Source organism: Oryctolagus cuniculus, chromosome 8, assembly GCF_051225735.1.
Source record: "Oryctolagus cuniculus isolate XC-2025 breed Fujian yellow rabbit chromosome 8, ASM5122573v1, whole genome shotgun sequence".
Lineage (NCBI taxonomy): Eukaryota > Metazoa > Chordata > Mammalia > Lagomorpha > Leporidae > Oryctolagus > Oryctolagus cuniculus.
Window position 1 is genome coordinate 87,290,699 of NC_142874.1, and position 72,089 is coordinate 87,362,787.

The window sequence follows — 72,089 nt, forward strand, 5'->3', positions numbered from 1 at the left end:
TTGTACACAAAACCATGTTCTAATTCTTGTGTCTGCTCTACTTGTTCTAATTTTTTTCTACTTTCTATCCTTTGCAACCCCAGTTAACAGCTTTAATTGAAATCTGTGAGGCAGTAATGTTCTATAATTTTGGACTAGTTTTACTTAGTGTGCTAATTGCTCTACAGTTTTTCCTCTACACTGTTAATTATTTGTGTGTGTGTGTGCTTGAAAACTAATCTATTAATGCAAACTGTCAAAGTTTAGAGTATGAAAACCAAAACCTATAATTTTGTAAACAAAACGAATCCATTTGATACTGTACAGTGTTGTGCAAGTTGCTTTATTGTTTAGAAGAAAAAAGACTTTTCAGGGTGTTCACTTGAACTCCAGAACTGTATTTCTGTGAATGTGCTAGACACCCAGCTCAGTGTGACTGGTGTAGGAGGAGGAGGAGTTATGTAAATCCACTAATCAGATCAATGCAAATCACAATAATACATTCATTCCTTCACAGGATCTGGGGGCAAGCTGTGTAAAACAGAGTGATTTTCATCATCATAGGTTTGGGTGAAACTTTTTAGCAAATTCCATTTCCCTGCTTTGTGCTTCTGGCTCAGTTGGGTTTTACTTTGATTCTTCTTCCCTTTGGTTTTTGTGGATCTACATATGGTAGAAGCACAAGAGGCTAGTTTTATTTTCTTCTCTTTGTGGCTGATTGGTTTTGGAACTTTTGCTTCCAGTAATTTAGCCACAAAACCACACATGGAGAACTTGTTTGTGTGACTAAAGTAGGGGCTGGTCATGTGACAGTTTTCTCAAATATGTTCTTAGGAAAGTATGGATCTTCATTTTTGGAGAACGAATTTTTCCCACTAAAAGATTTCAAGAAAATTTTCAGGTTGGCAAACTTAATGCTACAATTTCAATGTTTTAATCAGATCAAAGCTTTTGGCCTCTTGTTCTATAGGGGAGAAATATTGTATCAGTATAAAATTGAAAACTAAAAGTCAGAAAGATACTCCACATCTTTAAATTCTAATAAGGAGGAGTTAAATCAGAACATTATTCTCAATTATTATAAGTTAAGGGGAAGGAATGAGAAGAGAAAAAAAAAGAGGGAATAAAAAGAGGGAATACTTCTTTGAAACAAGGTTCATCATTTAACAAATTTAAACAAACTAGTAACAAAGAAGGATTTGAGGCAGAATGAAAGCACTTTAATGGCAAAATACAACATTTAATGGTAAGATTGCATGATCCAGAAAAATATTTTTGTTTTTCATTGTCAGCTATTGTATTTTCTGAAATCTATTTTCATTTTATTTGAGAGGTAGGAAGGGGTGGGATGGGAAAAGAGAGAAAGAGGGAAGAGAGAGAGAGAGAAGAGAGAGAGAGAAGAGAGGGAGAGAAGAGAGAGAGAGAGAGAGAGAGAGAGAGAGAGAAGGAATATGAATCTTCCATTGACTCATTCACTCCCAAAATGCTGATAATAGCCAGGACCGGACCAATTTGAAGCTGAGAGCCTAGAACTCAATCTCAGTCTTTCATGTGGGTTTCAGGGACCCAACTAGTTAACTCATCAGTCACTGCCTTTCCTGGCTGTGCATAAAGAAGCTGTTTTGAAAGTAGAGTAGCTGAGACTCAATCAGCAATCTGATTTGGGATATGGGAGACCCAAGTAAGAATTTAACCATTGTGCCAATGCCCACTACCCTAATCTTGAATTTTAATCATAAAAGTTTGTTGGATTTTTCATTTTTTTTTTCTAGAGGGACCTGGGTAATACCTAGGTGTAAAGGGACTTTGAATAGCAACATTAATATGGTGAGATGTTTGGGCATATGTCTCTAAGGCTCTTATTCTTATTTTGTGGGAGCTGGTAGGTACATCATGGGAGTGGAGATCTCTTACTGAAACTCTAGGGGTAGAGGACAAATCGATTTCTTCTGGGTGTTACCCTACCTGAAGGTAGGAAAACCAATGGACCAATGTGATATGGTTTCTAGAGATCAGATGCCCATTCATAATTCAATCAGCTTAAACAGATATGCAATCAAACTACAACATTTCCTTCCTTTGTCTAATTTTTATTAATGTAAAGAACATATTTCAGAGTTACAATTCTAGGAAGATAATCATACTTCCCACCCTTTTTCTCACCCTTCCTCAACTCTCCTCCTTCTTTCCTTGTTTTCTTACTTTTTTGCCATGATATAATTTCAATCCACTCTATAATCGCAGGCTAACTAACCATAATATTCAACAAATAAAAAGTATAAAGACCATAGTTCCACAGGAGTATAAACAAGGGCTAAAAACAACAATCAAATCATAAAATGCCCATTTCATTCCTATAATTTTTTTGTATTCTATACTAACTACAACATATCATAGAAAACACATGATATTTGTCTTTTTGGGACTGGTTTATTTCACTAAGCATAATGGTTTTCAGGTACATCCACATTAAGATGGAATTTCATTCTTTTTTATGTCTGAGTAGTATTCCATAGTATATATATGCCACATTTTCTTTATCCAGTAATCAGTTGATGGATGTCTGGGTTGATTCCATATCTTAACTATTGTGAATTGAACTTCAATAAACATGTGGTACAAATAACTCTTTCATATGTTGATTTCATTTCATTTGGATAAATTCACAGGAGTGGGATGGCTGGATCATATGGTAGGTTTATTTTTCAGATTTCTGAGAAATCTCCATACTGGTTCCATAATGGTTGTGCTAGTTTATATTCCTACCACACAGGACTTATTATTTTTTGATTTTTGGAATCTAGCCATTCTAGCTGTGATGAGGTAAAACCTCACTGTGGTTTTTATTTCCTTCTTTGTGTACATTCTTATTATTTCTGTGCCTATCACATGGATGGAAAGCAGAAAGTTCTAATCCTAGCATATTTAGTCAATATTTCGAAAAAACTGATTCCTAAAAATAAAACAAAAGGGCTGGAAAGAGCATGAAGTTGCTTTAGGAAACATCATTAGTTGGTGAAGAAGAAATGCGTATAAAACTACAATTAATACTGTTGGAACTCCAAGTCCTTTGAGTGTATCTTCTCAACATGTTCTGAACCATTCTGCTTCTCTCCTGTGTGTTATAGTCTAGGACAATGCATTCTCCCCTCTGAATTACAACTTCTAATTGAACTCAGTTTCTTTCGTCTCTTCTATCCAAATCAAGTATCTGCATTGTAGCTGTAGCAGTTTTCTTTTTTTTTAATTATCTTTTGACTCAAAACCTTTCAGTTGCTCTACATTATCTTTTGGATAAAGTTGAATTTCCTTATGGTGGTGGGTAGGGCCTTCACAGCATTTTCTGGCATGGGCTCTTCTTTGTGTGCTTAGAGCACTGCTATTCCCTTGACCTTGCTGTCTTTTGTATCAAAGCCTTTGCATTTATGGATTTTCTATCCAAGGTGGCTTTTATTTTCTGATTTTTCTCAGTTTTAACTCTTCCCTAAAAGTAATTCTTGTAATTTAAACAAACACATACACACAAACAAGCAAATGAAAACACATCCCCCAAAACAACCATGAAACCACATACTATGGCTAGAGGGTTGGTGATGAGAGGCTTATTCTGAAGCCAGTGTCCTGGTTATGTCATCGAGAGCTGCTTACCTTAGGCAGAAGGCTCCCTCAGACACTTGTCACTTGGTCTCCACAGGAAGGGATTGCAGAGCAACCCAGCTGGGCAGGAGGGATCAACTACTAGATTCTCAGGCATTTCCAATTTCCTTTCATTTATTTTCTTCTTTCATTGATCTGTAGGTGAGTTTGGCCACACCTCAGTGGATCCCTCCTCCAACACACATAATATTCAACTCTTTCATTGGGTGTAGAGACTTCATACAGCTTTCATTAAGTCCACTGGGAAGGTTACATAATATGTAGAGTGAATGTCTTAGATATTCCCCTTCATCACATGCAAGAACAGTTTCTTCAAAAATGTGAAACTGTCTGTCATAAATGAGCTAGTGGTCAGGTCTTGTTCATGCACGAGACTTATTCTTCCTCCACTGAGTCTTTTCTTTTTGCTCACTCTCTATAGTCTCCTAGAACCCTTTGGATAGCCCTCTCTGAGAGCATTCCTTACAAGCTCCATGCTGATGTGCCTGCCTTTTATACAAACAACGGATCATGAAGATGGCTCAGCATCATTCATCTTGGTGGTTATAAGACAAAACAAAATAGGAATTTGAGAAATATTTGTTGAGTGCATAGGACTTCTTTATATACAGAATATGGAAACCAAATGATGTGATGGTTTTAAAACTAAAAACAAAACCAAAACTTAAAAAAAAATCCAAGTTTTTTGCTTCTACTCCAATACTATTTTCCTAGGGAAAAGGAGTTTCCATCCTAGCACTGGTACAGATATTTGTTAAACAGTATTTTCAATTGTTGACTTGGCAAATATGCACTAATGTGAAACAAAAACAAAATACTCCAAAGACTATAGTTCTGTTTACATAAAATCTCCACTATAAAGGGGCCGAGGCTGTAAAATATCCAAATGGGAAAGAAGTTTAGGACAAAAATGTATAATTGAAAGCAGGTGGCAACCTAAGTTTTGTTGCAGTAAATTTTATGGAATCTTTTTCGTATTTTTTAGTTTGCTTCTGAGAAAGGATTAGTGTCCTTTAGAGTTATTCTGATTTTATTTGGATAATTTGGCACCCATTGATTTACACATTTCCTGTATATTCACAACTACCTGCTGAGAATAGTGAATGCAGGAGTTAAGTGGAGGAAAGGTGTGAGAGAGAAACAAAGGGCAACAACAAATCCCTCCTCAGCAATTTGCGATCTGGTTTGAGAGGTACATTTCAGAGAACTAATCCTCCAAACTACTTTTTGACTACATATTAGGTGAAAATAAATGAGATAAAATATTTGTATTTTGCAAGTTTACTGTGTGGTTGTGAAAAAAATGTAAAAATAAAATATACACAATTAACAAATATTCAAAGACTGGCTCACAAAACAATAAAAGATGTCCCAAGGCAATTTGTAACTCTCAAATGAAAGAAAAGGCAATGAGTAGCTATGTGCATGCTTTTAGGCATCAACAACTTCCTGGTGAAGGTATTGCTAGAGTGTGGAGAGGGAAAGTGCTTTTTAAAAACTATTTTTATTGTTTAATATTTACAGCATGATTTCTTGATATACATAGTGAAAGATATTACAGGCAAGCCAATTAACATAACCATTATATCACAGATTTCGGGTGTGTGTATCATAAGGGTACCTAAAGTACACTCTTGTACCAGATTTTCACAATAGTAAGTGTAATCCTCACGCTGCACAGGAGACCTCTGAGCTGTTCACCTTACATTACTGCAGCGTGGTACTCTCTGATGTCCATCGTCCCGTTCCCACCCCACCCACTTTCCTTCCACAACTGCTTTACTCTTCATTTCTTTTTTGAGCATTCCACAGAAAACAAGATCATGCAGTGTTTGTCTTTCTGTGTCTGGTTTATTTCAGTTAGCATGATATCCTTCCATTTCATCCATGTTGTTTTAATAGGTGGGATCCTTTTTTCAAAAGTTGAATAATATTCCATTGTGTGTATATACCATATTTCCTTTATCCATTCATCCATCAGTGGATACTTACATTGCTTCCATACCTTGGATATTATGAATATGTACAAAAATTTTGGAGCAGAGAGATTTTTATGAAGTGCTGCTTTGGTTTTCTTAGTGTACATACCCAGAAGAGGAATTTCTGGGTCATATGGTGCTTCTATTTTAATTTTTGAAGAACTTGAATGCTGTTTCCCAAATAGCTGCATCAATTTATATTGCCACCAACAGCTCCACATTCCTGCCAACACTTATTTCCAACCTTTTTAATAACAGTCATCCTAACAAGTGTGTCATGTTATCTCTATAGTTTTGAATATTTTTGATGATTAGTGATTTTTAAAAATATTTTTTTAATTTTTTTTGACAGGCAGAGTGGACAGTGAGAGAGAGAGACAGAGAGAAAGGTCTTCCTTTGCCGTTGGTTCACCCACCAATGGCCGCAGCTGGTGCGCTGCGGCCGGCGCACCGCGCTGATCTGAAGGCAGGAGCCGGGTGCTTCTCCTGGTCTCCCATGGGGTGCAGGGCCCAAGCACTTGGGCCATCCTCCACTGCATTCCCGGGCCACAGCAGAGGGCTGGCCTGGAAGAGGGGCAACCAGGACAGAATCCGGTGCCCCGACCGGGACTAGAACCCGGTGTGCTGGCACCACAGGGTGGAGGATTAGCCTAGTGAGCCGTGGGCAGCATGTAGTGGAGTCTTTTTTTTTTGACAGGTAGGGTTATAGACAGTGAGAGAGAGAGAGAAAGGTCTTCCTTCACTCCCCAAATGGCTGCTAAGGCCGGCGCTGTGCTGGCCCAAAGCCAGGAGCCAGGTGCTGCTTCCTGGTCTCCCGTGCAGGTGCAGGGCCCGAGCACTTGGGCCATCCTCCACTGCCCTCCCGGGCCACAGCAGAGAGCTGGACTGGAAGAGGAGCAACCGGGACTAGAGTCCGGTGCCCATATGGGATGCCGGGCACCGCAGGCTGAGGATTAGCGAAGTAAGCCACGGTGCCGGCCCCAGAGTCTTGGTTTTTAATCTATTCAGCCAATATAAGTCTTTTGGCTGGAGAATTTATTCTATTTACATTCAATAGATAGATAAGAAGTAAGATCTGTCATTTTGTTGGTTAGATACTGATTCTACCTGCCGGGTTAGGGAATTTGGTGTGTCATGTGTTTTCACAATCTTCATTTCTAATGCAGCATCTCCTTCAGGATTTCTTGTAAGGCTGATCTGGTGGTCATAAATACTCTCAGTGTTTGGTTATGTGGATCATACCTTATTTCTCCTTCACTTTTAAAAGGTAGCTTCACTGGATATAATATTCTTGGTTGGAAGTTTTTATTTTTCTTTTAAGTCCTTGAATATAACATCCCACTCTCTTCAGGACTGTAAGTTTTCCACTGAGAAGTCTGATGTTAGTCTACTTGGTTTCCGTTCATTTGTAACTTGTTGCTTTTCTCTGATCTTTTATGGTTTCTCTCCTTGTCCTTAACTTTGAACAGTTTGACTATAATATGCATTGGAGAAGATCTTTTTAGGTTACGTCTGCTTGGCAACCTTTGGGTTTCTTGTATCTGGATGTCCTTGTGTCTTTCAAGTGCCATCTTCTACTATTTTCCTAGGCCATAGCAGAGAGCTGGATCAAAAGAAGAGCAGCTGGGACATGAACCGTCAGCCATATGGGATGCTGGACCTGCAGGCAGAGGCTTAGCCTACTACTCCACAGCACTGGCCCCTGTTTGGTTCTTATTAATGATTTCTATTTCCTTAGAATTTTTTAATTCATGTCACTCATTGGTTTCCTCATTTCTTTAATCTATTGGTATTCTCTTGCATCTTATTGAGTTTCTTTATAACCATTACAACCATTACAACAATTGTTTTGACTTCTACATCTGTCATTTCATAGATTTCCTTCAGTTCAGGATCTAAATCTGGAGGATTATTGTATGCTTTTGGAGGTGTCATGCTACCTTGCTTCTTCGTATCTCCTATGTCCCTACATTTATGTCCTTGCATCTGGTTTAATCAACCCTTCTTCCTTATGGAGTAGGTCTTATTATAAAGGAGTTTATGGTTTGCTGTAATGCAGAATGTCACTTAGTTTGTTGCTTTGGCCTTGGGTCTAGGTAAGCTCATGAATATGCTCCCTGAGTGATTTCTTTTTTCTTCATAACGTTCGCTGCCCTTTGTAGGCACAGAAGTGTGGCTTTGAGATGAATATGGGCTTCCAGAGTGTATATCCTCAGTACCGGAATGTTTGGTGTCAGTCTTCCTGGGGAGAGCCTTGTTCTTTGTGTTGATAGGGACAAAAGGCTGATTACTTGTTCCACTGATAAGCATGAATGGTGCTGGAGTTTGTGGCTCCAAAGGCTGTGGCTGTAGGACTGTGTGATGAGGATGGGCCCTTCTGCAGTCCTTGCTAGACAGTCCAACTGGCGCTATAGCTTATAACATCAACATTCTTAGTCCTAAGAATAGGGGATATGAACTGAACCCTACAATGTGCTATAATACTATGGGTGACTACATGGTATACAGGAAATTTTATTCTGGAGGGTATGAGTCCAGATAGATGGAATGTAGGAAGGTTCTCTTCTAGGTCCACTGGGTAGATTCCAGTAGGATTGAGAAATTTGGAACTAATTGTTACAGTTCTGGTGTTGAAGGGTACAGTTGGATCATTACCCAGATCTCCCATGGTTGGGGTGGATTTTTTATGGGCTGCTACTGGTACTAGGCCCCAGAAACTACGGTTGCAGGATACAGGGAATCTGTGCTTCGCCCCACAAGTTGCCCTGACTCTGACTGATTAATTCTGGTAGGAGCAGAGTAGGGACCCACTGTGAGACTTTTCATGCAGAGTCTGGCACTGTGCAGGGGTGATGGAGGGGAGGGAAGCAGCATGGCTTCCATTCTCTAAGCCTGACAGTTGCTCAGATCCCAGTCAGCTCCCAGGCTGAAGCAAAAGTCAGAGTGTTGAGTGTGGAATTCTCTCACAGCTAAAGCTTCAGGGGCAGAGCACAGGGCAATTTCTTCCAACCTTGACTTGCAAGATGGCAGTTCACAGCTGGTAGCTGGCTCCACTCCATCCTACAGTGATGTCTCTGTCTTCTCTCCTCTTGTCTCACATCATCTTCCTTATTTTTTCACTTCTCTGACAAAGATTTCCATCACTCAGACTCCTGGAAATGTGGTCCTTCCTTTGTTTTTTTTTGTACCCCAAGGCAGCTGAAGTTATCATGGGTACTCCCTATTCAGCCATCTGAGATCTCTGCCTAGTTCTTAATTTTTAGAAGAGTTTAAGGATTGAAATTATTTAAATGTTTTTTAGAATTCAGCTATGACATCATCTGGTCCTGGGCTATTCTATAAAGATTTTTAATAACTTTTTCAGCCTCTTTATTTGTTGTTGATCTGTTTAGGTTGTCATTCTTTCTAATCTAATCTTTGTAAATGGGCATATAAACAAGAGCAAGTTTCTTGTTAATGAGGTATTTGGATACATCAGGGGTAGATTGACAGCTCCTAAACTCAAGTGCTTTCACTTCCATCCTTTGTTCTTCTCTCGGCTTTACTTTTTTTTTTAACTTTTATTTAATAAATATAAATTTCTAAAGTACAGCTCATGGATTACAACGGCTTCCCACCCCCCCAATAACTTCCCTCCCACCTGCCACCCTCCCAACTCCTGCTCCTTCTCCCATTCCATTCACATCAAGTTTCATTTTCAATTATTTTTATATACAGAAGATCAATTTAGTATATATTAAGTAAAGATTTCAACAGTTTGCACCCACACAGAACATAAAGTGTAAAATACTATTTGAGTACTATTTATAGCATTAATTCACATAGGACAACCATTAAGGACAGAGATCCAACATGAGGAGTAAGTACACAGTGACTCCTGTTGTTGACTTAACAAATTGACACTCTTGTTTATGGTGTCAGTAATCTCCCTCAGCTCTTCTCACAAGTTGCCAAGGCTATGGAAGCATTTTGAGTTCGCAGACATTGATCTTATTTAGACAAGGTCATAATCAAAGTGGAAGTTCACTCCTCCCTTCAGAGAAAGGTACCTCCTTCTTTGATGACCCGTTCTTTCCACTGGGATCTCACTCACAGAGTTCTTTGATTTAGGTCTTTTTTTTTTGTTTTTTGTTTTTTCCAGAGTGTCTTGGCTTTCCATGCCTGAAATGCTCTCATGGGCTTTTCAGGTGGATCCGAATGCCTTAAGGGCTGATTCTGAGGCCAGAGTGCTGTTTAGGACATCTGCCATTCTATGAGTCTGCTGTGTATCCCACTTCCCATGTTGGATCATTCTCTCCCTTTTCTATTCTATCAGTTATTCACTTGGCTTTACTTTTAATTCTGCACAATCTTCACATGGACCCAGGTTATAACCCTAGAACCATACTCAACTCAATGTGCCAGGAAGATGCTACAACTTGGATGATGGAAGTGTTGACCATTGCAGGACTAGATTATTGTTTTTTAATTCTAAACATGAATGATTATCTCATTCATTTATAACAAAAAAGTTGGCTCTGGTCACTTCTTGTTCTCCACCAGTTTTCTTGGACTCCTGACCAGTTCCATTTCCATACTCACCTCTGGCACAAAGTTCTTATTTTAGGAAAACCACCACTCTCACATGTGCCTTGAATCTAGAGACTGTTGGCTTCTCAAAGCTCTAGGCTTTCCGGGATGTGCAATTCAACTTGTTTTTATTGGTTTCCCAACCCTGACATTCTTTCCCTTGAAAAGGCACTTGGCATTTGGAGTTTTATTCGAAGGTTTGAGGTGATAGGGAAAAGCTTTACAGTACAACAATGCAATAATTTTACTTTTTCTTGTCTGTATCTGCCCTTCTGTTTAAAATGTACATTTAAAATTAGTCCTACTTCTAATTTAAATAACATTGAAACCCTTCACAATAGAGAATATAGCTATAGCTTTATATTTAAAGTGGGTTTCTTGAAGGTAATACAAAATGTAATTATTTCAAAGTTGAATGTCAAACATCCTTAATTATTTTTTCATGACTTTTCATGGAATATGTGCTCTGTGGCAGGTGCTATGCTGTGTGATTGAGTTCAGAAATAAAAGAATCCTGTTTTAAAACCTTTGCCATTCTCAGACTTCTCATTTTTCTATAGAGTCTAGCTTCTTTCAACACTCATTTCCTTATCTTTGTATTTCTTTTTCTTACTATATTCTCTTCCAGAAATGACCCTCCAAACTCAATTTCAATCTTTGTGTAAAACACTTTGCCTTCCAGGCCTATTGGGCTCTGCTTATGCATAAATAAGAGTGAATAATGTGTCTTGTCGAGCAGGGGGTCACTTCATCTGTTCCCTCTGGCAGGGATGTTGAGAGTTCATGGTTTTCTCCTTTTACCAATCTATAACTGGTAAGAGTTAGATATAGATATGTGTCTTTCCATTACTATGAATTATTCCAGTCTGCTCTGAAAATGGAAGGGTTTATATTAAATTTTCTTTTAAGTAATCTTTTTATAATCTAACTTTTTCAATAAAAATCTGATATATAAGGACTATTTTAGAAGATTTCTACAGGAATGATAGAAAACAGGGACAGACTAAAGAAGATGCTGTTGTATTAGTCTAAGAGTGGGGTTAGATAGAAATGAAAGTTTCACAAGTATACAAGAATATACTCAGCAGTGTTTATTGCTTCGTAATTTGAAATGGTAACAAACTGGAAGCATTGTACATATACTTCAACAGGGAAAAGGCTAACAAATTGCAGCTCTATAAATAATACAAGCATATTAAAATAGATTAAACTTGAATGATTGACTTAGAGATGCATTTGTGTCTAATGAAATACACGTTTTATTAAATAACAAATGATGGAACTATTTAATTATGAACTACATACTTGAATATGCACAAGAAAATGCTAAACCAATGGACATCAATGTGAGGTCATTGATCAGGTTACAAGGAGATGGCTTAAGAGTAAGGAATGGAAAGATTATTTTTTTCTTCAGATACATTGTTTTAGTGGTTATGATAATTAAGGATCATTTTATAATTTTGGAGGAGTGTGAGGCATGAGGGAGGCAAAGATGGTGCACTCTGCTTCTAGGGAGCGCAGGTGTCTGTGTAAGATGCCGGCGTGGCGCGGGCTCCCCCAAGGTGGCGCTGAGATGAAGTTAGACGGGCAGAGTCAGAGTCGTTTACAAGAAAAGTTGAATGGGCAGAGGCATCAGGAGAGATGAGGACAGCACATGGACCCTATGGAAACCGAGCACATGATAGCGTGACCTTTAAAACGATTGGCTGGCTTCTCTTTCCCTCCCCTATAGTTTTGCGGTTTAAAAGAGGCTTACTGCGCAGTAATAAATAAGTTCCTGCTTGAGTCGACTCCTCGCGGTGTCTTACTGTCTCCGGGATCTAGGGAGGCTGGTGAACAGGCGAGCGGCACACTTACCTTTCCTCAGACCAAGTCCATCGTCGTTCGGGTGGACTAAGACCCTGCAGAGGAGAAATTTGAAACCATTTCTGAAAATGAAATCACGACTTATGTAAAAGTAGTGTGATAATGGAAAGAAGTGATCAATACAAGAAGTATCGTAAGACAGAATTTTTGTGTATAGACAGGATCTGAGTCATTCCAATAGGAAAAAATGTTTATAAACAAGTGACAGAACTTCAAGCACCATTTACAAATAGAAGTTTAGGGAACGGTTACATTAAAGAGAAAGCTTAGCAATGATGTTTACTTTAAAATTCACATCTCATGGGCTGGGTGCATGTGCACATGCAGGCAGGTGGCTTCTGGTGCAGTTTCTATGTGATGTCTAAGAAGAGATTTTTTTCCTTAGCTGAGAGTGTCCATTCAGACTCTGGGCAGCTGGTGAGGGTCTATACCTGCACTATCCGATATGGTGTCTACTAGCTGCATGTGGCTACTGAGCACGTGATGTGGCTGGGTGGGCCAAAAACTGAGTTTAAAATTTTATTTAATTTTAATTAGTTTCAACTTAAAACTTCACCAGCATCTGGGAGACAATCCGTATAGCCTAGCAAAAGCAGATGGAAAATGCTTCTATATGCAACTTGAGACAAATACAACTACCACAGGACAAACAATAAATATAAATTTATAATGAGTGTTTTGAAGAGCTCTAGAAAAGATTCACTAAAAGGAAATGTCATCAGAGCTGTTTGAAAAATGCAAGCAGTTTTGAAAAAAATCATAAAAAATAAGTACAGTGGATGAGTTAACATAAATAGCAGATTAATGTCAATTGAAACACAATATGAGAACAGGAACACAGAGTTGAGTAAACCACCCAGAAGTCAGTAATTATATAAAATAATTTTAAGCATTATGAGAGATAAGGAAGATAAAGGGGTAGTATGAGATATTCCAGAAAAAGAAAATAAAGGACATTGGGAAAAATATTATTTCAAGAGATGATAACTAGGGAGTTTTCAATACTTGATGAAAGCCCTGAACCCTCAAATTTACAAAGTTTAATGAAAAGCAGATGTTTGACACAGTAGTTAAGATGCTGTTTTGGATGCCTGCATTCCATGTCACTGTCTCTGGATTCAAGTCCTGGCTCCTCTTCCAATTGTAGCTTCCTGCTAATGCAGACCTTGGGAGGCAGCAGGTGATGGCTTAAGTGATTGGATCTCTGCTACTCAAGTTAGAGACCTGGATTCAGTTCCTAGCTCCTGGGTTCAACCTAGCCTAGCCTGTTGTGGGCATTTGACAGACTCACTTCTCACAGGCTAGGTGCATGTGCACCCAGTGGATGGGAGATTTCTTTCTGTCTACTTGTTTTCTTTCTGTCTCTGCTTTTTAAATTTTTTTAAGAATCATGTGGGTCTCTAGCACCAAAAACAAAACTCCATGATGTAAATATATAAAAACTATTATGTGCATTATAGTGAAACAAAAATCTTTAAAAAATTAAAATTAGTTAGAAGGGATTTTCTTCTAGAGAGGAAAATAATTAGACTAACAGTAGACTTCTCTTTAAGAGCAATAGTGACAATGGACATTAGCTAACAAAATAATAAAGTAGTGAGGAATTTCAGCCATTGATCTAGATAGAATTCTTTTTCTTTTTCAGTTTTATTTATTTATTTGAAAGGCAGAGTTACAGAGGGAGAGACAGATCTTCCATCAGCTGGTTCACTCCCCAAATGGTTACAACAGCTGGGGCTGGGCAAAGCTGAGGCCAGAAACTCCATCTGGATCTTCCATGTGGGTGGCAGTGTCCCAAGCTCTTGGGCCATCTTTTGCTGCTTTTAAATATATACTAGCAGGGAGCTGGCTCTGAAGTGGAGCAGCTAGGATTTAAAAAAGCAGCCATTTTGGATGGCAGTGTCACAGACCCACTGCACTGCAACACCAGCCCCTAGATAGAATTCTAAACCTATTAAAACTTCATTTGAGACAGAGGGCTAAAGAAATACAGTTAATTCTGTTATGAGGGGATTTGTTATATACCTGAAAAACTATTGAAGGGTGCACTTTATCCAGAAGAAATAAAGTAGCATAGTACAAGGGACCATGTCATGTAGAGAAAATTTTAATCCAGATAAACATAGACAAAAATGTAATAAAATAAAGTCTGATGGGAAATACAACAATTGAAGCAAGACACTAAGTGAAAATAATATGAAATTTTGGAGGCAGTGAATAAAACCAAAATAATACTCCAAGTATTTTGCATTATAAGGAAGAATATGTGACTATGTAACTCAAAACCAATAGCAGTAAGAGTAAAGAAAATCCTATGGATTTAATAAAAGTCATGATTTAGCAGTATTGCAAAAGGCAGTCTCCTTATGCAGTTTTCTAGCCTTTACTTGGTGGGATGAGAATGGGCCATGGGCCTGAAACACTTTCTTACAAAAAGATGATTAGCTCCTTTGGCCAGTCTGTTGGGCATGTGTGGGGCTGTCATTCCCTATATCAAAGTGTACATGTGCTCCTTTACTCTGCTTATGCATGTCCACCAATGGCCCTCAGCTATGCTCTTGGGTTTTGGTATTTCATACTCCAGGAGGAGTAGTGCAGGTTCTTCTATTGTGCTTTGGGAAAGGTGTACATAAGCTAATTATGCCACATGGGCTACCAAAGGACCCGTTAGCCATGAAAGACCCACATGTACTATTGGAGCAAATCATTCTCTGTCTCTTCTATTTGTGAGTAAAGCTTATTCCTTTTAGTACTCAACTATTTTGTGCTTTCTGATGATTCCAATTCCATGGGGCAGTGGGCAGCAGTGTGTGGCTTCCTATTCCTGGTTGATGGTGTTGTGGTAATCTTTGCTGTTTTTCATGTAGTCAGGTCCCTTGTTTAGCACTAGTAATGGATGCATAGCATTCTGCTTGACAAGTATAAATAAAAATAGAACTTCAAAACATGGAGTAGAAAAGAGGGATTGAAGAAAATTCAGTGAAACCAACAGAGGTAAAAAATAGGGAAAGACAACAAAGTTAAATAGGAAGACAAAAATACGCGGTCAGAGTAAATCCAAAGAAATGTAAGTGTTTCAATTAAACCTGCTAGATTAGAGGCAGAGATGATTAGATTGGATTACGATGGAATTATAGATGCTTTGGTTTTTAAAAACTGAACCCTTCAATTAAAGAGGCCTATTGTAAATTAAAAACCAAAACCAAAACAACCTTCAAGCATCAGGGCTCCAATCTAGAGATAAAATATGTCATTTCACCAAGAATGGTAATTTTTCTCCCTCCTCATCAATTTCTAAGTCACAAAGAGATAATACATTTTTTTTGCAGGCATATCATCTTCAGAGAAATCTACAAAGAATTTTCAGGTCAACCATTATAAACATTAAGTGTTTGGAAATGATTAGACAATTGATATACAATTATCAATTTGTATCTTCATATGTATGCATAAACTAAAAGTACAATAATAATAAAAAGATCCCACAGATCCCACTTATAATGGCCAAAAAAAAAAAGAAAGAAAGAAAATAGGATACCTAGGAACAAATCTTACAGCATGTGTTCAAGATCTGCATAGAAAAATTAAGACTTTGTTAAAAAGATATTGAAGAGAACACAATAGAAGGAGAGATGCATTGTGTTCATGGTTAAAAAGACTTCATATCAAAAAGATGTTAATGCTTTCCCCTTTGACCTATTAGGTGAGCCATGTGAAAGTCATCTTCGCCAGGTAAAAACAATCTCATGTTAATGTTGAAGGATTTAAATTGTTATATATAAAAATATAGTCTTGATTTAAAAAAGATTTTTAAAGGAACTTGACAGATTGATTCTATAATTTACATAAAAGAGCAAGGGCCTAAGAGTATTCAGGACAATGCTGAAAATGCATAACAAGGAATTGAAGATTTACTTTGTATAGCTTATTATCCAGCTCTTATAATTAAGATAATGTGTCACTGATTCAACATACTTAAGACAAGTTTCAGCCCAGAATACTTTATCATCATAAGTCAGCGTATCTATATTCATTAGTATATGACTACATGGAGGTTAACTCCTATTAATGAAAATAAGACATCCTTTGAAAAGTGAATCTGGCACAACAAATATCTTAATAAAGAATTCCAAAGAAGAAAAAATTTTGTTATTATTCACTCTTAAAAATGAATGTTAAATGTTAATGTTGAACTAATCAAAATCACATCTCTGAAATCTTAAGCCAGCTCATTGATAAAATTGCTTTTGTAATCAGGTAGAATGCTTGAGTTCTTGTATAGTGTATATGCCAATGGAAGCATAAAGATGGTGGTTTGAGCTTCAAGCAGAAAGGAATTTATTTGGGTTGTGAAAGCCAGGAGCAAGACTGTCTCATGATCAAAAGTCAGGCTCCCCAAGTAAAGGGAAGGTACATCTTTCTTGCTTTTGCTTTCAGGGAACTCATATTCATTAAATTTTGGGGAGATTCCAGGAGGGATGCTGTATAACCAAAAGAGGATAGGCATACATGTCCCCTTAGTTTTTGTGTATGTTACATAAATTCCACATTCAGTTAGGTGGAGATTTAGCATTATAATTAGATTTATTTTTGCTTTGTACTTGAATGAGAAATGTGAAGTCGAGAACGTGTTCACTGCCTTAGCTTGGGATACTTAACTTCGGCAAGGTCATGGCTTGTGGTTTCTCTGTGTCATTTTCATTAGGAGTAGTGTTTCTTTTGCCAAGTATCAGAGTAAAGAATCTGCCATCTTTCTGAGTATCATATAAGAATGAATAATTATACTGAAATATTACATTGTCAGCATATAAATGAAGTAGAGAAAAAAGTAAATGATTTAATATCACTTGGCAAAAATTAAGATGCATACAGATATTATTACCATAGATCTAATGATTGCCAATAATTTGAAGGGAGAAGAGAAAGAACTTTTCCCATCCCTAAAAAGGAATTTGTATCCGTTATCCTACGTGGAGGCAAACAGCTATGCTAATTATCCTACATGTTCAAATAGCTGAACTATGCATCGGAGGTCTAGATTTGAAACTAGTATTCAAAAAGTTTCTACAGTTGAGGTGATTAAATCTCAAACTAAATATAATCCTCCGACAAAACAATCTTTTGCAAACCTTGTAGCAGAATTAAGATTTCAAATGTACCACAAATCTCAGAAGTTTACATCTCCCAAATCAATGCATTCAACTCAAAAGCAAATAAAAATAGCTTTTCAACATAGGAAGTCCTTGGAGTTTCAGAAAACCCCACCAAAGCCAAGAAAGACTTCATCATGCAAAACATTTGCTTTCAAGGAGGCAGTTAGTTAGCAGCATGCCTGGTAGACAATGAGAAAAGCAGAGGTGGTTTGCATCTTTTTAGTAGGATGGGGCCCTCATACCATTAAAAAAAATGAAATTTCCTATCCACCTTTATCCACATTTCTGGAAAAAGGACAAAGTGATGTTTTAAAGATTTTTAAAAGGATGTTTTGAATGAAGCAGTTTTCAGGTTAATCCTTTTACTTGTGGTTTCCCAGTTAGCAGAAGGCCACTGTGGCACAGTGAGTTAAGCCACAAGTTGAGATGCTGGCATCTGATATCTGAGGGCTGGTTTGAGTCACAACGCCTACGCTTCTGACCTAGCTTCCTGTTATTGCATCCTGGGAGGCAACAAATGATGATGGCTCAACTATTTTGGTCCCTGCCGCTTATATAGGAGACCCAGACAGAGTTTTGGCTCTTGGCTTTGGTCTGGCCCAGCCCCAGCTGTTTTGGCTGTTTGGGGAGTGAAGCAATAGATCAAAGATCTAATCTCATTCTTGTTCTGCCTTTTAAGTAGATGAAAATGATAAGTAAACATTTTCTTAAAAAGGAGCAGTTGTGGTAAAATGGATATAGGCATACAATGTTGGTAATTCCTGCCATTGTTGATTCAGTCATTTGGAAAAAACGAACAATATCTAAAAAGTGTTATGATAATCAATGTGCCATAAATGAGAAATTACTGAGTATTTCATCTGTCTGCTTCCTAAAATATAATTAGGCTCTGTTCAGATTTCAGCTTAGAGAGAAATGATAGGAAGAGAAGAAGGTCTGGCCAGGGGACTGTGATTGATTCTCAAGAGAGCTGGGGAAGGTTGTGGCACATTTAGAAGGCATGTTCTGGATAATGGGCACAAAGATAGCACGGAAGAAATGGTAAGTTATTTTTGCCCTATTACAGTATGATAACCCCTGATAAATTTTAAGGATGAGAAGGGAAGGAATTTAATAGGTGCCCATTACTTTCTTAGAGAAATGTAAATATATTTTTCAAGTTGTTTCTGAATTCCTTTTATAATAAGTGCTCCATTTTTTTGAATGCGACCCTAGTCCAGAACTCAAATAAGGATTTGTAAGTGTGCAAGACTTTTGCTTTCTGTGTAATGATGAGAAACCTGGCAGGTCAGTGAAACTCGCTGTGAGGTCCTCAGAGAAGGCATCTCCAAGGCCTGGCTTGATTTCAGCAATGTTATGGGGGAGTAGGCCACAACTCAATTGTTACACAGCTATAGCGTATGTTTGATTTGGAGATCATTTGCAAACATACTACCCTATAAAATGAAGAAATCCCTTCGAGGATTAGAGAAAGCTGGCAAAGAAATCCAGCAGTTGTTACTCATGTCTTATCTTAGCCTGGAAAAATGTAGGGGAAGAAAAGGACTGTAGATCTAAAGTCAGGGACCTATGGTCATCACTGCCAGAGAAGTTATAACATTATCAGCCTATGAAACTTGAGTGTATCTGATTTAGGAACTTCCCTAAGAAAAAGTTAGGATCTTTCTTGACATAGGTATACGCAAGGCCATCAAATAAACTGTTGTCCATACTTTGTCTACACAACATAACCAGTATTCAGTCTTTCAAATCATGCTAGCAAAGCTGTCCTTTGCTCTTCTCAACGTATAATTGTTAATCAGGCACTTGCCTTGCAGCAATGGGTGTGTGTTATGGTAACAGATTTTTTTTTTTTTTTGATCTATCAGAATGTCTGTGTATCATCTATCTATGTATCTATCAATCTTCTTCTATCTTTAATAATTTATAAAATATTATGAACAATTTTAACATACATTTTGAGTATTCATAAAAATGTGACTTTTAGCATATAGTTTATGTTAATGTATTTCATAATCTATACATTATTACAATATTATGTTAGCCAAGTTTTTTAAACAAAACCTCATTCCTTTATCATACTATGTAAGAGAGAGCTTATTGTGATTCCCATTTATATCCTAAAATACTGCATTATACATAAGAAAGACAATTGGGATTATCTAGAGAGCCATCCTGGACCAGGAATGACTGTGGATGCAGATGAAGTCGGCACTGGCTATTAAAACAGCAGATGCAATCGTGAAGTTAACCCTGTCTAACATCATAGTCTCTGCTTCATGGCCTTAGGATTCAGAGGTTTTTCTATTTGATAATGAGATAGAGGAGAATGAAATAGTATATTATATTTCTTGAGCAAGTGATTTATACTAGAATACTAGAATATCAACTCCTATCTGGGCAGGAGAAATCCCCCAAAACAAAGCTTCTGATTGTGGTTTGAAAGTGTACTTTGAAGCAAAAATGCATCTTATTAATTGAATCTCAGCTTGCATTTTTTTCCCAGTGGTCCTTGCTAAACTAAAATATTTATTTAAAATTGCATGAAAATGAAATAGGGGAATCTTCGAAAGAAGATGTAGTTACAACATACAGTATAATCAGAATTCGTTTTAATGTTTGGATTGTTGGGCCAGAGGCCAGATCTTTGATTTCTAACTGAATCCATTTGCCTCTGTAAACCTATGGTTCTTTTATGTTTGGTGATTAGAATGTCTAAGAATTCATCCAAATCATGTGTTAGTGGCCACTCTAAAAGAAAAATTATTCATTCTATTGATTATGCTTTTGCTTATTTGGTTGCAAAAATAATTTAATTCTACTTTTATTTACTGAAGAATCATTTAATTAAAAGGAACATAGTAATGATGATTTTTCCATCTAGAAGCAAAGATTATTTGGCTTAAGAAATCTAGATTAGATGCAGGTGCTGTGGAACAGAGGGTTAAGCCTTGGCCTGCAGGGCTGGCATCCCATAAAGGTGCTGGTTCATACCCCAGCTACTGCACTTCCTATCCAGCTCCCTACTAATATGCCTGGGAAAGCAGCAGAAGATGGCCAAAGTCCCCGGCCCCTGCCACCCACATGGAAGACTCCGAAGAAGCTCCTGGCTTTGGGTTGGCCATACCCCAGTCATTGCAGCATTTGGGGAGTGAACCAGCAAATGGGAGATCTTCTCTCTCTCTCTCTCTCCATAACTTTACATTTCAAATTTTAAAAAATCTAGATTAAAAAATAATAAATATTTTATAATTTTCATGTATTTTGCTTTTATTGAGATCTTTATTTCTTCATATGACTCCGGTTAATATTCAGTGTCTTTTTAATGTTTATATACTCATTTAAAGCTTCATGTGAAAGAAAGAGAGAAAGAGAGAGAGTAATTGATTGATTTTCCATGTGCTGGTTCAATTCCCAAACACCCCCAAAAGCTAGGGATGAGAATTCTGAAGCCAGGAGCCCGGAACTCCATCCTGGTCTACCACCTGGGCTGCAAGGATTGCAATTTCTGAAACTTGACCATCATCTGCTGCTTCCCAAGATGCATTAACAGGAAGCTGAATCACAACCAGTTGTAGAGGCGGGACTCCATTGCCAGCACTCAAATATGGGATGCTGACCTCCTGCACCACAGTGCCTGCCCCTCCTAGTTTTTAAATAGGAACAGTTTAGACAATGATTCTAAATTTCCCTTTCTGATTCTGTTTTGAAGATTATCATTTCCTGGAGTAAATTCTGCCATTGATCAAGGAATGAAAATTGAATGAGGACAACAGAAGCACTGGAGAAGATTCTTTACCTACAGCAGGATGCAATTGTCATCTTCCATCTTTATTTGTGTGAACAAAAGTGAGTAGACTAGAAAGTTTCTTCTGTAGTTTTCTTCTGGGATTTTGGAATTTTGGTTTGTAGTTAAAGAATAGAGAAAACTATTTGCCAATAATTTGCCTGCTAAATGAAAAATGAATCTAGCATAGAGCCTTGCTTATAATAGGCACCCAAATGATGGCAACTAGATAAATGAATAAACCGAGTACAGGTTAGGTTATTTTATCAAATATTGTGATATCTTAGGTTTGTTCTGAATCAACAGTTTTGGAAGCCTCATTTCTGGTTTTGGTCTAATTTAATGTATGAATCACTTTTAAAATATTATATAAACATAATATGATAAAACATTTCAATTTATTTAAACCATATTTCATATTTTTTCTTCAAAATGGCTTTGTTTTTCACCATTTCTACTTTTCTTTTCCCAGTTTATGATATGTCTCGTAAGTGGCTCATGGACCCTTTCTTTCTACTCTAAACAACAAATTTAAATCATCAGTTTCAATATATTACTTCCCTGATAGAATTCTTCAATGAATGTTTCAACCTCAAAATAAAAATAAAATCTTGTTAGCTTTCACAGGAAATCTCCAAAATCTGGTTTTCCACCCCATTTGTTCAACCAAATTTATCACTAATAATAAATTCACTTACTATTTTTCAAGCAAAATAAAACAATCTTCCCCCAAATGAACAAAAACCATTTTCTTATTTCCAAGTCTGAGGATTTTCTTCTGCTCGCCCTATCACAACTCTATTTACTCTTCAAGTAAACGACTTTAAAACTTTGAAATATTCTTTGTCTTAATAAGGTCTCAGACAGGGGTCATTACATGGCGAGGGAACAATGCCCTCGGAGAGAATGCTCACTGGCCCTCTGTAAGCTGCCAAGCTTCCCGCTGTAGCACATCGCTTCCAGCCTCACGTAAAAGCCTATATATTTTTTTTTTTTTTTGAGTCTCGGGCCATCAGATTATACCATTCTATCCTCTTTATTATTGGTCCTTTCTTTCTTTTTTAAACAGATTTATGTAGAATTTTCCTTCACTTGTTGAATTCTTTAAAGACTGAGGGATACACATTCATACTTTTCTTTTCCATCTCAAGAGTCCAGCCTTCTTTTATTTCATTTCTTGATCTCCACTCTGTTGGAGCCATCCATATCCAATACTACATCATTGATTATTTTAGTACATGGATGTTTGAAGATCTTGGTTCTTCTATGTCATTTGGACCAAAATCTCTTGTCTGTTAGCCTCTCTTCATACTTGTCATTAAGGTGGCTCTTGTAATTGTGGACTTCTGCCTTTTTCTCCCATCAAGTAATCTCCCCCAGAGTACTTTATCTTTTAGTTAGCCTCACTTCATGGAGAGGATAGTGCATGTCCTCTTCACCTATTAACTCCTACTCTTGATTTTCTTGTACCCTAGATTTCCACTGTAGCAGCAGCAGCATTTAGTAATGCAGCCCAGAATCAGAGCCACAATCCTCTTTCTTGAGATCTCTTTGTGGGTAGTTGAAGTTGAATTTATTTGTCCATTCAGTTTGTTCCTGTTAGTTCTTATGAATGTAACTCCATTCATAGTTTTTTTTTTTCCTCACACTTTGGTTGGTTTGCTTTCTCAGACCCTTCTACAGTTGTCTACTACATTTCACATAAACAGAGTCATATACCATGTATTGTGAATGTCTTCTTTCATTTAGCATAATGCTTTCTTTTTTTAAAAATCATGTTTCTTTTTTATTATAAACACTTTTATTTAGTAAATATAATTTTCCAAAGTACAGTTTATGGATTACAATGGCTCCCCCCCCCCATAATTTCCCTCCCACCAGCACCTATCCCATCTCCCGCTCCCTCTCCCATTCCATTCACATCAAGATTCATTTTCAATTCTCTTTATATACAGATCAATTTAGTATATATTAAGTAAAGATTTCATCAGTTTGCACCCACACAGAACATAAAGTGTAAAATACGGTTTCAGAACTAGTTATAGCATCAATTCACATAGGACAACACATTAAGGACAGAGATCCTACATGAGGAGTAAGTACACAGTGACTCCTGTTGTTGGCTTAACAATTTGATACTCTTGTTTATGGTGTCAGAAATCTTCCTAGGCTCTAGTCATGAGTTTCCAAGGCTATGGAAGCATTTTGAGTTCACAGACATCGATCTTATTTAGACAAGGTAATAACCAAAGTGGAAGTTCTCTCCTCCCTTCAGAGAAAGGTACCTCCTTCTTTGATGGCTCATTCTTTCCACTGGGATCTCACTCACAGAGATCTTTCATTTAGGTCATTTATTTTTTTCCAGAGTGTCTTGGCTTTCCATGCCTAAAATACTTTCATGGGCTCTTCAGCCAGATCCGAATGCCTTAAGGGCTGATTCTGAGGCCAGAGTGCTGTTTAGGACATCTGCCATTCTATGAGTCTGCTGTGTATTCCACTTCCCATGTTGGATCATTCTCTCCCTTTTTTATTCTATTAGTATTCGCAGACACTAGTCTTGTTTATGTGATCCCTTTGATTCTTAGACCTATCAGTGTGATCAATTGTGAACTGAAATTGATCACTTGGACTAGTGAGATGGCATTGGTACATGCAACCTTGAAGGGATTGAATTGGAAACCCATGGCACATTTCTAACTCTACCGTTTGAGGCAAGTCTGATTAAGCATGTCCCAAATTGCACATCGCCTTCCTCTCTTATTCCCACTCTTATATTTCCCACTCTCATATTTAACAGGGATCACAGTTAAATTTAAACACCTAAGAATAAATGTGTGTTAATTACAGAGTTCAACCAATAGTATTAACTAGAACAAAAAAATACTAAAAGGGATAAAGTATTAAATTGTACATCAACAGTCAGGACAAGGGCTGATCAAGTCACTGTTTCTCATAGTGTCCCTTTCACTTCAACAGGTTTCCTTTTTTGTGGTTGGTTAGTTGTCACTGATCAGGGAGAACATGTGATTTTTTTCCCTTTGGGACTGGCTTAATTCATTCAGCATGATGTTTTCCAGATTCCTCCATTTTGTTGCAAATGACCGGGTTTCATTTTTTTTTGACTGCTGTATAGCATTCTATAGAGTACATGTCCCATAATTTGTTTATCCAGTCTACTGTTGATGGGCATTTGGGTTGATTCCAGGTCTTAGCTATTGTGAATTTAGCTGCAACATTAAGGTGCAGACCGCTTTTTTGTTTGCCAATTTAAATTCCTTTGGGTAAATTCCAAGGAGTGGTATGGCGGGGTTGTATGGTAGGGTTATATTCAGGTTTCTGAGTAATCTCCAGACTGTCTTCCATAGTGGCTTAACTAGTTTTCATTCCCACCAACAGTGGATTAGTGTCCCTTTTTCCCCATATCCTCGCCAGCATCTGTTGTTGGTAGATTTCTGAATGTGAGCCATTCTAACCGGGGTGAGGTGAAACCTCATTGTGGTTTTGATTTGCATTTCTCTGATTGCTAGTGATCTTAAACATTTTTTCATGTGTCTGTTGGCCATTTGGATTTCCTCTTTTGAAAAATGTCTACTGAGGTCCTTGGCCCATCTCTCAAGTGGGTTGTTTGTTCTGTTTTTGTGGAGTTTCTTGATCTCATTGTAGATTCTGGTTATTAATCCTTTATCTGTAGCATAGTTTGCAAATATTTTTTCCCATTCTGTTGGTTGCCTCTTCACTTTCCTGACTGTTTCTTTTGCAGTACAGAAACTTCTCAATTTGATGCAATCTCAATAGTTAATTTTGGCTTTGACTGCCTGTGCCTCTGGGGTCTTTTCCAAGAAGTCTTTGCTGGTGCAGATATCTTGAAGGGTTTTTCCAATGCTCCCTAATAATTTGATGGTGTCAGGTTATAGATTTAGGTCATTAATCCATGTTGAGTGGATTTTTGTGTAAGGTGTAAGGTAGGGGTCTTGCTTCATGCTTCTGCATGTGGAAATCCAGTTTTTACAGCACCATTTATTGAATAGACTGTCCTTGCTCCAGGAATTGGTTTTAGATCCTTGATCAAATATAAGTTGGCTGTAGATGTTTGGGTTGATTTCTGGTGTTTCTATTCTGTTCCATTGGTCTATTCATCTGTTTCTGTACCAGTACCATGCTGTTTTGATTACAACTGCCCTGTAGTATATCCTGAAATCTGGTATTGTGATGCCTCTGGCTTTGTTTTTGTAGTACGAGATTGCTTTAGCTATTTGAAGGCTCTTGCATCTCCATATGAATTTCAGCGTCATTTTTTCCAGATCTGAGAAGAAGTTCTTTGGTATCTTGATTGGTATTGCATTGAATCTATAATTTGATTTTGGGTGAATGGACATTTTGATGATATTGATTCTTCCAATCCATGAGCATGGAAGATTTTTCCATTTCTTGGTATCCTCTTCTATTTCTTTCTTTAAGATTTTGTAATTCTCATTGTAGAGATCTTTAACGTCCTTGGTTCAGTTTATTCCAAGGTATTTGATTGTTTTTGTAGCTATTGTGAATGGGATTGATCTTAGCAGTTCTTTCTCAGCTGTTGCATTGCCTGTGGATACAAAGGCTGTTGATTTTTGTGCCTTGATTTTATATCCTGCTACTTTGCCAAGCTCTTCTATGAGTTCGAATAGTCTCTTAGTAGAGTTCTTTGGATCCCCTAAATAAAGAATCATATCATCTGCAAAGAGGGATAGTTTGAGTTCTTCATTCCCAATCTGTATCTCTTTAATTTCTTTTTCTTGCCTGATGGCTCTAGCTACGACTTTCAGAACTATATTGAATAGCAGTGGTGAGAGTGGGCACTACGAGGACCTGCATCTTTTTCAGGTTTAGGAATTAAGGTGATGCTGGCTTCATAGAAAGAATTTGGGAGGATTCCCTCTTTTTCGATTGTTCTGAATAGTTTGAGAAGACTTAGGTTTAGTTCTTCTTTAAATGTCTGGTAGAATTCAGCAGTAAATCTGTCTGGTCCTGGGCTTTTCTTTGTTGGGAGGGTCTTTATTACTGATTCAATTTCTGACTCGGTTATGGGTCAGTTTAGGTTTTCTATGTCTTCCTGGTTCAATTTATGTAGGTTGTATGTGAGGAATCTATCCATTTCTGATAGGTTTCCCTGTTTGCTGGCATACAGGTCCTCGTAGTAATTTCTGATGATTGTTTTTATTTCTGTGGTGTCTGTTGTTATGTTTTCTTTTTCATCTCTGATTTTATTGATTTGGGTCTTTTCTCTGCTTTTTTTAGTTAGTTGGTCCAGCAGGGTGTCAATTTTGTTTATTTTTTCAAAAAACCAGCTCCTCGTTTGGCTGATATTTTGTAATTTTTTTTTGGATTCAATCCTGTTGATTTCTTCTCTGATTTTAATTATTTCTCTTCTCCTACTAGATTTGGGTCTGGTTTGCTGCAGATTTTCTAGATCCTTGAGGTGAATTGAAAGCTCATCTATTTGGTGCCTTTCCAATTTCTTATGTAGGCACCTATTGATATAAACTTTCCCCTTAACACTGCTTTTGCTGCGTCCCATAAGTTTTGGTATGTTGTGCTGTTATCCTCATTTACTTCCAGAAAATTTTTGATTTCTCTTTTGATTTCTTCTATGACCCATTGTTCATTCAGGAGCATGTTGTTCAATCTCCATGTGTTTGCATATGCTCTAGGGATTCCTGTGTTGCTAATTTCCAACTTCATTCTTTTATGGTCTGAGAAGCTGCATGGTATGATTCTAATTCTTTTGAATTTGCTGAGACTTGCTTTATGGCCTAGTATGTGGTCAATCCTAGAGTAGGTTCCATGTACTACTGAGAAGAATGTAGATTCTTTATGTGTAGGATGAAAAGTTCTGTAGATATCTGTTAGATCCATTTGGGCTATAGTATTGTTTAAATTGACTGTCTCCTTGTTGATCTTCTGTCCTGTTGATCTGTCTATTTCTGAGAGTGGAGTATTGAAGTCCCCCAGTACTATTGTATTGGAGTCTAAGTCTCCCTTTAAATCTCTTAACAAATCTTTTAAATAAACCGGTGCCCTGTAATTAGGTGCATATACATTGATAATCGTTATATCTTCCTGTTGAATTGAACCCTTAATCATTATATAGTGTCCCTCTTTGTCTGTCTTAACAGTTTTGTGTTAAAGTTTATTTGTCTGATATTAAGATGGCTATACCTGCTCTTTTTTCATTTCTGTTGGCATGGTATATCTTTTTCCATCCTTTCACTTTCAGTCTGTTGGATCTTTGTTGGAAAGATGTGTTTCTTGTAAGCAGCAAATAGATGGGTTTTGTTCCTTAAGCCAATCAGCCAATCGGTGTCTTTTAACTGGAAAGTTCAGGCCATAAATGTTCAATGTGACTAATGATAAGTGGTAACTTTGCCCTGCTATTTGCCAAAGATATTTTCTAATATGTGCTTTGAACTTCCTGTGATCTTTTGCTGTGAGGTTTCCTTCGTTTACCTTCTTTCATATTGATGACTGTGTTTCCGTGTGTAACAAATCTTTAAGCATCTTTTGCTGGGCTGGATGAGTGGCAACAAATTCTTTCAATTTCTGTTTTGTGAAAGGTCTTTATTTCACCTTCATTCACAAATGAGAGCTTAGCAGGATATAATATTCTGGGCTGGCAGTTTTTTTCTCTTAGTACCTGGGCTATGTCTCGCCATTCCCTTTTAGCCTGTAGGGTTTCTGATGAGAAGTCTGCTGTGAGTCTAATTGGAGATCCTCTGAGAGTAATCTGACGTTTCTCTCTTGCACATTTTAGAATCTTTTCTTTGTGTTTCACTGTGGTGAGTTTAATTACAACATGTCGTGGTGAGGATCTCTTTTGGTCATGTTTATTAGGGGTTCTATGAGCTTCCTGTACTAGGATGTCTCTGTCCTTCTCCAATCCCTGGAAGTTCTCTGCAAGTATCTCACTAAAAAGGCCTTCTAATCCTCTCTCTCTCCATGTCTTCAAGAACTCCTAGAACCTGAATGTTGGATTTTTAAATAGATCCTGTAAATTCCCAACAATATTTTTTTAGATTTCTAATTTCCTCTTCTTTTCGTTGGTTTGACTGTATACTTTCCTGTGCTTTGTCTTCTAAGTCCAATATTCTCTCTTCTGCTTCACTGACTTTGTTTTTAAGGCTCTCTAATGTGCATTTCATTTTGATTTCTCTTCACTGTCACACTTTCCTGTTCTACTAGTTTCTGCGTTTTATTTTGATTCATCCTCAAGATTTCATTTTCATGAGAGAGATTTTCTGTCCTGTCCAGTTAGGATTTATGTAGCTCAAGCATGTGTTTTTGAAAACTTCTAAATGTTCTTTTAAATTTTTTGAAATCTGGATCTTGCATTTCTTCCATCTCATCATCTTCATAATCTTGGCTTGGGGTGTCTTATTCATTCGGGGGCATCATAATCTCTTCCTTGTTCTTGTTTCCTTGGTTTCTGCATTTGTTGCTTGGCATTGTGGAGGTATTCTTTGGATTCTTCTTCCGCTGCTGTGGTGTTTTTTTTTCTTGTAATACTATGAATTTATTAAGTGGACTGTCTGTTTTTGATGGAGCCTTAGAGGCTTGAGATGGGTGTGTCCTGAGAGCTCTGTTTGGTTCCTTGGGGTTAAGGTTGTGCCAAAGGTGACACTCCCAGGTTAGGCGTGGTAAATTGCGCTCTCTCTCTGTCTCTTTTTATTTTTTGATTCAGAAGGGAAGTAATTCTGTACAGCTGAGCGGAATTGAAGGTAGTCAGCTTCCGATCTCTGGCTCCTGAGGGTATAACATTTGCCTGCTCTTTCCCAAGGACCACACAGGGAATCTGTGCTTTCCTCAGTGTGGGCTCAAATTCTCCTGCAGTCTCTCACTGGGTTGCCAAGCTTACCGAATTGTAGCATCTCTGGAGAGTACTCACGTGAACACCGTGAGTTCTCTCACCCACTGTCTCTTTTTTCACAGTCTCAGTTCATTAGCTCCACACATTCACTAGGTCCTAATCTCCCGTTATTTCATCCCCCCCCCCCCCCGAGTCAGGTTTTTCTGCTTGGCTCTGGGCAGGCGCAGCCCTGAGGTCGCACAGCTTTTACATATGACCAAAATGGTGCCTGTTCTTTGTCTTGCTTGCCTTTGAGAGGTGAGCGGAGAGAGAGAAACTCGTGTTCGTACTGGTCCCCCATTTTTTTTTCTCTCTCTCTTCTAGTTAGCCTGGTGAACTTTTCCCCACGGAGCTTCAAGTGTTGTTCCCTCTAGGCTCCTCCTTCTGCTTTCCTGCCAGTGTCTCGGGCTATTGAGGTTCGGGTCACCTCGCGTTCCAGTGCTGGTGCATAGATTCTGCCACTGGTGTCCTGAGCTGTGGGCTCCCACGCCCTCCACACAGGTCTACCATGAATCACTAGTTCTGGAAGAGTTGTTTCTTCCCCAACTCTTCCTTGAACCTGCAGTATCTCCACTTTTATTAAACTGTCTCTTCCCGGACTATTAGTGTGCTCCCTTCCTATTCCGCCATCTTGACCCAATCATGTCATCAGCATAATGCTTTCAAGGTTCATTCATGTTGTAGGATGCATCAGTATTTCAATCCCTTAATTTTTTTTAATGAGGAAATGGGTTGTCAGTTAAGGAAGTGGTGAATTTCTGGGTTACATGGTGATGTTATGTCTTAACATCTTGAGTACCAGCCAAAGTATTTTCTAAAGGGCTTTGCCACATGGCAATCCCAGCAGCAATTTCCCTGCTTCCACACTAACATTTGCTATTGCCTATCTTTTTGGTTACAGTTATCCTGCTAGATTTGAAGTGGTATCTCATAGTTTTTAGTTGGATTTCCTGGGTGACTAATGATATTAAACATAATGTATTTTGGGCCATTTGAGTTATAGAAATTCTTCATATATCCTGGATACAAATACTCTATTAGATATATGACTTGCACATATATGCTTTTTCCATTTCATGAGTTATAACTTTAGTTTCTTGATGGCATTCTTGAAGTATAAAAATTTTAAAAATATAAGTCTAGTATGCTATTCTATTTTGCTATGAATTTAGTGTTATATCTAATAAACTATTGATTATCCCAAGTTAATAAAAATTTATTTTCATATTTTCTTCTAAGAATTTTATAGTTATAACTCTCAAATTTAAGTCCATATATATTTTGATATAATTTGTATGTAACATGTGAAATAGGAACCAAGATCATTCTAGTCATACTAGCATCATGTTGAAAATAGTACTGTTTCTGCATTGGATTTTCTTGGCACCTTTTTAAACCCGATTGACAATATAATGGTTTATTCCTCAAATCTCATTATATTCCATTTATCTCATATGTGTATTATATTAGTTTCCTATTGCTGCTGAAAAAAATGATCACAAATGTAATGACTTAAAAACAACAGACACTTATTGTTTTACAGTTCTGGAGGACAGGTTTCTGAAATTATCTTATTCGATTAACAGCAACTTGTTTGTAGGACTTGTTCCTTTGGGAGCTCTGGGAGAGCTTTGCCCTTTTTAATTTCAAGAGGTTACATCATTCCTGGTGTGGCCTCTTTAATCTTCAAGCAGTGATCCCATTACTCTGACTTCTGCTTCCATAGTCTTATCTTCTCTGACTCTCATTTTTCTGCCTTTCTTTTTCACTTAGAACGACCCTTGTGATTGCAGTAACCCAGTGTAATATCCCCTTCCCAAAATCCTTGATTTAATCAAATGTGTGAATTCCCCTTTGCCAGGTAAAGTAGCAAATTCCCAATCCTGGGAATTAGAACATGGGCATCTTTTTGGAGGTCATTATCATACTTAATACATACCCTTATACCAGTATTACACTCTTATTTATTGTATTTTATTAAAGTTTTGTTGATAACTTTTGAAATAAGGAAAAGTGAATCTTCCAACGTTTTCTTCTTTCTCAGGATCATGTTGTCTATTCTGAGTCCTTTGCATTTCCATGTGAATCTTAGGCTTACTCTGTCAAATTTTTTTTTCAGATAAGGATTGTGTTGAATCTATAAATCTTAATAAGATTATATTTTCTGATATATCAATGGGGTGTTCTCCATTTTAGAGTTTAATTTCTTTCATAATGTTTATAGTTTTCAGATGTCTCTTATTTGTAAAGTTTATTCTATTTTTTGAAAAAATCCTTTTGATATTATAGTAAATAGAGTTATTTTATTAACTTTAAGATTATTTATTGCTAGCATATATAAATAAAATGGACATTTGTACATTTATTTTATATCCTGAAACCTTGCTGATATTGTTTATTAGTTGTAATGATTTTTTTGAGTTTCATAAGATTTTCTAAATAAGATCATGCCATCAACATATTGAAATAGTTTTATCTCTTGCTTTCCAATTTGGGTACAATGTTGAATATAAGGAGTGAGAGTGGAAATCTTTGTCTTTTGAGGGGAAGGATTTGCTTTCAGCATTAAATCTGATGTTAGCACTGGGTTTTTCACAGATGCTGATTTTAGGTTGAAGAATTTTCCATCTATTCCTTGTTTATTGAGTGTTTTCATTGTAAAAATATCTGTCAAGTTTTTTTTTTATTTTTTGAGATGCTTGTGTGGTTTATATTCTTTATTAATATCTATATCAGTTACTTCTCAGATACTAAAGCAATTAGTATTCTTATGATAAATCCTATTTGGTCATGCTGTATAATCCTTTTTAGATGTTATTAGATTTAGTTTGCTAATATATTGTTGAAGATTTTTTTAAAGATTTTATTTATTTATTGGTAGAGTTACAGACAGTGAGAGGGAAAAACAGAAAGGTCTTCCATCCGTCTGTTCACTCCCCAGATGGCCGCAATGGCTGGAGCTGTGTCGATCTGAAGCCAGGAGCCAGGAGCTTCTTCTGAGTCTCCCACATGGGTGCAGGGGCCCAAGGACTTGGACCATCTTCTACTACTTTCCCAGGCCATAGCATAGAGCTTGATTGGAAGAGGGACAGCTGGGACAAGATCTGGCACCCATATGGGTTGCAGGCGCTGCAGGTGGGGGATTAATTTACCGAGTCCTGGCACTAGCCCCTGTTGAAGATTTTTACGTTTATATTCACAAGGAATATTGGTCTATAGTTTTCTTCTCTTGATATGTCTGATTTTGTTATCAGAGAATGAGTTAGGACATTAATTTTTACTATTGCATACTTTGGAATAGTTTTTTGAAGGATTTATATGAATTCTTTAAATATTTGATATAATTCTTTAAATATTTGATAGAATTCAACAGCAAAGACATCTTGGCCTTGAATTTGTTTTGTACAATTTTTAAAAAGATTTTATTCATTTATTTGAGAGGTAGAGTTACAGACAGTGAGAGGGAGAGACAGAGAGAATGGTCTTCCTTCTGTTGGTTCACTCCCCAGATGGCTGTAGTGGCCGGAGCTATACTGATCCAAAGCAAGGAGCCAGGAGCTTCTTCTCGGTCTCCCACATGGGTGCAGTGGCCCAAGGACTTGGGCCATCTTCTACTGCTATCCCAGGCCATAGCAGAGAGCTGGATTGGAAAAGGGGCAGCCAGGACTAGAACCTGCGCCCATATGGGATGTTGGTGCCGCAGGTGGAGGATTAAACTGTGCTGCAGAGCCAGCTTGTACAATATTTTTAAAAAGCTTTATTTATTGTATTTGAAATGTGTAGCGAGAGGAGACAGATAGAGGGAGGGAGAAGAAGGGAGGTGGGTGTCAGAAGGATTGGTTCACTTCCCAAATGGCTGTAGCAACCTGGGCTGGACCAGGCTGAAGCCAAGACGTGCAAACTCTATCCAGGTCTCATATATTTATGGCAAGGAACCCAACCACTTTAGCCATCAGTGCTGCTTCTTGGTGTCCACATCAGCAGGACACTGTGACCAAGAGTGCAAACCCAGGCACTGCGGCACTGCTATATGCGATGCAGGCATCCTAAGCAGTGTTCTGTATGTGATGCTTTAAAATTACTAAAAAAAAAAATACTAATCTCTTTATTGGTTCTAGATCTATTTAGATTTTCTATTGTTTTTAGTGAGGTTTAATAGTTTTGTGTCTTAGTAGGACTCTGATCTTTCATCTGATACATAATGTGATAGCATATAGTCATTAATATCTTTAAAAGCATGTTTAATTTTAGACATGAAAGCATAATTTATATATGATGAAGTGCTCATATTTTCAATATACAGTTTTGACTATTTATAAATACTTATTATCTAAAACTTTATGAAGATGTAATACATTTTCAGCATTCCAGAAATTTTCCGTTTCCCATCCAGTTCCCTTCCCTATGTCCATGGTAAATTTTATTCTGATTTCTATCACTATTGCATTAGTCTACTATTGTGTTATCATACTTTCAGAAATGAGCTAAATTTATAAAAACAGGTTTAGTTAGCTCACAGATTTGTGGATTCAAGAACATGATGCCAGCATTAGATTGGCTCTGGAAAAGACCTTGTGATAGATGACAGAATCAGTGCAAAAGAGTGAGATCATGGCTGGTGCCGTGGCTCACTAGGCTAATCCTCTGCCTGCGGTGCCGGCACCCTGGGTTCTAGTCCCGGTCAGGGCGCCGGATTCTGTCCCGGTTGCCCCTCTTCCAGGCCAGCTCTCTGCTGTGGCCAGGGAGTGCAGTGGAGGATGGCCCAAGTGCTTGGGCCCTGCACCTGCTTGGGAGACCTGGAGGAAGCACCTGGCTGCTGGCTTTGGATTGGTACAGCACACCGGCCTCAGCGGCCATTTTGGGGGTGAACCAACAGAAGGAAGAGCTTTCTCTCTGTCTCTCTCACTGTCTAACTCTGCCTGTCAAAAAAAAAAAAAAAAAAAAAAAAAAAAAAAAAAAAGAGTGAGATCACAATAAGCAGGAAGCCAGAGACAGAGACTACAGTCTCAAAATATTATCCAAGGGCATGCCCCACTCGATCAAATGACTTTCTCCTAGACTACATCTTTTATAGATTCAGTGTCACCATCCTGGAGACCAAGCTTCCAACACATGGATCCTTGAGGGATAAACTCAAACCATGTTCAAACCATAACAAACATAGCTTAGATTCTTCTATTATTAAACTGAATTTAAATGAGTTAAAAATTGTGTACTCTGTTGTCCAATTTACCTTGATCATCAAAATGTTGTTGAGAACCATCCACGTTGCTCTATGTACCAGAAGATGGTTCCTTTTTTTTATTCTTAAGTGTATTTCATTGTTTAGCTATTTTCCAATTGATATACATTTGTGTTTTCTAGTTTTGAATGGAGCAGAGCTACTAATTGAGCTATATTACTAAAGTATTTTTGAGGACTGGACATTATTATTAATCTTGGGTAATTGCACCAGCGCCGCGGCTCACTAGGCTAATCCTCCGCCTTGCAGCACCGGCACACCGGGTTCTAGTCCCGGTCGGGGCGCCGGATTCTGTCCCGGTTGCCCCTCTTCCAGGCCAGCTCTCTGCTGTGGCCCGGGAGTGCAGTGGAGGATGGCTCAAGTGCTTGGGCCCTGCACCCCATGGGAGACCAGGAAAAGCACCTGGCTCCTGCCATTGGATCAGCGCGGTGCGCCGGCCGCAGCACGCCGGCCGTGGCAGCCATTGGAGGGTGAACCAATGGCAAAGGAAGTCCTTTCTCTCTGTCTCTCTCTCTCTCACTGTCCACTCTGCCTGTCAAAAAATTAAAAAAAAAATCTTGGGTAATTGCGTACCAGTGAAATTGCTGGGTTACGAGGCTGACACATTCATAACTACATAACTGCCCAAAACTTTTCTGAAGTAATTGTTATCATTTGGTATTCCCCAAGCTAAACATTGAGAATTTGGATTGTTCAAAATACCTGTCAGTATTGACATTGTCAGTATATTTAATTGTCACCCTTCTTGAATGCTTATAGTAGTATCTTATTGTGGTTTTTATTTTCAAAATGCCTTTCTTAATGTGTAATTGACATACAATAAATTGCATGTTTAGAGCACTCAAATGCTAAGGTTAGACATAGAGCTACATTTTTGAAATCATTACCACGGTCAACATAATGATAATACAGGTTCGTTATCTTCTGATGTACTTCTGTAATTTCTATTTCCTAATCTTCACCCTCTTCTCCATGTCCAGAAACCTCTGATCTGCTTTATATTGCTAAGGATTAGTTTAATTTTCTAAAGTGATATCATAAGCTTTGTTTTGTGCATCATAACTATTTCAAGATTCATTCATGTTGTTATATGTATCAGTAGATCATTCCTTTTTATTGCTGAGTGGGATTCCATTGCATAGACATGCCACAAGTTTTTCCTTCTTCACTTATTGATAGGTATTTTGGCTATGCCCAGATTTTTGTTACTAACGATTAAGCTACTTTGCACATTTAAGTATACACTTTGTATGGAGAAATTGTTCCATTTCTCTTGGGCAAATATCTGAGAGAGGACTGTTAGATCATATAGTATGTGGATGTTTAATAGTCAAGAAACTGTCAGACTATATTCCAACGTGAATGTACCATTTTATGTACTCAGCAGAAATGCAAGAGATGAGAGTTACAGTTTCTCCCTCCCTTGTCAATGTTTGGCATGATCAGTCTATCAATTTATTTTTACTTATTCTTTTTTAAAAATATGATTAAATTGTAATACCTGTACATTTTTTGTGGGATACAGTGCAACATTTCCATACATAGAAATAGTATAACGGTTCAAACCAGGTAGTTGGGCTTTTGACCCCTTTATTCTGTTTTTTCTGTTTGAAGCCTATTACTTCTTTTGTCATGTTGCTTATACAGATACATTATTATAAACTATAGTCACCCTCTATGGTGAGGTATTAAAACTTAGTGTTTTTATCTAGTTGTGTTTTGGTACTCATTATCTAAAACTCCGTGTATTCTCCCTCTGTCTGTATTCCCAGCCTCTAGTAACTAATATTCTAAGTTCAGCTTGACTAACGTGTTTTGTTTGATATGTGTATAGCTTCTCTTGATTGCTTTTGTTTCCATTTGTGTGGAATATATTTTTCCATGCTTTTTCTTTCACTCACTGTATGTTTTTATGGGGAAGTGAGTTTGTTGTAGTTGTCATACATATTGTTGGATCTTGTCTTTTTATCCATTAAATCAATCAATATCTTTTAATTGTGGAATTTAGTTAACATATTCAAAGTTATTGATAAGGACTTCTATCATTTCCAATATTTTATTCTGTCAATTTTGAAAATCCTTTGTAATTTTTCTAGTGAGTTTTTTAACTTCATTTGTTTTCATGGTGGCTGTTATCTTTCTTTATTTCTGTATATATGACTCCCTGAAGCATCTTTTACCTGCTTGATGAATAGTGATGAATTTCTTTGGTTGTTGAAAATTCTTTCTTTCTCTTTCATTTGTGGAAAATTGCTTCACTGGATGAAGCATTCTTGATTGGAATTTTTCCACTCAGAAGTTGGAGTATATAATTTTATTCTTGCCTAGCCTGTGGGTTTTTTTAATTGAAAATTGCTCTTAATCCAGTGCTGGTTCCCTTAAACATGACTTGACACATTTGTCTTGCAGATTTTAGATTTCTCTTTGTGTGTTGTGTGTTGATTATAACATGTTGTAGTGAGGATCTTTTCTGATCATGTTTACTGAGGCTCCTATGGGTCTCGTGTATTTAAATGTCCTTACATTTCCCCAGGTTGGGGAAGTTTCACATATTATTTCAGTGAGTAAATTTTCTATGCTTCTACTCCTATCGTTTCCTCATGGATTCTCAAAATTCAAATATTTGTTCATTTAATTGTGTCTCTAAGGTCTCATAGACTGTATTCATTATTTGTTTTTGTTTTTTTCTGACTAGGCTATTTTAAAAGACTTATCTTCTGGTTTTGTTACTTTTTTTCTTCTACTGATCTATTCTGTTGGTGAGTTTTTCAACTGTAACATTTATTTGAATTACTGAATTCTTCGTTTTTAGATTTCTGTTTAGTTCTTTTTCAGTATCTCCATCTCTTAGCTGAATTTCTCATTTATTTGCATTGATTTCCTAATTGGATTTTGCTATCTGTATTATCTTGATAATTGCACATGAGGTCATTTGTTTCTATCACTTTCTGTGGATTGAAGGTATTGTCCTGAAAATATGACTTTGTCAGTTTGGTGGGCTACTTTTGTTTTAGTTCCATTTGGATGCTGAACTTTAATCTTCATATATCTTCCTGTGTCAGTCATCACAGTGATGGCAAGGCCTTGGTGGACAGTAAGTCCCAACAGCATTGTGAAGCTCCTGGTGGTGGTGGCTGGGGTCATGGTAAAGCCAGATTCAAGTCCACGCAAGGGGTGCACTGTTTGTGCCCACCAAAGATGGAGGAAGCTCAGGAATGAATTGAAGCTGACTCAGAGCTAAGTGTGTGGTTGTATGTTCTGTCCTTGTGGGGAAGGCAGGATTGAAAGGGAATGACCCTAGTCTGTAGAGTAAGCATCCTGATAGCCAAGGCCCTGAGGGCAGGACTCAGTGTGTTGTGCAGAATACTGCTTGGGCGAAGGTGAGAGGTTCACTGTTACTGTTGGGTCTGGTTAGGTTGGTGAAGCTGCAGTCATTTTGCGGTGGAATGCCAGTCAGACCACAGTGATAGGGACAGGCAGCATTTTCTGTCCTTCAGGAAAGTAGTGATTCCTACAGTGATTCCATTTTCAAGATCACATCACGTGCTTCAGCCTGTGCTTAGGAGGCTGGGGGAGGCAGTGTGAGTTCCTTCTGTTGAATAAAGCTACTGCGTGTATTCCAGTTGGCTTTGCTCGCTGAAATCCAAATGTGTGATGACTGTGAATCCCTCCTGCATCTAATATTGCTGAATGCCCAGTATCCTTAGCTATGTCTGCTAAAGCTCTCCTGTTTACCCATGACTCCCCTGCCACTGTGGGACCAGAGTACCAGTTGCTGCATCTTTATGTCCTATGGGGTTCTCACGTCTGCTTTGCTGGGCCATAGGTTCTCCTTCAGACGCTCATTTCTTTCTTCTTTTTAAAATATTTATTTATTTGAAATGGAGAGTTATATGTAAAGAGAGGGAGAAGGAGAGAGAGAGAGAGAGAATTGATCTTCCATCTGCTGGTTCACTCCCCAAGTGACTCCAATGACCATGTCTGAGCCAGGCTGAAGTTAGGAGCCAGGAGCTTCATCTGGGTCTCCCACATGGGTGGCAGGGGCCTAAGCACCTATGCCATCTTAGCTACTTCTTTCAGTATGTTAGCAGGGAGCTGGATCAGGAGTGGAGGAGCCAGACTCAAACTGGTGCCCATATGGGATGCCAGTGTCACAGGTGGAGGCTTTACACTCTGTGCCACAATGCTGGCCTCTGGTGCTCATTTCTAAACAGTTATTTATTCATTATTTTGTTTTGATCTGTGAAGGAGGGGATTAATGTTTGGCACCTCTATTTGGCCATCTTGGAGAATCCAATTTTTTTTACTCTTAGGCATTCAAAGTTGTGTAGTGGTTATTTCATTGTGGTGTATTTTTCATTTCCTAGTGACTAATAAAGTTGGAGATATTTTCTTTTTAATTTTATTTATTAATTTGAGAGTAAGAGAATGAAGGAAGGAGAGAGAGAAACACACACACACACACACACATCATCCTCCCATGGTTCATTCTCCAAATGCTGTAGTGTATGGGACTTAAACAAGGGACTAGATGCTTAGAAATTTAACCCAGGTGTCCCATGTGTGTGGAAGGAGCCTAATTATTGAAACATCATTGCTACTTTCCAGGGCCTGCATTACTAAGAATCTGAAGTCAAGAGCCAGAGTCAAGGACTGAATCAAGGTACCATGATGTGGGATGCAGGTGTCTTAACGGATAGGTTACACGCTTGCTCCAGATGGATATCTTTTCATGTGTTCTTTGCTACCATAATTCTTCTCTGTTGAAATTCCTGTTCAAATCTTTCAACTATTTAAAAAATTAGGTTGTTTGTTTTATTATTATTATTTGCTTTTGAGAATTCTTGAAATATTCTGTACAAGTCTATAAGATACATGTTTTGCAAGTATTTTCTTATAGTCTGCTGCTTATCTTTTCATTTCCTTAACATTTCAAAGAGCAATTCTCATTTTTTTATGAAGTAAAATTTATCTTTTACAGATCCTGATTTCATAGTCATGTTTAATAAATATTATCACAACTTAAGAATAAATGATTTTATTATGTTTTGTGGAAGTTTTATAATTTATGTCTTAGGTTTTGGATTCATTTTGAGTTAAAATTTTTACGATTCAAGGTATGGGTTGAGATTCTATTTTTATATGGATATGCAATTATTCCAGCACCATTTATTTTAAAAGACTATTTTTATTACACTGAGTTGTGTTTGTGTCTTTGTCAAAAATGTAATTGACCACATATATATGAGTAAAATTATGAATTTAATTCTGTTTTATTAGTACATTTGGCTATCTTTATATTATACTGTCATATTTATGATAGCTTAATAATAACTTGAAATCATATAGTATAAACCTCTCAACTTTCTTTTTGTAAATTTGCAAAATTGTTTTGCCTGCCTTATGTTCTATGCATTTCAATAAAGATTTATAATCAAATTTCCAATTTCTACCAAGATTCTGAAGGAGTTTTGGTCACATGTTTCCTATATGTTTTTCTTTTTTTTAAATTCTCTTATGAGAATTTTTTTTTTCTGGTTATCTGTTGCATCATTCTTTGTAAATATCAAGTCTATTTCCTTCTTTCTAGTATTTTCTTGGGCATAGGAATTCATCTTAATGTCTTTCATCTTTTGCTTAGCTGAGCTTCAATCTCTTTCAATCTAATCCTTTATTTTATTATTTTTCCATTACTCATTATAAAGAGCAAAAATTTAAGTCTGTGTGAATTTCCCAGAGGATGGCATTCACAGTACAGAAATCTAGGATGGGCCTATAATCTGAAGGTGCTTTTCTTTATGGCAGTTCTTGGATTCTCAAGAGAACTGTGGACGTACTCATTTATACTTCAGAGTGCATTGACTCAAAACCATCCTGGGAAAAAAGCAGGGGATAAATAATAAATAAGTAAAGTATCCTTTGAGTACCAGTCTTTGATATGCCAGGTGTGGCTTAAGGAACTTCTGGTAAATCCTGGATATGGGGCATTAAGGCAGATCTGTTATCTATTATTAGGGCCTGGATATAGGAAGCCCATTTTTGGATGTTTTCTTCCCCCTGGGTATCTTGAACTGGGTGTTAAAGAGTGGAACATATGTTTTAGATGTAGAAATTCATGAATAAAATGGCCTTTGGGTAAGCCTAGGTATTTTAAACATATGGTCCTCAAATGCAGAAATCAACTTTGTATTCCTCTTGATGTAGGAACCATCACGTAGTTAGGAGGAAATTCCAGGGCCACAGCAACAACTTTCTGACTGATCTCATTGTCTCCATTCTGTCCTCAATATCATCATATTTTAATACTTTTATTATCCAAAAACACAGATGTGATTGTTTCTAATTTTACAAGATTAGTCTTTGACATTCTCTGTTTCCTTCAGAAAAATGTTCAGTTCCCATTACTTGGCACTGAAAAGCTCTTTCCACTTGTTTCCTTTCAACCTCATCGCCTCTACATTTCTACAACTCTTTATTGTAGGCAATGTGGATATATATGTTTTCATTCCCCTATATCTTTGCTTCTTTAATTTCCCCTTCCTAGAATTTTTTTCTTCTGCAATTATTTGTATCTTTCAATACTCAGCTCAGATGTCACCCTCTGAGAACTCTAGCCATAAGTTCCTTCCAAGTCACAGCTATCACTTCTCTCACTGTACTGGAATTATAATAGCCAGCATTTACTGTATACTTACTAAGAGGAAGCTATCATTATTAACAACATCTCATATTTAACACACATGCAGCATGTAAGGGAGATTCTTTTGCATCATTTCTTCTTGCTCCAGCAAGGGTACTTTTATCATCTATGGCACAAGCCTCTTATGTGGTTCTTATTATGACACTTAACAACTAGATGTCCTGCATTTTACTTGAAAACATGTTTGCCTTGACAGAAGCTTTTTCCCCTCATTTATAACTATACTGAAAAGCCTTACAGAGTGCCTTTCCTTGCACTCCCTGGAGTTATATGGTTTCTTGTGTCTTCTTTTTGAATATTTTCTTTCTTTATCTCCCTCTCATTTCTGCTCTCTCTTTCTCTCTCTCTCTCTCTCAGATTGGAAATGGCTTTTCCCACCATGCCATGACATGGTCTTTGTGCTCCACTGCCAACAATTGACTCATTAGCATTCCGTGTTCCCAATTTCAATGACTGAAAGAGGAAATATGCATCAGTCAGGTCTACTTACCAATAGCTGGATGAGATGGCGTACAAAAGCAATCTTGTGGTTGCAGAGGCAGCTCTCAGAGTAGGGTGGATCTAGGCTAAGAAGATGCCTCTAAAATAGTACCACTTTAGATAAATGGTTACATTTTGATAAATTCATGATTCATTTGCTATGCTTACCATGTTTCTTTTTATGGAAAGAATGATTTGTTTTGTTGCATCTTTAGTGAAACTGGGCAACCAAAGAAGTATTTATTTAGTTCCAGAGCCATGCTCCTTAAATTCTCATTGAGTAACACAACAGCAAAAGCAAAATATATCCTTATTTTAAAGAGAAAAATCAGTCCATATTGCCTATTTGTTTTATGATAGTTTGTGCAGAGTAGCTAGAATTTGTTTTAAAGTTTTACTATGCAGGGTAATATATGGTCTTGGTTTTTAGTAAGTGACTGCATATACTACAATGTGACATAGATCTTTAAGATGTCTCTACTTTCCCAAGAATCCCTTTGCAAAATCCACTTGGATATAAGAGACATAAATTCTTCTCAATATATCTCTCAAAAATTTATCAAAAACCGTACAATTTTACTCTCTGACAGGCGGTTAAAAGGGGCCGTTTTCTTCACTGCTTCACTCCTTCCTACGTTGGTGGTTCCTTGTGTATAGGATTTTACCCTCTCACTTGAGTGAGGTATCAGGTCTTTTCCATCTTTTCAGTGGGAGCAGCAGCCAGATCCATCTCTGCACAGTGAACCATGCCAAAGAGAAGGATGTCCAGGATTGGACCACAAATTGCCTCCCAGGATTTCATATCACTGTTTATTAACTGAGTGCTGACAATCTGTTCATCTCTCTGTGAAGTGAGTGACAAGCAACAGTCTCAGCTTTCTGAGTTCAAGGCCTGCAATCGTCAGAGAGGGCTGGGCAGGCTGGAATGTTCTAATGGCTACATATCAAGATATGAGCTGCTTTACTTTTTAAGTCTAATTCCTTCTCATACAACCATTAGTGGAGAAAGTATGTTTTAATAGCATTAAAGAAACATGATATTTGGAAATGTTTGAAGGATGAAAAGGAGTTGCTTAATGAAAAATCCTTTCCATTTTCTTTTGTCATCTAAATCCTTTTTTCACCCGCAAAGCAGTTGTGTAGAATAATTGGCTTTTATGCATGGAGTTGAATCCAAATTCATTTGTTTCCCTGAAGACTTGTGGTTCTTCAATATTAGTGCAGATTCCTAGTCTATCTGATGGAAGGTGAGACTGGTGAAGTCAAACCAAGTCTCCATGATACAATTATGCCTGGCAAATGCCAGTTAGTTTAATTGGATTCCCTCTTCTGTTAACAAATACCTTTGTTGCCTTACAAGCCATTGTAGAAAATTGCCAAAGTTTTTCTAATCTCCTATGTCCCAGATGTTGTCTATATAAGGATAAAAGTGAGGAAAAAAAAATCTTAAACAACTTGAAACAACTTTAGAAGTTTCGATTCTCTTGGGGCCAGATTGCTTATGAACGTGTTACCATTAAGTCCCTGATCAGTGGCTAAAGAGTTCAATGAAAGGATTTGATTTTTGATAGGAGCTATATCTTGGAACAAATACCAGTGAATCATGGAAGACAGCTAATTGGACCTATATGTTATTCTGGATCTATGAGGATGAGTATGTATTTATTTTATTGTATGGAATGAGGAGGAATGAAAACAGAATTATGATATGGAAAGTCAGAGTGAACACAGTTGTCTGTATTGGCAGACACAGTGGGGTAAGGATTACAACTAAAAATACAACTTGAATTTGAGATCCCAGAATAAAGAGAATGGTAATATCACTATCTTTACACATTGTTTCTTTGTGGAAAAACATTTTTTCTTATATGTTGATTCAGAATTTAAATATGTGGTTTCTTGGGGCTAGTGTTGAGGCATTGCAGGTATAGCTGCCCCCTGTGATGCCAGTATCCCATGTGGGTTCCTGTATGTGTCCAAGCTACTGTGCTTCTGATCCAGCTCCTTGCTAGTAGCCTGGCAAAGCATCAGAAGATGGCCCAAGTGCTTGGGGCCTCTTCTATCCATGGGGGAGACCCAAATGAGGCTCCTAGCTCCTTGCTTCAGCCTCGCCTGTGAACCAGTAGATAGAAGATCTCTCTCTGTCTCCATCTCTTTCTATGTAACTCTTTCAAACATACACACACACACATATATAATTTCTTTTGCAAACCAACTTTGCATCTTGTGCAGCAAATCAAAAGATTCACAAATGATTTTGGCTGTGTTATTTCTTCTATGAAAAGATAGGGTTCACTAAGATTTTTTTTTCTTTGTGAATCAACAATTGCACATTTCTTATAGACCTACCATGTGCATGACTGGAACTTGAAACCAGATATTTTATTTTATTTATTTATATTAGAGGTAGAGCTAGAGGCACAGAGAGGGAAAGACAGAGAGAAAGGTCTTTCATCTGCTAGTTCACTCCCCAAATGGCCGTAATGGCCAGAGCTGAGCCAGTCCTAAGCCAGGAGTGAGGAATTTCTTCTGGGTCTCCATGCGGGTGCTATGGCCCAAGCATTTGGGCCATCTTCCACTGCTTTCCCAGGCCATATGGGATGCTAGCACCACAGGAAGAGATTTAACTTACTATGCCATAGTGCCAGCCTCTTTATGGCTGTTTTCTGTACTCCTCATCTCAGTAATGAAAGTTATCAATACATTCCTGAAAGAAGGAAAATTTAATTCATATATTTTGAATATTCAGCATTACTGGAACTCTAGTATACAATCAACCTATTTCAAGACATTTTCTCGATCCTTTCTATGATAAAAATATTCTGGCCAACAGGCTGTTGTGGGATTTGAGCTATGACTTATTGTAAGTTGCCTTGTACGGATGTCAATCCAAAGGCCACTCAGTGTAGCAGTGCAGCCCTTGGGACTCGGAACACTTTGGATTCTTCCTCTAAAAGCATCTGTAAAGAACAGAGTTATTTTGAAAGTATTCCCTCCAGCTTACAACTTAGTTCAATCATCTGGGAATAGGAAAGCAGATCTCTCTCAATGCATACTAACTTGGATTTCTATGGTATTATGCACAATCCTCTCATTTATTTTTACAGTGGTGGAGTAGTTTATGAGCCAAGTTCTGCAGGCATTTGGGGGAAAAGGGAAAAGTTTTAGGTGGCTCCAAATTCTTCAAGTAAGAATTGACATTTTTATTTTCTTGTTCTTCTTCAGAAATGAAAATACATGTGGTAAGCTATACGCTTTGGAGCTAAAGGAGGCAATTATTGGCCTCCTTGCTCACTTTGACAAAAATAAATTTCTTTGCACCATTTTCCCTTAAATTCTGTTGTCTGCATTCTGAGAATTGCTTATCCAACTTTTTTTTTCCATAGAAACCTTTTATTTAAGGAATAGAAACTTCATGCCTTTCATAGATACAACTTTGGGAATACAGTTATTCTTCCCACTTGCTTTATTACTTGACTCAGAAAGTTAGGAAAGAAAAATTAAATTGTATTAGAGCATTGACTGTATAATACTTACCAGCATTAATCATGGATATGACATGTGTCATATTACTGTTTGCTCAGACCGTTCATAGAAATGATTGCTATAAACACACTCTTTTCCTAGAGAAGGTAATTTGTTGAAAAGGAATGAGATCACTGATGCTTCTGGTAGTTCTCAGACCTTTATGCAAAACTCTATTATATAGAAATGGGGTCAGGAACTCATTATTGTTTTAAAAATTTCCAAAACATTTATGAGAAACTCCATTGATCCAGTGCTTTTTTATTCACTCATAATCTTTTCTACAAATTATTTCATCTTTTTTTGTTTTAAATTATCAACTATGAATCCGAAGTTGTAGAGAAAAATTGTTTGTAGGGCATGTTTTATGTAAAGCAAAAGCTCATTAACTATATAGTTATTAAAGAGAGTGACAACGATGGCAAGAAACAATTCTCCAAGCATCCTTAATAGACAAAAATACCTAAACAAAACCAAACTTGATCATGGGAAATGCCTTTCCTCATGCACAATCAAATCCCATTAAATTGCTTTCGCTGGGACTATACTTTAATAAGTTAACAATGTTAGTTCTAACAAGTCAGCAAGCATCACAAATATTTCTGTTCAGTATCTCGCTGAACTAGAACCATGTAATGTGTTTTGCAGTGTCCAAGAGCAATGTGACTATAGAAGGGATTTATGATTCTATAACAGAGCTGAAAACAGGAAGGGATGCTTTTTTCCTGGGAATAATCAACTCTAGTGGAAATCTTACTGCTCTGGGATTCGAAGCTTGTGTATCTGTGTCTGTGTGTGTGTTCTAGATTATTACCCACACATTTTTAAAGACAACATCTAGATCTCTCACAATAAGGAAATTGGATTTGTATACATATGATATTTTCTGTGATAAAAGGGAGTGTGAGGAGCTCTTTGATTAATCTGTATAAAATCATCCCCTATTCCCTGTATTTAGCTCATCTCAGTCTTGATTTTGTAGTGCAGCTCATGATATGAAGATTTAAATTGTTGCAACTTCATTTAGGGAAAAAAATAGATATTCTTTTAATTGAATTTTGACTTTTTAATAGAGAAATATATGAAAATGAAAGGTTATCATAATTATACTTTTAACTCCTATGAGATACCTTTTTTAGATTCCACATATCAGTGAGATCTTGTGGAATTTGTTTTTCTGTGTTTATCTCACTTCACTTAACATAATGACCTCCAGTTCCGTCCATGTTGTTGTGAATTACAAGATTTCACTCATTCTTTTTGAAAGATTTACTTATCTTATTTGAAAGGCAGAGTTACAGAGAGGGAAAGGCATAGGCAGAGAGTGGGGTCTTTCATCCACTGGTTCACTCCCTAAATGGCTACAACAGCCAGGGATGGACCAGGCTGAATCCAAGAGCTTCCTTTGTGCCTCCACATGAGTGCAGGGGCCCAGGCATTGGGCCATTTTCCGCTGCTTTCCCAGGTGCATTAGTAGGGAGCTGGACCAGAAGTGGAGCAGCTGGTACTTGAACCAGCACCCATATGGGAGGCTGGTACCACAGTGCTGGCCCCGGCTTCATTCATTTTAAAGTTGAATAGTATTTTGTTGTGTTTATATACCACATTTCTGGTGGTTACTAGAAGCTGGAAAAGGAAGGGTGGTAGGAAGGAAGGGGAAAGGTTGATTAAAGGGTACTAAGTTGCAGCAAGAAAGAAGACGTTCTGGAATTTGTCATATAATAGGACGACTATAAAGAATGTTAACACTGCATATTTCTTTATTAAAAATGACAACAGAAATAGGATCTAAATAGGTATAATTTTATATGTATGTTAAAAATGAGAAATAATTACTTAGCTTGTTGCCTGGAAAAAATGAAAAGTTGATGGAATTAGATTTAATTCTAGTTCAAGATAATTAATGTTTATAAAATCCCTTGTATTAGTCTGGTTTTCATTACTGTAACTAAAATTCCTGAGAGGAAACTCTTTAGGAAGGGAAAGGCTTATTTCAAGTTATAATTTGAAGATTTCAATTCAGGATCAGATGGTCCCTGAGTCTGGTGTCTGTGGAACCTGGTCATGTCAGGCATGGTGGCAACATCACATGATGAGCTGAGAGAGGGAGAGATAGAGGGAGGGAGGGAGGGAGGAAGGAAGAGAGAGAGAGAGGAAGAGGGAGAGAAGGAGGGAGGGAGAGAGGAAGGAAGGAGAAAGGGAGGGAGGGAGAGAGAGAAGGAGAGAGGGAGGAAGGGAGGGGGGGAGTGAGAATGAGAATATGAATGAACCCAAGCCAAACTCAAAATCAAAATAATCAAACTTCTTATAAGAAGAACTACCCTCAGGAGCATGCTCTCAATGACCCATAGACTTCCCACCAGTCCCAGCTCTCAGAAGCTACCATTAGATCAAGTATTAATCCATCAGTTATCGCTTCTAAGCTTTTGGCTAAGATCAAGTGTAATCCATCTGTTATTAGCACTAAGGTATCAGAGTTTAAACTCTGTGTAAACATTGGGGAGTCAAGTCCTGCTATACCTTTAACATCCCATAATATTAGGTTTCCAGTAGATTCAAAATTATTTAACAGTAGATATTAAAATAATGACAATGGGAGCAAGGTAAATCAAATTTTATTCTTTTGTGTTGATAATTATTTTGCCAGGGTTCAGAGGGGATCTTCTGCAGCAGTCCTCACATACAGTTATAAGCTTGTCTTGGAGTTAAATTGGATATAGGGGATTATACCTCCAATGTTTGACACAATCACCATTAACAAAGAATAATGGCCACTTAGGAATTACAATTCATCTCTGCTGTTCTGTCTTAGAAATCTGGGGTAACCTTGATTGAAGCAGAGTTAGAAACTACTATCACATTCTCCTGCCTCATCTGCCAAAGTTCTGGTAATATTTAGAAAAGTGGATGAAGAAATGAGTGAATGAAACCATGGACCTAAAACACAAATCTGAAAAAAACTCATAGATCTTCCCCTACCTTCACAATGATTAAAGCTGATTCTTGAGAAATATCACACTATGACCACAATTCATATTATTCATTTCCAGTAGATGCAGTTGTCAACTTAACATGGAGTTAAAAGATCCAAAATTCTGTTACTCTCGCGTTGGCTCTTCTAAAAGTCTTTCTACAAAAAACAGCAAAAAGTTGCTATTTCCCTTGGAATCTGCATCCTGAGTATCACCAAGAAAGGGCATTGCTATACTAATTTTATTAAGTGAGTTATGTTGGTACCTGGGGAAAAAAGGACCCAGAGAACACAGAGATTTCTATGAAATCTTTTCTTCTTTCTTGACTTTTTCTATCTCAATATGTTTTCTTACACTTAGTAGTAATCAAAATTTGAAAAGCACAGTTCATCCTCCCATGAGAGAAACTCTGATCCCTTTCTTTATTAGTGTGGGTTTACTCCACTAAAGGACTCTGAATGCTTGCCAGCTACAAGTTAAATTTGGATAATCAAATTGTTATATAATGATAAAAAAAAAGCAGCAAAAATCCAGAACCTTGAAGAAATGGTACCCAATTGAATTCTGCAAAAGAAAAATGTCACAGGGTAAATTAGAAAAGCAGATTATGCCTCTTGCTCTAATGTCTTGTTGACACTGTCATTCTATTCTATTCTCTGAGGAGGAACTCTTAACTCATGTTCGGCAATTCTTGGAGGATCACAGGGAAGCTGATATTTCTGTAAACTCAGAATTTGGTTTTGGGGCTAATTCAGAATACATAATGTATGGCTTGGACTCTTATCAGAGAAAATTTAAACTGAAGCTTCATTTTTCCACTTTCGAAATTTTAGAATAAAGGCTGGGTTTGACAATGAATTGGTCTTTGGAGCTGATCAAAGAGAAACATTTATTTGGTTGGAAATCCTCGTAGTCATGTTCTCTGTATGAAATGAAGTGGGGCTATTTGACATCAAGTTTAAGTCGCATGAGCACTTCTAGGAACAATAGCTGCAAGCTTAATGCTTTGTTGAGTGTGGCATTTGAACATGCTTCTGCTGATATGTTGAACATATTTTTACACCCCCCCTTTGTGTTGCTAAAAACTGGGAAATAAGTAAGTCTCAGTGACCTAAAAATAAGCGCTGAGACAGTCAACTGATGATATAGAAGTATCACTTCAACAATCATGATTTGGGTGATGATGACTAGTGTCATATTGTTTATTTTAAAAGTACCTCCTCTGAACTGTGGAGCATCTTGATAGTGGACTGTTATTCAGTGTGAAAAAGACATGGGCTATCAGGCTATGAAAAGACAAAAGGGAACCTAATATGCATATTTCTAAGTGAAAGAAGCCCTATAGATGAATACTGTATGATTCTAATGATATGAGGCGGCTTCACAATGTTCATGGAGAATGCACATCATCTTTTAATTCCATTTGTTAATGAGATTTTTGATGCTCACACATGACATCCTGGAAAAGACAAAATTGTAGAGAGCAAAGGGATCAATGGTTGCTAGTGTTTCAGGATGAATAGACAAGACAGAGAACTTTCAGGGCAGTGAAACTGTTCTTCAGGATACTATACTGGTAGATACTTACCATTAAGCTTTTGTCAAAACATCTGGGACATACAACACAGCAGTAAACCCCAATGTGAACTGTGGAATTTCGGTGATAATGATGGAACTACACGGCTCATTTATTGGTTTGTAACAAATGTACGATTATGTTGTGGTTGTCAGTGGGGGAGGGAAGGGGAGTTTGTGTATGATTGGGGGTTGGGAGTATAAGGGGACTCTGTGCCTTCTGCTTCATTTTGCTGTGAACTGAAAACTGCTCTAATAATAAAGCTTACTAACTAAAAAAAAAAAAAAAAAAAAAGCTCCTTAATTTTAGTAATCCTATGCCATGGTTAAAACTGTTATTTCCACTTTTAACAAATGCTGATTCTTTTTTTTTTTTTTTTTTTTTTTTGACAGGCAGAGTGGACAGTGAGAGAGAGAGAGAGAGACAGAGAGAAAGGTCTTCCTTTTGCCGTTGGTTCACCCTCCAATGGTCGCTGCGGCTGGCGCACCGCGCTGATCCGAAGGCAGGAGCCAGGTGCTTCTCCTGGTCTCCCATGGGGTGCAGGGCTCAAGCACTTGGGCCATCCTCCACTGCCCTCCCGAACCACAGCAGAGAGCTGGCCTGGAAGAGGGGCAACTGGGACAGAATCCGGCGCCCCGACCGGGACTAGAACCCAGTGTGCTGGCACCGCTAGGCGGAGGATTAGCCTATTGAGCTGCGGCACTGGCACAAATGCTGATTCTAGGCACTGGGATCGTAGTACCAAAGTCGTTGCCCCAGTGGGGCTTAAACAACTCTGTTTGGATAGTTTTTTGTTTTTTAACTTTTTTGTTTGTTTTTGAGTTCTGACTCCATTCACTGTAGTCTTTGTCTTGTATTTCACAGCCTCACTGGACAGAACGGTGTGTGAAACATAGGAGAGAAGTTTACAGTTAAGGGGTTAAGCAAAGCTTTCCCAGGTGAAAAGCAGGGAAACATGGATATCAGTGTAGGAGGTGCCAAGTCAAGAGGGAATTACTAGGAACTATGGGGAGACCTATAAAATTGTTTTAAAATATGAAATATGGAAAAAATGAAAAACTTTGCTTCCAGGTATGATGATGCCTCAGAAACACTCTTTTTTAGATGAATTGTTTTCACAACTACAGAAAAGACTAATTTTCAGAGGTATTTCTAATATCTCCATGGTAGATTTGACCAATATGTGGTCATTTATAGCTTGGCTGTACATGGATCTTTTTTCTTTTGAAAATACGTCTTTTTAAATAGACTATCTGGAAGAAGTTTAAAGAGAATGTGTTGATACTTAACTCAATTATAACAAACATTAAAAGTGTTTAAAGTCCTTTTGTCAAAATCAGTCTAGATCTCAGCAAGATTATGTTCAATTACAGAAATTCATTTCATCAACATCATTCTTTTATCACCAGGATCTGCCCCTACTTTAGCTAAATTAAGTATTTTTCAAAACCTCAATTTAATTATTTTTGAATCATCCCTTTAAAAAGCCCCTCCTTAAAAATGAAATTAAGTCCAGATTAATTATAATAAAAAGAACCATTCGTGTATCTCCAGGGTTCCACCCTAGGGTTTTCCAGTTTTATCACGTTATAAAGTAAACTCAATTTCAGTGCCTATAATTAAATAACATTGACTTCTAATGTTAGGTGGAAGAAAAATCATGGCTTTGGAGTCAGATCTCCTTGGGCTTGAATCCTAATTTTATATTTATGTTGCCTTGAGAAAATTGCTGATTTTCTTGGTATGTTCGCTATGAAATGGGAATAGTAATATCTGCTGTCTCAGATGATTAGGAGAGCCTGCCTATAGAAAGCACCTAGTTTGGAAGAGAGCAGAAGGGATTGTTAATATGTTCATGGAAGATGTGTAGTGTGAAAGAATCATGCATGACTTTCAAAATTATTTGGTATCAAAAGGAAACTTTTAATTTTGTTTTCCAAAAATTTTGAAGTTCCCTTGTATTAGGTCAGTTATTTATTACCAAATAATATGAAGGATAGTATTATTTTGATTCCTTTTGACAACACAGAGGTGTTTTTGGTAGTTTGTTTTTTAGCTTTTTAGGGTTTTTATTGCAATGATGATTTTTTGTCTCATGAGCTCTTGCTTAGGGATCTCTGACTTTCTCAAAATTCTCACAAAGCACTCAAAGACCCACTCTCTGAGTTTGGGTGACTTTGCTTTTCTGCCTCCTAGGGACAACATTTCTCTAGAAGGACTTCTAACTATGAAAAAAGGCAAAAGCAGAAGGAAGAAAAGGACCGAGAAAGTTTCAACAGCAGTTTCCTCTCAGATGACTGCATGTCTCTCCTTATGTTAGTCATTATTGCTCCCTGATTTTATTTGTGTTTCAAGTCTTACTTATTGCCCGTGACTTGCAGTTCAATAGCAGAACAATGAGTGTTGAGTTTGTGGTTATCCTTGTTCTTTTACATAATCCTACCATCCCAGCATCCTGACGAAGATGCCTATGATTTCACTATTTGATTATCTGACAAAAATCTTACACCATAAGATTGCATTTCCAGTAACTATCTTCCTCTCTCTATAATATACTACATTGCATTTATCATTCACAGCCTTGAAACAACTATCTCTTTAGTAGAAACTTTGAGTGAAAAGTTTTTTTTCATTATAGCCAGACTATTCTTTGGACATATTTTAAATATTTAGTAATTTTTCCTGGGCAATGGTTTATTCCTGGTGAGACTTAATCAGGCATTTACTCACAACTTTTTGTATCAGTATATAGGGGAGGAAATGTTCTAAAATTGACTTGTTCTTTCTGGGGATGTGAGCTATAACATAAGCAGAGGACCAAAAACTTTATTTTTAAAAGCAATCAACAGTGGGGCCAGCACTGTGGTGTAGTAGGTTAAGCATCTGCCTGCAGGTTAAGCATCCCATATGGGTACTTGATAAAGTCCTGGCTGCTCCACTTCTGATACAGCTCCTGAGTCATGGCCTGGGAAAGCAGTATAAGATGGCCCAAGTGCTTAGGCCCCGTACCTGTGTGAGAGACCTGGAAGAAACTCCTGACTCTGGCTTTGCATTGGCCCAGCCCCAGTCACTGTGGCCATCTGGGGAGTGAACCAGATGGAAGACCTATCTTTCTCTGTTTCTCTCTGTGTCTGTAACTCTACTTCTCAAGTAAATAAATAAATCTTTAAACAAAAAACAATCAACAGATGTTAGCTTTTGTTATTCACATCCATCATCTCTCCAAATTAAAATAAAAATTAAGGATTAGAAATTTAACAAAAACTTACAGGAAGGTACAACAAAAAAGTAATATATATATTATATATATTCATTTTACATTTTATAAGAATGAACCACTCTTGACAATTTTGGAGAGTTTCTTTCCGATTTTCATTATTTTCTGTTTTAATGAGAAACCACTACACAATTATAATTTTAATTTTATTTTACACTACAATTTTAATAAATTTAATGTGTGCTCATACTATGAGTTTGAACAATGAAGAAAAACAAAATTAAAAAGATTGAAAAAAATAAAATCATTACTAATCACCTCAAGCCAAACATCATTAACAGCTAATACACATCATCACAGACATCTTTTTATGCATATAATTAGAGAAGAAAGATGAAGAGAAATATTTTTATAAAAATAGAATAATGTTATATATATAATTCCTGATAAAAATTTATAATTTAAATAAACATAAAATTAGGCTCAAATGAAATATAAAGGAATCATAAAAGTTTGTGCATAAGGATATATGTATAATATACAATATACATGTACATATAATTATATGCATACATATACTCATATATCACATATCCATATGTATATCTTTGTCACAAGCAACATTTTTCCTAAGATTCTGTTAGGATAAAGAAAATATGTGAACAAAACAGGAAGAATATCAAAAAGTTGAAGTCTATGTTTCAAATTAAAAAAAAATTATTTGGTTTAATTTTAGGCATTAACTGATAGCTCAGATTCCTGAGTTTTTCTTTATTGTCCAAGTCCTTAATACCTATTTAATAATCATACTTCTCATTGTGCTTTATTGATTTATTTTTATTTATTTGAGAGGCAGAGAGGAGAGTGACACAGAAAATAAGAGACAGATTTTCACCCACTGGTTTACTCCCTAGATATCAAGAAAGTGTCAGAATTGGGCCAGGAAGAGACAAGGAGCTGAGAACTCAGTCTGAGTGTCCCACCTGGGTGATGGGCCCCAGTGAATTGATCTGCCAACTGCTTCCTCCCATGGGACATATTTCCAAGAAGCTATAATCCAAAGTGGAGCCAGGATTCAAACCCAGGCATTCTGATATGGGATATGAGAGTTTCAAGTGACATCTTTTGTTTTATTTTTTTTTCAATTATGTTATACATTTCATTTATTTCATATATACAGATTTAGGAACACAGTGATACTTCCCACCCTACCCTCCCTCTTGCTCATGCTCCAAACTTTCTTCTTCCTCCCTTGCCTAGTCCTGCTCTTAATTTTTTACAAAGACCTATTTTCGGTTTACTTAATGATTGTAAAGTTAACCTTACACTAAGTAAGAGTTTAACAAATAGTGTGAAGAAAAAAAAAAAAACCCACTGTTTCTCAAAGAAGACACAAGAGCTATAAACAATCATCAAATCTCCAAATGTCCATTTTCTCCAGTACATTACATTTCAGGTACTCTATTGGTTACCTAAGAGCAGGGAAAACATATGATATCTACCTTTTTGGGACTTGCTTATTTCACTAAGTATAATGCTTTCTAGTTGTGTCCCTTTTGTTGCAAAAACAGGATTTCATTTTTATTTTTTATATAGCTGAGTAGTACTCCATAGTGTATATATGCCATATAATATCTTTATTCAGTCAACAGTTGATGGACATCTGGGTTGATTTCATATCTTAGCTAATATGATTTGTTCTGTAATGAGCATGGGGTAGAGATAACTCTTTCATATAATGATTTCCTCTGGTTTGGGCAAATTCCCAGGAGTAGGATAGCTAGATTATTTGGTAGTCCCTATTCAGATTTCTAAGGTATCTCCATACTGTCTTCCAAAGTGACTATACTATGTTCCCCAACCATGGATTAGGGTGCCTTTTTCCCCCACATCTTCGCCAGCATTTGTTGTTTTTTGATTTCTGTATGAGAACCAATCTAACTGGAGTGAGGTAAAACCTCATTGTGGTTTTGATGAGCATTTACTTGATGGCTAGTGATCCTGAGCATTTTTTCATGTGTCTGTTGACCATTTGAATTTCCTCACTTGACAAATGCCTGTTCAAGTCCTTTGCACATTTATTAACTAGATTGTTTATTTTGTTGTTGACTTTCTTGCACTCTTTACAGATTCTGGTTGTTAACCCTTTATCAGTTGCATAGTTTGCAAATATTTTCTCCCATTCTATTGGTTGCCTCTTTGCTGAGTTTCTTTTGCAGTGCCGAAGGTTGTCAGCTTGATGTAATCCCATTTGCCAATTTTGGCTTTGAATGCCTGTGCTTGTGGGGTTTTTCCAATAAGTCTTTGACTCTGCAAGTGTCTTGTAGAGTTTCAACAATGTTCTCTTGTAATTTGATGGTATCCTTTTTTTTTGTGAAAGTTTTTGTTTAATGAATACAAATTTTCATATGTACAGCTTTTAGGGATATAGAGTTTCTTCCCCCATTCCCGCCCCCCCCCCACCTCCCACTCCCTCTCCCATTCCATTTCCCATTAAGATTAATTTTTAATTCACTATATATACAATAGACCAACTCTATCCAAAGTAGAGATTTCAACTATTTGCACCCACACAGACACATGAGGTATGAAGTACAGTTTGAAGACAAGTTTTACTGTAATTCTCAATATGGGATTAGTGCCAACCAGCTAAATGGGATTTGAAGTACTATGTCAAGTTTTTAGCTTTACCCTTAGGGGTAAATCTGTGGGAATGTGTGCCCATCTGTACAGTTCCTCCCTCTCTTATTCCCCACTCTTATTTTTAATTGACTTAATACATCTATGATTAATTCTATGTTAAATAAGGATTTTAACCAATGGTATTAAGTAGAGGAAAAAAGAATAAAAAATAAAATAATAAACTGTTCCTGGGCAGTCAAGACAAGGGCTGTTCAAGTAATTGCTTCTCATAGTGTCAGTTTCACTTCTACAGGTTTCTTTTAGGTGCTTGGTTAGTTGTCACAGATCAGAGAGAACATATTGTATTTGTCCCTTTGGGACTGGCTTATTTCACTAAGTATGATATTTTCCAGATTTATCCATTTAGCTGTAAATGACCAGATTTTGTTTTTTTTAAACCACTGTGTAGTACTCCATAGAGTACATATCCCATAGTTTCTTTATCCAGTCTTCTGTTAATGAGCATTTAGGTTGATTCCATGTCTTGGCTATTGTGAATTGAACTGCAGTAAATATGGAGCTGCAGATGACTCTTTTATTTGCTGATTTCATATTCTTTGTATAAATTCTGAGGAGTGGGATGGTTGGGTCATATGGTAGGGCTACATTCAGATTTCTGAGGTATCTCCAAACTGTCTTCCATAGTAGCTTTACTAGTTGCATTCCCACCAACAGTGGATTAGGGTACCTTTTCCCCCACATCCTTGCCAGCATTTTTTTGTTGTTGTTGACAGGTAGAGTGGACAGTGCGAGAGAGAGACAGAGAGAAAGGTCTTCCTTCTGTTGGTTCACCCCCCAAATGGCCACTAAGGCCAGCGCACTGTGGCTGGCGCACCACGCTGATCTGAAGCCAGGAGCCAGGTGCTTCTCCTGGTCTCCCATGTGGGTGCAGGGCCCAAGGACTTGGGCCATCCTCCACTGCACTCCCTGGCCACAGCAGAGAGCTGGACTGGAAGAGGGGCAAATGGGACAGAATCCGGAGCCCCGACTGGGACTAGAACCCAGTGTGCCGGTGCTGCAGGTGAAGGATTAGCCTATTGAACTGTGGCACCGGCCAGCATTTGTTTTCTTGTTGATTTCTGTATGAGAGCCATTCTAACTGGGGTGAAGTGAAACCTTATTGTGGTTGTGATTTGCATTTCCTTGATGACTAGTGATCCTGAGCATTTTTTCATGTGTCTGTAGCCCATTTGGATTTCCTTGTGTGAGAAATATCCATTTAAGTCCTTTGCCCACTTCTTGACTTGGTTGTTTGCTTTGCTATTTTTGAATTTTTTTGATCGCTTTATATATTCTGATTATTAATTATTTATCAGGTTCATGGTATGCAAATAATTTCTCCCATTCTGTTGGTTGCCTCTTTACTTTCCTGACTGTTTCTTTTGCTGTACAGAAGCTTCTCAATTTAATGAAACCCCACTTGTTAACCTTGGTTTTTATTGCCTGTGCCTCTGGGGTCTTTTCCAGGAACTCTGTGCCTAGACTGATGTCTTGCAGGGTTTCCCCAATGCTCTCAAGTAATTTGATGGTATTGTGTCGTAGATTAAAATCTTTAACCCATTTTGAGTGGACTTTTGTATAAGGTGTAAGGTAGGGGTCTTGCTTCATGCTTCTGCATGTGGAAATCCAGTTTTCCAGCACCATTTGTTGAAGAAACTGTCCTTGCTTCAGGGACTGGTTTTAGCTTCTTGGTCACATATAAGTTGGTTGTAGATGGTTGGATTGATTTCTGACATTTTTATTCTGTTCCATTGGTCTATCCATCTGTTTCTGTACCTGTACCAGGCAGTTTTGATTATAACTGCCTTGTAGTATTTCTTGAAATCTGGTATTGTTATGCCTCTGGCTTTATTTTTGTTGTCTAAGATTGCTTTAGCTATCCGAGGCCTCTTGTGTTTCCAGATGAATTTCAGCATCATTTTTTTTTCTAGATCTGAGAAAAACGTCTGTGGTATTTTCATTGGTATTACATTGAATATGTAAATTATTTTTGGAAGAAAAGACATTTTGATGATATTGATTCTTCTGATCCATGAGCATGAAAGTTTTTTCCATTTTTTAAATGTCTTCTTCTATTTCTTTCTTTACAGTTTTGTAATTCCTGTTGTAGAGATCTTTGACCTCCTTGGTTAAATTTATTCCAAGGTATTTAATTTTTTGTAGCTATTGTGAATGGAATTGATGTTATAAGTTCTTTCTTAGCCATGGCATTGTCTGTGTATACAAAAGCTGTTGTTTTTTGTATGTTGATTTTATATCCTGCTATTCTACCAAACTATTTTATTAGTTCCAGTATTCACTTAATGGATTCTTTTGGTTTATATATATATATATATAATCATAATATCATCTTCAAATAAGGATAGTTTGACTTCATCCTTACCAATATGAATCCTTTTGATTTTTTTTTCTTGCTCGATGGCTCTGGCTAAAACTTCCAGGACTATATTGAACAGAAATGGAGAGAGTGGGCATCCTTGTCTGGTTCCAGATCTCAGTGGGAATACTTCTAGCTTTTTCCTATTCAATAGGATGCTGGCAGTGGGTTTGTCATAAATTGCCTTAATTATGTTGAGGAATGTTCCTTCTAGATCAAATTTGCTTAGAGATTTCATCATGAAAGGATGTTGCATTTTATCAAATGCTTTCTCTGCATCTATTGAGATAATCATATGGTTTTTGTTCTTCTATTTATTAATGTGATGTATCACATACATTGATTGATTTGTGAATGTTGAATCATCCCTGCATACCAGCGATAAATCCCACTTGGTCTGTGTGAATGATCTTTGTGATGTGCTGTTGAATTCAATTAGCCAGGATTTTGTTGAGGATTTTTTGCATCTGTGTTCATCAAGGAAATTGATCTACAGTTTTCTTTCTCTTGCATCTTTTCCAGATTTAGGGATTAAGATGATGCTGGCTTCATAGAAGGTATTTGGGAGGATTCCCTCCCTTTCAATTGTTCTAAATAGCGTGAGAAGAATTGGAGTTAGTTCTTTAAATGTTTGGTAGAATTCAGCAGTGAAGCCATCTGGGCTTTTCTTTGTTGGGAGGGCTTTTATTACTGACACAATTTCTGTCTCAGTTATGGGTCTGTTTAGGTTTTCAACGTCTTCATGGCTCAGTTTAGGTAGGTTGTATATGTCCAGGAATTTATCCATTTCTTCTAGGTTTCCCAGTTTGTTCTCACACAGCTCTTTGTAGTAATTTCTGATGATATTTTTATTTCTATGGTGTCTATTGCATTTCCTTTTTCATCTTTAATTTTATAGATTTGGGTCTTCTCTCTCCTTTGCTTGGTTAGTTCACCAATGATGTGTCAATTTTGTTTATTTTTTCAAAAACACCAACTCTTCATTTTGCTGATCTTTTGTATTTTTTTGTTTCAATTCTGTTGATTTTTCTCTAATTTTAATTATTTCTTTCCTTCTACTGGTTTTGGGTTTAGTTTGCTGTTTTTTTCTAGGTCTTTGAGGTACATAGATAGTTCATTTATTTGGTGCCTTTCCAGTTTCTTAATGTAGGCACTAGTTGCTATAAACTTTCCTTTTAACACTGCTTTTGCTGTATCCTACAAGTTTGGGTATGTTGCATTGTCATCTTCATTTGTTTCTAGAAATTTTTTTTATTTCTATTTTGATTTCTTCTATAAAAGCACTGTCTACTGTTCATTCAGGAGCATGTTGTACAGTCTCCATGTGTTTTCATATATTCTAGAGATTCCTGAGTTGCTGATTTCCAGCTTCATTCTATTGTGATCTGAGAAGATGCATGGTATGATTTTGATCTTTTTGAATTTGCTGCCATTTCCTTTATGGCCTAGTAAGTGGTCACTCCTAAAGAAAGTTCCATGCACTGCTGAGAAGAATGTGTATTCTGCAATTGTAAGATGAAAAGTTCTGTAGATATCTGCTAGGTCTATTTGGTCTATGGGCTCAATTAACTCTGATGTTTCCTTACTGATTTTCTGTTTTGTTGATCTTCCCATTGCTGAGAATGGGGTATTGAAGTCCCCCATCACTATTGTATTTGGATCTATATCTCCCTTTAAATCCTTTGACATTTCATCTAAATAGCCAGGTGACTGTGGTTGGATACATATATATTTATAATGGTCACACATTCCTGTTGAATTGATCCTTTAATCATTATATAGTGCACTTCTCTGTCTCTCTTGATGGTTTTTGTGTTAAAGTATAGTTTGTCTGATATTTAGGATGGCCACACCAGCTATTTTTTTTTTTTGTTGGCATGAATTATCTTTTTTCCATACTTTCAGTCTGTGTGCATCTTTGTAGGTGAGATGTGTTTCTTGTAGGCAGCGAATAGATTTTTTTTTAATCCATTAAACCAGTCTGTGTCTTTTAACTGAGGAGCTTAGACCATTTCTATTCTGTGCTACTATTGTTAAATAATGACTTTGGCCTGCCATGTTTCTGTAAATAGTTCTGTTTATGTACTTGGGATTTCATTTGTTCTTTTATTTATTTAATTTTTTGACAGGCAGAGTTAGACAGTGAGAGAGAGAGACAGAGAGAAAGGTCTTCCTTTTCCTTGGCTTCACCCCCCAAATGGCCACTCTGGCCGGCGCACTGCACTGATCTGAAGCCAGGAGCCAGGTGCTTCTCCTGGTTTCCCATGCGGGTGCAGGGCCCAAGGACTTGGGCCATCCTCCACTGCCTTCCTGGGCCACAGCAGAGAGCTGGCCTGGAAGAGGAGCAACCGGGACAGAACCAGAACCCCAACCAGGACTAGAACCCATGGTGCCGGCGCTGCGGGCAAAGGATTAGCTACTGAGCCGCCACACAGACCTTGTTCTTTTTTTTTTTTAAGATTTATTTATTTATTTGAAAGTCAGAGTTGAACAGAGAGAGAAGAGGCAGAGTCAGAGAGAGAAAGAGAGAGAGAGAGAGGTCTTCCATCTGCTGGTTCACTCCCCTGTTGGCTGCGACAGCTGCAGCTGCGCCATTCTGAAGCCAGGAGCCAGAAGCTTCTTGCAGGTTTCCTATGTGGGTGTAGGGGCCTAAGGGCTTGGGCCAACTTCCACTGCTTTCCCAGGCCACAGCAGAGAGCTGGATTGGAAGTGGAGCAGCTGGGACTCAAACTGGCGCCCCTATGGAATGCTGGCACTGCACGCAGCAGGTTTACCCATTATGCCACAGCGCTGGCCCCTCATTTGTTCTTCTCTGGGTAATTATCTACTTTTCTAGTGATGTTCCTGTTTCTGTGTTTGTGTGTAGCATGTGTTTGAGCATGTTTCCTAGGGCTGAGCGTGTACTTACAAATTCTTTCAATTTCTGTTTGCTGTGGAAGATCCTTATTTCCTTTTCATTCATAAATGAGAGTTTTGCAGGGTACGGTAATCTGGGTTGACAGTTTTTTCTCTTAGGACTTGGAGTATGTCTCGCCATTCTCTCCTTGCCTGTAGAGTTTGTGATGAGAAGTCTGGGGTAGGTTTTAATAGGGTTTCCTCTGAATGTAATTTGGCATTTCTCTCGGGCACATTTTAGGATCTTTTTGTTATGTGTTACTGAGGAGAGTTTTGCCACTATGTGTCTAGGTGAGGTTCTTCTCTGGTTCTGTCTATTGGGAGTTCTATATACTTTCTGAACTTGAATGTCTTTTTCCAGAAGGGGAAAGTTCTCTGCTATTATTTCATTAAGAAGGCCTTCTAATCCTTTCTCTGGATGCCTTCTGGAATTCCTAGTATCTTTATGTTGGATTGTTTGATAGAATCTTGCAGATCTCCTACCATGTTTTCAATTTCCTTAATTCTTCTTCTTGTGTTTGGTCTGACTGTATTATTTCCAGAAATTTGTCTTCTAGTTCTGATATTCTTTTTCATTTAATATATTTTTAAGACTATCCATGTGGTGGATTGAGAAGACCATACTGTGGGGAGCAACTGAGACTAGACTAAGTTACTGGAACTAAGACTAACACTATGCATCTGCTCTCCCACAATATGGTGCTGAGAGACAGCAAACAACTTCTACACAGCTGCCTCGCCAATTTGACTGATAAGCTGCAGGAGCTGATCCTGCTCCTGATTGGAGGAGAGCAGTGTGCTCGGCGTGTGGGCAGCAGAGCATGGATTGGTGGAAGAGGACTATAAAGGAGGAGAGAGACAGCATGCACCAGCAACATCTGGGGAACATCTGAGGAACATCTGAGGAACCCCTGAGAGCCGGCTGGCAGTGTGCCGCTCCTCCACGGAAGCGAGGAAAGTGGCGGGGGTGCCGCCCCTCCATGGAGGCGGAGGGGTCCGGCAGCTAACCTGGGACGGCGTCGTTCCTCTGCGAGTGAGGGACCGGCAGCAAACCCGGGAAGGGCCAGGCAAAAAGAACAGCGCAGGGTCCGGTGTCGTTCCTCCGCAAATCGGGGAGTGACACATACCAAGATGGCCTCTGTCAACAGAAACTGCTTGGCAACAGGCTGTTATTGGATAGTTTCGGAAACCACATGACAGCGGAGCCTGCCTGGCAACAGGCTGATTGATGGCTTTGGAAACTGCCTGGCAACAGGGTGTGATTGGTTAGGGCACAGACCGCCCCTTGATCGGATTGGCTGCCTTGGCTATATAAGCTGCTATAGCAACTGAAATAAACGAGTCTGCAGACTGCTTGCCTCAGGCCTGCTTTCACCCAACTCTCAGGGTCTGTGTGGTGACTCCATGCCTCTTGCCCCCACCACGCTCCTCCTCTCAGGAACAAATCCACAGCAATATATCTACTCTATATTTATTTGCTTTATTGAGTTCTTACTATCTAGAATTTATTTCTGATTTCTCTTCAATATCTCAGTTTCTTGGGACAACTTTTCATTTAGGTCATGAATCTGCTTTTGATTGCTTCTAAGTAATCTGACAATTAATTTTCTGAATTCTGTTTCTGGCATATCTTCAATCCCTTCTTCTTCTGTTTCTATTATTGAAAAGCTGATGTAATGTTCCATTCTGGGGTTAATACTATCTTCCTTAGTGTTATTAAAATTTTTCCCTTGTTTTTTGGCATTTCTGATTCCTTTTATCTTTAATATGTGTCTTGGTGCTTGTGGCAATATTTCCCTCTGCTATAAGTTGCTATTATCTGTGCATTGCCAGTGGAAATATGTAGCCCTGCGTCTGGAAGTGCTGCTTGATTCTGGATGGTGATGGGGGCAGATAAGAGAGCTCTGGTGCACTAAGACACGCTTACTTGGGCCAGGATCTGGTGTGTGAAATGAGTGAGGGATTTCAATGTTTAGAACATCTGCTGTTGTAAAGTTGGTGTGGTGGTGGAGGGTTGAAATGTTGCGATCCTTGTTTCTGGGTAGGGGGTGTGTGGTGAAGTGGCCCCACAATTGATGGGTGCACGCACAGAAGGAAAATATGGCACCGTGTTTACATTTGGAGATGTAAACGAACAATGTGGCTTCTCCCAGCCGGCTGCAGGTCTGGTTGTGGGCATGGGGAGATGTGGATGGGCAGGGATATGCCCTAGTTCTTCGTCTTTCCCCCTATTGTTCCCTCTTGGAATTTCAAACAGTTTGTCCAGCTCTTCTGTCTGCTGCTAACAGTAGCTCCGTGGAACCATCACCTCGAGTCTCACCTGGTCTGCCTGGAGAGCAGGGAGGTCCTGGTGTCAGTCACCCCATTCGGCTTCTCCACTGCACCTCTGATGTGTCTCAGTGACTCTGCTCCCTCTGTGTAGTCCTGCTCCGTCTCTGCTGAACTCCCAATCTTCTCCACTCGAAACTCTCACAGCTCTATCACCAGCCAGTAACCCCTTTCCTTATTAACTATCTATCCCCTTCCCACACCCCCGCCCACGGAGAGTCAGAATGTCTTGTTTCTATACTGCCATCTTGGCTGCTCCCTGCTATCTTGATTGTATCTTAATCACTGCAAAAACCTGTCCTCTTTCATAGTATTTAGAATAAATCATTCTATGTTTTATACTAGTACCAGGGTTTCATTATTCTTGAGTTCTTCATTTTGAGTTTTCCTTTGAGTAAACATATTTATAAATTTGTTTTTTAAAATCACACACACAAAAAAAAGACCTACTGGGGCCAGTACTGTGGCACAGCAGGTTAACGCCCTGGCCTGAGGCGCAGGAATCCCATATGGGCGCTTGTTTGAGACCTGGCTGCTCCACTTCCAATCCAGCTCTCTGCTGTAGCCTGAGAAGGCAGAAGAAGATGGCCCAAGAACATGGGCCCATGCACCCACGTGGGAGACCTGGAAGAGGCTCCTGGCTCCTGGCTTTGGATCAGCGCAGGTCTGGCCATTGCAGTCAATTGGAGAGTATACCAACAGGTGGAAGACCTCTCTCTCTCTCTCTCTCTGCATCTCCTCTCTCTATGCAACTCTGAATTTTAAATAAATAAATAAACCTTTAAAAAATGTTAATGGATCTAAAAGGAGACATAGACTCTAATACAATAATACAATAGTAATGGGGATTTCAACACCCTACTTTCATCAATGGCCAGATCAGATAGACAGAAAATCATCAACAACAACAACAAAAAGACCTACTTTACAAAGGGGTTGTGTATTCCCCAAGTTCTTTTATATTTGAGAATAATTGCCTATTTATTATCTTTATATTCCAAGTCCATTTAAATAAGCATAATATTCTTGGATTATATTTTCTTTGCCTCAGAATTTTATAAATTAATGTTCTATTGTCTCCTGACAGAATATTATTGTGAAAAAGTTTGTAACCAAAGTGATTTTTTTCCCTTATAAATGATTTTCTTTAACAGTTGGTTACTTGCAAATTCATTTCCTTATTCCTTCTTAAAATGTACATATGTTGTAATTTCTGGAACACTTTGCATTTATTTTTCCAATGGAAAATTCAACATTGCTTTCACTTCAGAAAAATTTGTATTTATTAAAATGTTGAATAAAACATGGATTGTTTTATTTACTTTTACTTTATAGATAACAATTATTCCTAATTGGATCAAACCCACTTTTCTCATACCCTGGCTTTTCCCTAAGTATAGTTATCTCTTCTTTCATGTGTGTCCTGTATATTGATCTCAAATGTTTCTTCTATGCAATAAGTAGCTTTCCAGAGATGCCTGTGGAATTAATTTCTCTTTGAGATCTATTTATTAATTCTAAAATCATTTTGTTTATGGCCTCAATATTTTGCTTGAATTTTCTTTCTATGTGATGCAAATGCTTCAGCATTTGCCGTTTTATTATCTTGAATTTATGATCTTCTTAAAACTTTTCTTCTGTTCTTTAGTTTTAAATTTTTTCTTGTTCATATTCTTGGCTGTTTGATTTGATCTGTCCCTCTCATTTCTCTGTTGTTTCTTAGCATTTAAAAAAATGCTTATGCCACTTTTTGTATAAATTCATTTTGTCGTCATATTGAATGGATGGCTTCTTACTGTTCCTCAAACATTACTCTAGACTATAGACAAGTAGAGGGGAAGGATGAGAAAGAAGAAGAGAGGAAGGAGAGGAAATATTTAGTCCTTTTTTATTTATTGGAAAGGCAAAGTTGGAGAGGTAGAAGGAAAGGGAGAGGGAGAGGGAAAGGGGGAGTGGGTGGGTGAGAGAGAGAGAGAGAGAGAGAGAGAGAAACATCTTCCATCTGTTGGTTCACTTCCCAAATGGCTGCAATGGCTGGAGCTGACCCAATCTGAAGCCAGGAGCCAGGAGCTGCTTCCTGGTCTCCCATGTGGGTGGCAGGGGTCTAAGTACTTGGGCCATCTTTCACTGCTTTCCCAGGTACATTATCAGGGAGCTGGATCAGAAGAGGAGTAGCCAGGTCTCAACCTTGTGCCTATATAGGAAGCTGATGCTGTAGACGATGGCTTTACCTGCCACGCAATAGAGCAGGCCCTGATGTTTAGTCTTTTTATTTTTTTTTTATTTTTAACTTTTATTTAATGAATATAAATTTCCAAAGTACAGTTTATGGATTACAATGGCTTCCCCCCACATAACGTCCCTCCCAGCCACAACCCTCCCCTTTACCACTCCCTCTCCCCTTCCATTCACATCAAGATTCATTTTCAATTCTCTTTATATACAGAAGATCAGTTTAGCATACATTAAGTAAAGATTTCAACAGTTTGCACCCACACAGAAACATAAAGTGAAAAATACTGTTTGAGTACTAGTTATAGCATTAATTCACATTGAATAACATATTAAGGACAGAGATCCTACATGAGGAGTAAGTGCACAGTGACTCCTGTTGTTGACTTAACAAATTGACACTCTTGTTTATGGCCTCAGTAATCACCCTAGGCTCTTGTCATGAGTTTCCAAGGCTATGGAAGCCCCCTGAGTTCACCAACTCTGATCATATTTAGACAAGGCCATGGTCAAAGTGGAAGTTCTCTCCTCCCTTCAGAGAAAGGTACCTCCTTCTTTAATGACCCGTTCTTTCCACTGGGATCTAACTCACAGAGATCTTTCATTTAGGTGTTTTTTTTTTTTTTTTTTTTTTTTTTTTTTTTTTTTTTTTTTTCAGAGTGTCTTGGTTTTCCATGCCTGAAATACTCTCATGGGCTTTTCAGCCAGATCCACATGCCTTAAGGGCTGATTCTGAGGCCAGAGTGCTGTTTAGGACATCTGCCATTCTATGCGTCTGCTGTGTATCTCACTTCCCATGTTGGATCGTTCTCTCCCTTTTTGATTCTGTCAGCTAGTATTTGCAGGCACTATTCTTGTTTATGTGATCCCTTTGGATCTTAGTCCTATCATTATGATCAATTGTGAACAGAAATTGATCACTTGGACTAGTGAGATGGCACTGGTACATGCCACCTTGAAGGGATTGAATTGGAATCCCCTGGTATGTTTCTAACTCTACTGTTTGAGGTAAGTCAGCTTGAGCATGTCCCAAATTGCACATCTCTTCTCTCTCTTATTCCCACTCTTATATTTTACAGTGATCACTTTTCAGTTAAGTTTCAACACTTGAGAATAACTGTGTATTGATTACAGTATTCAACCAAAAGTATTAAGTAGAACAAACAAAAAAAAATTCTAATAGGGATAACATATTAAGTTGTTCATCAACAGTCAGGTCAAGGGCTGATCAAGTCACCATTTCTCATAGTGTTCATTTCACTTTAACAGGTTTCCTTTTTGGTGCTCAGTTAGTTGTCACCGATCAGGGAGAACATATGGTATTTGTCCCTTTGGGACTGGCTTAGTTCACTCAGCATAATGTTTTCCAAATTCCTAACAGGGATCACTTTTCAGTTAAAATTTAAACACATAAGAATAATTGTGTGTTAATTACAGAGTTCAACCAATAGTACCAGAACAAAAAAAATACTAAAATGGATAAAGTATAACATCATACATCAACCATCAGGACAACAGCCAATCAAGTCACTGATTCTCATAGTGTCCATTTCACTTCAACAAGTTTCCCCTTTGGTGCTCAGTTGTCGCCGATCGGGGAGAACATATGATATTTGTCCCTTTGTGACTGGCTTAATAAACTCAGCATGATGTTTTCCAAATTCCTCCATCTTGTTGCAAATGACCGTGTTTCGTTGTTTTTGACGTCTTTATAGTATTCTTTTATTTATTTATTTATTTTATTTTTTTAACTTTTATTTAATGAATATAAATTTCCAAAGTACAGCTTATGGATTACAATGGCTTCCCCCCCATAACGTCCCTCCCACCCGCAACCCTCCCCTTTCCCACTCCCTCTCCCCTTCCATTCACATCAAGATTCATTTTCGATTCTCTTTATATACAGAAGATCAGTTTAGCATACATTAAGTAAAGATTTCAACAATTTGCTCCCACACAGAAACTTAAAGTGAAAAATAATAGATGATTTTTTAAATGATGATGAAATCAGGTCAGACCTATTGTCATGTTTAATCCCAGTGAGAGTCAAGTTGGGAATTGACAATTTCTTTTTCTTTTTTTCTTTTTTTTTTTTTTACAGAAGATCAGTTTAGTATGCATTAAGTAAAGATTTCAACAGTTTGCGCCCCCATAGAAACACAAAGTGAAATATACTGTTTGAGTACTCATTATAGCATTAAATCTCAATGTACAACACATTAAGGACAGAGATCCTATATGAGGAGTAAGTACACAGTGACTCCTGTTGTTGACTTTACCAATTGACACTCCTGTCTATGGCATCAGTAATCTCCCTATGCTCCAGTCATGAGTTTCCAAGGCTATGGAAGCCTTTTGAGTTCTCCGACTCTTATCTTGTTTAGACAAGGTCATAGTCAAAGTGGAGGTTCTCTCCTCCCTTCAGAGAAAGGTACCTCCTTCTTTGAAGACCTGTTCTTTCCACTGGGATCTCACTCACAGAGATACAGAGATCTTTCATTTAGTTTTTTTTTTTTTTTTTTTTTTTTGCCAGAGTGTCTAGGCTTTCCATGCCTGAAATACTCTCATGGGCTTTTCAGCCGGATCCGAATGCCTTAAGGGCTGATTCTGAGGCCAGAGTGCTGTTTAGGACATCTGACATTCTATGCGTCTGCTGTGTATTCCACTTCCCATGTTGGATCACTCTCCCCTTTATTTATTCTATCGGTTAGTATTAGCAGGTACTAGACTTGTTTATGTGCTCCCTTTGACTCTTAGTCCTTTCATTATGATCAATTGTGAACTGAAATTGATCACTTGGACTAGTGAGATGGCATTGGTACATGCCACCTTGATGGGATTGAACTGGAATCCCCTGGTATGTTTCTAACTCTACCATTTGGGGCAAGTCAGCCTGAGCATGTCCCAAATTATACATCTCTTTCCTCTCTTATTCCCACTCTTATGTTTAACAGGGATCACATTTCAGTTAAATTTCAACACTTAAGAATAACTGTGTATTAATTACAGAATTAAACCAGTCATATTAAGTAGAACAGACAAAAAAATACTAAGAGGGATAATGTATTAAGTTGTTCATTAACAGTCAGGGCTATGCTGATCAAGTCACCGTTTCTTATAGTGTCCATTTCACTTCAACAGGTTTCATTTTTGGTGTTCAGTCAGTTGTCACCAATCAGGGAGAACATATGTTCTTTGTCCCTTTGGGACTGGCTTATTTCACTCAGCATGATGTGTTCTGGATTCCTCCATTTTGTTGCAAATGACTGGATTTCATTGTTTCTTACTGCGGTATAGTATTCCAAAGAATACATATCCCATAATTTCTTTATCCAGTCTACCGTTGATGGGCATTTAGGCTGGTTCCAGGTCTTGGATATTGTGATTTGTGCTGCAATAAGCATTAGGTTGCAGACCGCTTTTTTGTTTGCCAATTTAAATTCCTTTGGGTAAATTCCAAGGAGTGGGATGGCTGGGTCGAACGGTAGGGTTATCTTCAGGTTTCTGAGGAATCTCCAGACTGACTTCCATAGTGGCTTGAGCAGTTTGCATTCCCACCAACAGTGGGTTAGTGTCCCTTTTTCCCCACATCCTCGCCAGCATCTGTTGTTGGTAGATTTCTGTATGTGAGCCATTCTAACCGGGGTGAGGTGAAACCTCATTGTGCTTTTGATTTGCATTTCCCTGAGTGCTAGTGATCTTGAACATTTTTTTCATGTGCCTGTTGGCTATTTGGATTTCCTCTTTTGAAAAATGTCTATTGAGGTCTTTGTCCCATCTCTTAAGTGGGTTGTTTGTTTTGTTTTTTGTGGAGTTTCTTGATCTCTTTGTAGATTCTGGTTATTAACCCTTTACTGTTGCATCGTTTGGAAATATTTTTTCCCATTTTGTCGGTTTTCTCTTCACTCTCCTGACTGTTTCTTTTGCAGTACAGAAACTTCTCAATTTGATGCAATCCCAATAGTTGATTTTGGCTTTGACTGCCTGTGCCTCCCAGGTCTTTTCCAGAAACTCTTTGCCTGTGCCAATATCTTGAAGGGTTTCTCCAATGTTCTCTAATAACTTGATGGTGTCAGGTCATAGATTTAGGTCTTTAACCCATGTTGAGTGGATTTTTGTGTAAGGTGTAAGGTAGGGGTCTTGCTTCATGCTTCTGCACGTGGAAATCCAGTTTTCCCAGCACCATTTATTGAATAGACTGTCCTTGCTCCAGGAATTGGTTTTAGATCCTTGATCAAATATAAGTTGGCTGTAGATGTTTGGGTTGATTTCTGGTGTTTCTATTCTGTTCCATTGATCTATCCATCTGTTTCTGTACCAGTACCATGCTTTTTTGATTACAACTGCCCTGTAGTATGTCCTGAAATCTGGTATTGTGATGCCTCCAGTTTTGTTTTTGTTGTACAAGATTTAGCTATTCGAGGTCTCCTGTGTCTCCATATGAATTTCAGCATCATTTTTTCCAGATCTGAGAAGAATGTCTTTGGTATCTTGATTGGTATTGCATTGAATGTATAAATTGCTTTTGGGAGAATGGACATTTTGATGATATTGATTCTTCCAATCCATGAGCATGGAAGATTTTTCCATTTCTTGGTATCCTCTTCTATTTCTTTCTTTAAGGTTTTGTAATTTTCATTGTAGAGATCCTTAACATCCTTAGTTAAGTTTATTCCCATATGTGTTGGTATGTTGTGCTGTTGTCCTCATTTACTTTCAAAAATTTTTTTATTTCTCTTTTAATTTCTTCTATCACCCATTGTTCATTCAGGAGCATGTTGTTCAATCTCCATGTGTTTGCCTATGCTCTAGGGATTCCTGAGTTGCTAATTTCCACCTTCATTCCTTTATGGTCTGAGAAGCTACATCGTATGATTCTAATTCTTTTGAATTTTCTGAGACTTGCTTTATGGCCTAGTATGTGGTCAATCCTAGAGAAGGTTCCATGTACTGCTGAGAAGAATATAAATGCTTTATGTGTAGGATGAAAAGTTCTGTAGTTATCTGTTAGATCCATTTGGGCTATAGTGTCGTTTAAATCTACTGTCTCCTTGTTGATCTTCTGTCCTGTTGATCTGTCTATTTCTGAGAGTGGAGTATTGAAGTCCCCCAGAACTATTATATTGGAGTCTAAGTCTCCCTTTAAGTCCCTTAACAAATCTTTTAAATAAACCGGTGCCCTGTAATTAGGTGCATATACATTGATAATCGTTATATCTTCCTGTTGAGTTGATCCCTTAATCATTATATAGTGTCCCTCTTTGTCCCTCTTTGTTTTTGTGGTAAAGTTAATATTGTCCGATATTAAGATGGCTATGCCCGCTCTTTTTTCATTTCTGTTGGCATACTATATCTTTTTCCAGCCTTTCACTTTCAGTCTGTATGTATCTTTGTTGGAAAGATGTGTTTCTTGTAAGCAGCAAATAGATGGGTTTTGTTCCTTAAGCCAATCAGCCAATCTGTGTCTTTTAACTGAACAGTTCAGGCCATTCACGTTCAATGTGACTAATGATAAGTGGTAACTTTGCCCTGCCATTTGCCAAAGAGAAGTTCTAATATATGCTTTGAAATCCCTGTGATCTTTTGCTGTGAGGTTTCTTTCCTTTACCTTCTTTCATATTGAGGACCGTGTTTCTGTGTGCAACATATCTTTAAGCATCTTTTGCAGGGCTGGGCAAGTGGTGAGAAATTCTTTCAATTTCTGTTTGCTGTGAAAGGTCTTTATTTCACCTTCATTCACAAATGAGAGCTTTGCAGGATATAATATTCTGGGCTGGCAGTTTTTCTCTCTTAGTACCTGGGCTATGTCTCGCCATTCCCTTTTAGCCTGTAGGGTTTCTGATGAGAAGTCTGCTGTGAGTCTGATTGGAGATCCTCTGAGAGTAATCTGACGTTTCCCTTTACACATTTTAGGATCTTTTCTTTATGTTTCACTGTGGTGAGTTTAATTACAACATGTCGTGGTGAGGATCTCTTTTGGTCATGTTTATTAGGGGTTCTATGAGCTTCCTGTACTAGGATTTCTCTGTCCTTTTCCAAACCCTGGAAGTTCTCTGCAACTATCTCACTAAAAAGGCCTTCTAAACCTTTCTTCCTCTGCGTGTCTTCAGGAGCTCCTAGAACTCGAATGTTGGGTTTTTTAATAGTATCCTGAAGATTCCCGACAATATGTTTTAGATTTCTAATTTCCTCTTCTTTTCGTTGGTTTGACTGTATATTTTCCTGTGCTCTGTCTTTTAAGTCCGATATTCTCTCTTCTGCTTCACCCATTCTGTTTGTAAGGCTCTCTAATGTGTTTGTCATTTGATCTATTGAATTCTTCATTTCATTATGATTTCTCATCACTATCACAGTTTCATGTTCTACTAGTTGTTTCATTTCATTTTGAATCCTCCTTAATATTTCATTTTCACGAGAGAGATTTTCTATCTTGTCCATTAAGGATTTCTGTAGTTCAAGAATTTGTTTTTGAGAACTTCTTAATGTTCTTGTCAATTTTTTGAGATCTGCTTCTTGCATTTCTTCTATATCATCATCCTCATAATCTTGAATTGGGGTGTCTTTTTCATTTGGGGGCGTCATAGTGACTTCCTTGTTCTTATTACCTCGGTTATTGCGTTTGTCGTTTGGCATATTGGAGATATTTGGTTTCTTCACTGAGGTGCTTTTTCTTGTTATACTATGACTCTAGATTAAGAGATTAAGTGGACTGCCTGTTTTTGATGGAGCCTTAGAGGCTTGAGATGGGTGTGTCCTGAGAGCTCTGTTTGGTTCCTTGGGGTTAAGGTTGTGCCAAAGCTGACACTCCCAGGTTAGGTGTGGTAGATCTCTCTTTCTTTCTTTATTTTTTTTGATTCAAAAGGGAAGTAATTCCGCACAGCTGAATGAAGTTGGAGGTTGTTAGCAGGTGAATGATATACCCACAGGAGCCGGAGATCGGAAGCTCTTTCCCAAGGACCACACAGGGAATCTGTTCGGCCCTCAGAGT